A 51,546-nucleotide genomic window follows, 5' to 3' on the forward strand; every position below is an offset into this window, starting at 1 on the left:
AACTCATATATTATCTATTAGTAGACTATGTATATAGTACATAAGACTATTAAAACTATTTAGATGATTATTTATTATAGTTTTAGGAAAATTTATCATTTTCCCAAAATGATTCATTAACTTTCATGGTTATTGTGTGAATCGTAAAGCTATAGTAAGAATAATCTACAAAAATATTTATTTTTGGTAAACTGTTTATGTAATTATATTTTATAATGACATTCATTGTATAAAATCATTGGTTTTACTACAAAATATATCATTTGGACATAGTTTTACAAATAAAACTTAAAATCTTCCAAAATATTACTATGTGTAAGGTTGTATTACTAGTACCTTGAAGATTACCAAGAATTACTAAATCTAATTAAAATTTTGTTAATAAAATCAATCAAATAAAAATAGAAAGCTTTTATATATTCCATAAAATGATAAAAATATCAGATTATAGTAGTTAAAGAATAAAAATATTATTCTAAATAAATATTTAAAACTTAAAAAAAAAAAAACACTGAAATTTCTTCAAAACCCTTAATACATACAATTTTTTTAAAAGATTTACTCGAATCTCAAATTTTTTTAAGCCTTTGCTTTATTCTTTTTTTCGCCCTGTCGATCTTGATCACTTGTTATGTAAATGTTGTTTGTGTTACATTCCTGATTACCATAGGAGATTATCCTCAAAGGAAGTCACGAGCTCTCCACGAATAAATATAAGTATGTTACTTTGGTTTTCCAAACATCACAACAAAAATAAAATCAATAATATTTTTTCTCAATAATATCATTTTATACAAAACATCAGTGTACCTAATTGATATAAAACATCAAGAAGCTTCCAACGCTTCTCTGGTCCAGGACAAGGATCCATCGAAGATAAAACATAATGCCCCAAGAAGCTCCCATCCCTTCTTTATCATTCAAACAGCACTTTTTGAGTTGCAAACTCTCAAGAGCCGGACAAGACCTTATCAACTTCTCTGGTCCAGTACAAGGATCCACCTTTCTACAAGACGAGATTCTCAGCAGGTCTTTTTTTTTTATCAACCTCAGCAGGTCTGTGGTCACAACATTTCCCAATGGCTGAGGTCCTTCTCCCTGAGAAGAAGCTGTCTTTTCTTCTGAGGTCCTTTATCAGTCTTCCAAGTATCTGACACGAAGGTTATAAATAACAGACGGTTAATTTAAATAGCTAAGCTGTATAAGGTCTGCAACACCTTCCAAAATATCTGGGTTTGCTGGAACAAGCTCTTCAGTAAACACTTTCACAGCCTTTGATAGCAACAAAACCACACTAGTCAAAAGGCAGAAACCCTTCAAATCATATGGAAAGTGCAACATTACAAAAAAAACTTACATTTGAAGTAGACAACATAACAAGCGACGTTTCAGCGGAAGTAGACTGTATCTTCCCCAGTTCCCACTGCCCATTTGCAACCCGACACCAAACTCAAAGTTTCTGAAATACAATACAAACACAGTAACCACAAGTTCCCAAAACACACAAAGTATTATATCTCATTCTTTTGATAGAAGAAACTAAGCACAAGTAGGACACGCAAGCTATCTACCAAGAAAAACATATTCCATTCATTAAGCCTCTTCATCTCTACATACAATCTACGAAAGTCCGTCTTTTCTGATCACAAAAATTTAAAATCTCACAGCTCAAGTCACCACTAAGAGACTCATTCCTAATCTCTCATCCTAACTATTATTCAACCTCTGATAAATCTCTCATCAATGATGTTTTCCTGAGTGAACGTGAACCAAAACACAAAAAGATTGACACTTCTTGTCTGAAAAACATTTAGAGATTGTTCTTTGTTGTGTTCCCAAATGTAAAGACACCAAGCAGTCAATATGATTCAAAGTCCTTGTTTTAAGTAGACAAAAGATAGTTACCCTGTGCCGACAGGAACGCCGATACCGACGGTTAAAGCTCTCTCAGAGAAGTTAGAGGGAAGGAGCTCGGCAGCTGAAGTAACCAGGAGAGTAGATGGGTTCGTGTGAGTGCGGTGCGAGTCCATCGTGGCAATGGTACACCATCCCGTCCGGTCCTACCCAGGACGTGTCCCCACCTTATGGTCGCTTACAACTTACAACTTACAAATCAACCTCCGGGATGGGGTTTACATGATAACCCTTCAAAGGCGCAGTCACTCTGATCAAAGATCCTACCTTTGCCTTCGCTTCGATCTCCTCTTCCGAAAGATCAGACTCTGCGTTCACCGAATCAGCTGATTTTGTAGCTACGTCGCATCGAGCCGTCATCGTGGAAGCTCTTCTTGAGCTGGTGCGTTTGATTCGAGAGTTGGATGTGAGAGATATTGGGACAAAACGCTGTTGTTTAGGTAAAGATACGGGTTGAACCGGATAGAGTTTGGGTCGGTCGGATCTTTAAGGTTGGATCTTTGTAATTAAGCTATTTTATGAAGGGTTATATTGTCTTTGACCGCATTTCTCATTTAAAGAAAAATCAAAAAGAAAATATATTATATTACGGGGAGAAAGAAGAATTGAATTTTTCAAAAGTTAGAGGGGTATCCCCTATATATTATTTGATAAGCATTACAACTTTTTTTTGTAGCCACGTGTCATCACTACAATGATTCTTAAAATCATTAGAGAAATATGTTGGTCCATCTAATTATATAATAAACTTTTTATTAAACTAACAATAAATTTATCATTAATGTACTTTATTATTTCCTTAAATAAAATTTACGGAATTTCCTAATGTGGCTAAAGTATATATGACAATTAATGATTTTGAATAATAAAGATTTGATAAAAAATAGTGTATCTTCTATCATATTTGTTTAATTTTAAGCTATTAAATAAATTAAATAACCACAATAACCATATAATAAAAATATAGATTTTTATGTATATGTTATATTTTGAATTTTTACAAACGGCTATAAATTACTAAAACTGTTAAAAGTCTTACATTCAAATTTTATGATCCATGGTTTAAAATTTTTGTTATGACAAAATACAAACGATTACAAAAATTATATAAGTAAAAAGTCTAATTTAATTAATTAATAAGATTAATATATATATCGTTTTAAATTAAACTATAAACCTTATAAAATACAATATTTTAGTTTCAAAATTTGCTTTGAACAATTTTTTTGAACGATCATTGACAACTTATTTTTTTTAATTATAAATTACTAAAACTATTAATCCCACAATGAAAATTTTGTTATCAGTAATTTAAATTTTTTACTATAAAAGATACAAATGATCAAAAAACTATATGAGTATAAATCAGTATTTAATAGACATTAATATTAAAAATATACTAAAATATATTATCCATGTTAGTATCATTTAAATTTAATAACATATCCTATCAAATAAAAAAAATTTGGATTAATACAATTGATTTATATGTTTGCACCAATTTAATTATATTTTTAATAGTTACTGACTTTTAATTATTTAATATATATTTATTATTTTATAATATATAAAAATATTTAATACATAAAATAATTTATATATATAATGTTGATTCGGATCTTAACCTAGTATCGAGTTAAAGTCCAAACAAAACCCTTTCACGGGTGAAGAGAAGTGCCTCATGCCGACAAACCTAAAATCAGGGTCATCTCTGCAACTTCCATCTCTGTGACCTCCACCTCCGTTATCTCCGACTTCAAATCCGCCTCCTCCACACTATCTCGCCGTCATCTCCATCGTAGAAGAGGAACCCTAAGTCGCCTTCGTCTGAAATATCTTCATCACCTCCGAAGATTTTAACGATAAGTCATAATTTTTTACTACTCAAATTTGTTAGGGTTCATTTACTACATCTATTGATTGAGTAATTGTTTAATTTTGAAAAGCCCAAATTCCAGTCCATAGCAAAGCACAGTGTTTGATTGGCTCCACTGTCAATTTTCTTTTTTACATGATGAAACTTTAAATCTCAGTTTATGGTTTAGGGGAAACCATAAAGTAAAATTGATAGTTCTGTAACAAGAATCTGCAATTTTCAGACATAATTAGAAAAATCCTATGTTCTTTATATTTCTTGTTTCAGGTATTTGAGAATTAGTTTGTACTAGATTGAGGACAGAGTTTGTAGATGATTTGTGAGTTCTTTGACCATCAATGGAGAGAAGGAGATCACCAAGAAGCAACAAGAGTTCTGGAACTACATTTTTCCCTAAAAGCCCGCTTGTCTACGAGAGTTATAAGTCTGGTTGTAGTAAGAAACTGGCTTCACGAGAAATGTCAGTGTAATGATGTAAGTGTATTATAAATTGTTTTTGGAGAAACTGAATCTCTTGATCTCTTCAGCGGATTGTAGAAGAAGAACATTCATGTAAGCAGCATAAATGAGATGATCTTTAAGCGATGAAACAGAAGATGAATCATGAGAGCTAGTTTAGTTATTGTAAATTATGTTGACTTCACGAGAAATGTCCGCAGATGTTGTATCAGATGGCTATTACGTAAGAATTTACGGTTTAGTTAGTTGTAAATTATGAACTATATAGATCCAAACAACAAGTTGTATGTTCGAATGTAATTCCGACACAAAATAATTCCAAAAGCCAAATAGAACCAAACAAGTTGTATGCTTGAATGTAACAAAAGAACCAAGCAAGTTGTATGCTCGAATGCAAAAACATCAACCGCTGATGTGATCCATTTTTCGCCAATATATAAGGATAGCAGCAAGAGACTAAATCTCATGAAATAGAGACATCTTGATAAGAAAGAAAAGTGGGATGAAGAAGACATCAATTGCAAACTTAAAAAAATTGGTCTTAGTTATACTAGAAATAAACCAGATTCAAAATTAAAGTAAACCAGCTTTAATTTCTATCGATTTAAGTTTGGCTTACTCAAAGCCCATATTTTTGTTTAAAAGTCTGCCACTTCGTAAATATAAAAATCTGTTACAAATTTATATAAACAGTCTGCCGCCAAAACGGCAATTTCAAAAATCTACCACCAAATGAATACAAAAGTCGATTGAAAATTTAAATCGGGTAAACATATCTATCATAAAAATTTATGTCTATTACTGATAAACTTATCTATCTCAAAACTCTAACTACTTCGGAAAAAAACTGATAACTTCAACAAATCGGTTACTACATATGACAGACTAAAATAGATAAATCTATCGACATTCTTAAATCAGTCACACAAATCTGCCAGTTTAAAAACATCTGTCGTAACAGAAAAATCTGCCACCAAGTACATGGCAGATATAAATTTTACAACAGTTTAATTTAACAGATTTATATTCCGATAGATTTGTTTTAGTTAAATAAATCTGCCGTCGGAATTTTTTTAATAATTTTAAATGGCACTTTTGTAATATTATTTTTTTATCATAACTATAATCAAGGATATTTTCGACCATAACTTTTTTTTTGGTAATTTAAAACTTTTAAGAGTTATTCTAGTAATTCTAAACTAATTTAAGTCATTCTAGTAAACTTTCTTAATATTAATTATCAAATAAGCAGAAACGGGAAAGGAATCTGTTACTAGATGAACCTTTAAACACTTAAGGAAAAATATTATTCACAACTCACATGCAGGGGCAACAATTAAGGTAATAGAAAATAATGACTGGAAATATTCTTGAGCAATTCTTCCAATCTCCTTCCGACCTCGATGTATCACACGTGAGTCATCCTAGATTGCTGTCAAATGTAATCTATTTCTATGAGCCTTTGAAATCGAATGAAAATAAGCAGTATTCCTATCACCAGCTTGTAACCACATCACCCGACTTCTCTGTTTCCAAAAGATTTATTCCTCCATGTATGCTTGATCAATTTCTTCTCTCAGCCCACACATAGTAGTGGAAGTAATAGCTCGATCCAGTTGTCCTCGTAGTCTATTAATGTTGTCACCAGCATTGTGTTGGTTGTGTCTCTTCCAAATGGAGATATGTTGTCTGCATCTAACCAACCGTTGAGCAAGGGGTGTATCTAATAGCTGCATCTGGCATGTTCCTTTCCATCCTCTCATAACCGAATCTCTGAAACCATCTTTTCCACACATTCTATTGTCAAACTGAAATGTTTTCCTTGGAACATCTGCTTGATTGGTAAGAAAATATACTAATGGTCTATGATGAGATTCATTCATCTCCAAGAATTCAGTTGTAGCCGCCGAAAACATATCAAACCATGCTCCATTAGCCATCGTTATGTCCAAACAACTTTGTATATAATGAGTTCCACGCACACCAACCCAAGAGAATCTATTACCAATTGCTTTAATATCCTGAAGATTGTTGTTGTGGACCAAGGTTCTTTGAAGGAACTTTCAGGTCTTATTGAACCACCAATCTTCTCATGATTCCCAAGCAGTTCGTTGAAATCACCAACTAACATCCAAGGCTCCATCTTCTTGTTTATTCCTACTCGTTCTATCCTCTCCCAAGTATGAGAGCGAAAGGTTGAATTAGGGTGTCCATAAACCAGAGAAAAATATAAAATATTTCCATTACAGCTAATTTTACAATCAATGAAATTAGGAGAACTGCTTAAAACAGAAAGCTGAACATGCTGAAACCAGAAAATAGCTAAACCACCACTAAGTCCCCTAGGAAGAACTGTTACATAGTTGATAAAGCCCAACTGAGAAGCAACATCACGAATACAGTTGTCCTGCTGTAAATTGAGCGAAATAACCTCTCGGACCACTTGGATCGTGGTGAGTAAACGAAGAAAATAAAACTATTTTTTTTTGTGCCCTTTTCATCGCGAGTTAGCAACTTTTAATCACGTGTTTTAAATTTATATAGTTACAATTGTTTTAAAGTCTTACATTTATAAATTAATTATTATTATTATTTTATTTTTTTTGAAAAATGTACTTTATATTAAGTTAACTTATACATAATGTATTTTAATTTTGATAGGTTACCGTATTTGATAATTTATTAAATAATCGAACTATTTAAAAATGCTGTTTTTGTTAGTTGATTTTTTTCTCTCTAATATTTACTTCTTTTTTTTAAGAATAGCAAATTTAAAAAATGATTTGTCATAATAAGGTAAACTTACAAAAGTATAAAATACAAAAAGTAAATATTACAAAAATGTGGTGGAGAGTCGAACAATACTAAAAGGCAAATATAAGCCATGGAGAGGATGTCCACGTAGGATAAGAAAATCAACCAATCATAGATCCCGAAGTTGCCACGTTTTCTCATTTATTTTTTCGTAAAAAATGAAAAAACAATGCGGAGGAAATGATCGAACCCGAGTTAGTATGACATAAAAATATGGCAGTTACCACTAAGCCATTGAAACTTTCTTGGACACGTATACAAGACAGAGATTTTGCTTGGGGTGCTTCTTCTAGTTATAATAAGAAAGATAAGCGATTCGATTTTGTAAATCCCATATATTTACGGGCTTACGTTTAGGCCCATCAGTTTGGTGTATATAAAGAAACCCTAGAACGAAAGGAGGACTTGTGTCTGTGATTAGTTAAAAGGTTTGAAGGATGCAGGCGACGGCTGAACACTTGACAGCTAAAATAGCGGTGTGGTGGGACATGAAGGACTGTCCGATTCCGGAGGGTTAGGATGCTGGTCGGATCCGACAGAGTTTAGAAGGGGCGTTCAAGGAAAAAGGGTACTCTGGTCTTGTCTCTATCACTGCATATGGCGACCAAACACAAACCCCTGGTCACATCCTGCAAGGGCTCTTTTCCACTGGAATCTCTGTAGCACATACCATATCCGGTTAGTTATCCATCTCTGCTGGAACTTTAAATATATATATATAATATGTTTATTAGTTTGGACACTAATTAAAAAAAAAAAAACTGAAACATAAACAGAAAGCACATGCAACCTCATGTATCGGAATATGGTGGAATGGCGAGATCAAAATCCTCCTCCGGCTACAATGATGATCATATCAAATCAGGTGGGAAGTCAATTCTCCTGGGATCTGGTCCGGCTACAACAACGGACGCTATACAACCTTTTTCTGGCTTATTCAGTTAGGCCAGTATTTAGTATTGTCCTCTCCACAAGTCAAGAGTGGCGCTGGAAAGAATTGCTACAAAATAAACGAAGCGCACCGCTTGTTGTTGTTCAGGGCGCCAAGTTGTATTGTAAGTCGTGCAATTACGGTAGCCAACGCCTGAAGAAATTCAGGAAGCATCTCTCGAGTTATAATCATGCACGGGAAGTACGCATTCTCTCTCTCTCTCTCTCTTTACGTGTATCACTGCTTTATCTAATTATCACCACTTGCAGGAGGGTGTAACCACTGTGTACACGAACGTCGAACGTGTAACGGCGGATTGGGGAAGAAACTACAAGGCGACGCCTGAATTTGCGACAGCTAAAATACAGGTGTGGTGGGACATGTTTGACTGTCCGATACCCCAAGGTTATGATGCTCGTCAGGTCCGTCCGAGTATAGAAGCGGCATTCAAGGAACTAGGTTACTCTGGTCCTGTCTCCATCACTGCCTATGGCGACCATAAACATACTCCCCTACAAGCTCTCTCTTCCACTGGTGTCCATGTTGCACATGCCGTTCCCGGTTAGTCCTGTGATTTTTTTTTTATTTATTTATTCTTTTTGGCTCTAGAATATTTCTACCCTAACTGAAATGCTTTACTTGCTTTTATGGTTTGATGATACAGGTGTCGAATACAAGCGCATGGCTGGAGATGTGAGGGAATGGCATGCTGATAATCCTCCTCAAACAGCTGCTATAATGATGGTCATATCGGATAATGTGGACATCATTTCAATTGGTCTTGTCAAGCTACTACAAGAGAATAAATACAACCTTTTTCTGGCTTATTCGTTTAGGCCTTACCAAATGTCATACCTGCTCACTTCTGCAGAGTGGCTCTGGGAAAGCTTACTTGCAGGTCCTCTCACGAAGCACAGTCTTCTCAGTGAAAGTGAAAGCAGTGTATCTACCGCAATGTTTCATTGCAAATTGTGCCGCTTTGATACCATAAGCATTGATAATTTCAGGGCACATCTCTTAAGTGATGAAAAACATGCGCAAGAAGTAAGCATCCTCTCTCTCTCTCTCTCTCTCTATCTGCTTTTTATGTCTAACCATTTGAGCAATTAAGAACCCTGTTTTAACTTTTTCCACTCGCAGGAGAAAAGTATTTTCGAATTTAATAAATATTGTATTCAGAACGCGAGGCGATGTCGAGTAGCTGAGTACGATCGACATCATTGCCCAGACCGCCTGAAGAAATTCAGGAAGCATCTCTGGAGTTATATCTCATTATTGACATTCACTAATTAAAATTTCAATTATACACACTCACAGATTCAATGTTCTTCTATACTCTCCAGACTCGGGCTTTATTTCGGTAATCACATCAGAGTTTACCTGCAACAAAGTATCCTTTGTTGCATACTTTGTTGCAGGTAAACTCTGATATGATTACCGAAATAAAGCCCGAGTCTGGAGAGTATAGAAGAACATTGAATCTGTGAGTGTGTATAATTGAAATTTTAATTAATGAATCTCAATAATGAGATAACAATATCAATGTTTTATGTGTGAAGGTCATATGACCGACAGGCTTTTCACTACAACAGCCTTGTTAAGGCAAGCAAGAAGACTACTCTTCTTTTACAAAAAAAAGAGAAGACTACTCTTCAGCAAGCTGCGCAAGGTAAAACAGCTGTGTACTGGGATTATGAGAACGTGCCAGTCCCATACGACTTCCCTGCGGAAACGTTTACCAGCACATCATGAAGTGTTTGGAAGATGAAGGGTGGAATGTACCGGTTGAACAAATGACGATTGTTGTTGGGTACAAGTGTACACATGTACCACAAGAGTTACAGGACAACAAGAATGTCATTGTCCACAGAGCCAATGACTTTGATAGTAAGCAGTGTAGCCTCATAACATTTTGATCTTGACGGGCGATGGGGATTTCAACAAAGATATCCAAAACCTGGAAGGAGACGGCCATAATGTAATGGTTGTCCATTCCAGAGAGTCAATTTCAGAACGCTTTAGAGAAGATCGGCAAATAAGAACCTTTTTAGGTCTTGAAAGAGAAGCAGATAAGACAGCAAAACAGAGAAGACGTGAGTGGTTCAATGAAAAAAAGGCGGCTCGTAAATACAAAAGTGCCCGTGAAGCTTTGAGTCCCTTGGCAGACCTGTCTTACGCAGACCAGCTTGAACAGAAGAAGGCTTCTATCATGCAAAAGTTGGAAAAACTGGTCAGGAACTTTCTCATGCTCTCTCTTTTATATTTTTGAGATTGCTTTTAGTAGTCTCACTCAACTTCAATGGAGTGAATTTTTTGATAATGTATTTCATTCGCAGACTGGAAATGAGCGTAAAGCTTGTCCAAATGGAAAATCACTTCCAGAATTGGTCCTTCAGTCTAGAGAAATAGGTAAGAACACTATACAAAGTCCAATGCTTTTGATCTCTATTTTGACTGGATTAGTCTTTTGATTCGTACGCTAAACCATTTCAGGTGGCCTTTCATGTAAGCTCGAAGGAATTATAGAATCACCGCTTACGAATGGTTACAGGAACAAGTGCGAGTTCTCAACTGGATATTCCGGTGAGTGGAAGTTAACTGTTGGAGTCGTGCTCGGAACTGATAGGTATATATTTTTTTCTCTGAGACTTGTGCTTACTTTTTCAATAGTCATGGGAAGAACTAATGCAAAATCTTTCCAGTGCGGGTGTGACAGTAGTGGAGGAAGCTGTTAACTGTCCCAGTATCTCTAAACTTGCTTGCCAATACGCTTCCATCTTTCGGAGTTTCTTAGAAAAATCAAGGCTCCCTGTTTGGAATATGTCTAAAAGCTGTGGGTTCTGGCGACAGTTGACGGTATGTGTATTGCAGGATACGCTGTTGTGTTAGCATGACTTACCTAATTTAATATTTCTTTTCACCTGGCTCATATATCTTAGGTTCGAGAAGGAAGCAAACCCGGCGTGTTCTCAAATGATGAAGATGCCGATTCAAGAATTGCAGAGGTTATGCTTATGGTTCAGGTTTGTATCCCAATTCATTAACCTGGACAATGATTGGTTTTATCTCTTGTTTTGATTTCTATATCTTTGCATGAAACTATTCAGGTTTGTACTAGGGATACTAATGAGGCTGTAGTGGCGACTGAGTTTGAAGAACTGGCAAAAGCATTTGCTGAAGGAGCTAGAGCAAGCTCTCCACCTCTTCCTCTGACTGTATTAGTTGTTCAAGTAATTACTTATCCCCATTCTTTACTAAATCCAAAACAGATTGTATAATACAGTTTTGTATCTCTCTAATTTCATCATTAAACTACTATATCAATGGTTTCTTGATCAGGATCACGTAGGGATATCAAATTTTGCACAACCAGATTGTCCACTACGGTTGCTGCCTATTCAAATGTCAGATAATGGAACACATCATGACCAACCCACCAATGTCTTGACTGAAGCTTTGATTCATGATCATATCAACAACCTTCGGTTCAGCATATCCCCAACAGCATTGTTTCGGGTGATAACTGAATCTTTAAGATCGCTGCATCTTTGAAAATTTTGGTCAAATTGCTGATGCTGTAATAAATTTCAAAATGATTTGATCCAGTTTAATACCGGCGCCGCAGAGAAGTTGTATTCACTTGCTGGAGATTGGTCTGATCTTTGTCCTGACACTTTACTCTTTGATGTATATTGTGGAACTGGAACAATTGGTCTTACACTGGCACATCGTGTCCGTATGGTAAGACTCTGCTATTTAACTTGCAAAATCGATTGAACACAATCCTTAACAAAACTATGAAAGTGGGTAGGTTCGGTACTTTACCTCTCTTATGCTCTTCTTACAGGTGATTGGCATAGAAATGAATGCTTCGGCTGTATCAGATGCGGAACGGAATGCAGAGAGAGATCAATGGCATTAGCAATTGCAAGTTCATATGTTCAAAGGCATGTGTTTGATGATAACATATCATGTAGCTGGTTTCATTTATCTTAATCATTTGGGTTCTTCTTCATGGTTGTGATTCGTTGCCTTTATTTTTTTACAGGCAGAGTACGTGATGAGCTCTTTACTTAAAGATGAAATCTCAAATGCAATTGCTATAGTGGATCCAGGTTATCCCGGACTTCATCCAGATGTGATCGAAGCATTGAGAACCCATCCAGGGTTGAAGACCCTTGTGTTAGTTTCTTTCTCACAACACAGGTTACTTTTGACTTTGTTTTGGTTTATCTAACACCAGATTATCACAACACAGGTACATTTCGCTCAGCCCTGAAAAGCTGGTGGCAAACGCGATAGAGCTTTGCAGGCCGTCTTTCGAGAAAACGGGTCAAGAGAACAAAGCCAAGAAGATGCCTGCTTCTGAGCCTTTTAAGCCTGTCAAAGCCATGGCCGTTGACCTTTCCCCTCACACCCACTACTGCGAGATGGTAATGCTATTCAATAGGTAATAATAAACTCTCTTTCTTTATAAGATATGACCCCTGTTCTGGAACGCGGTAGGCGCTAGTCGGGCGGTCGGGTTGGGCCTAGCGCCTAAAGAAAAAATCGGGGATTAATCGGAAATTATGCGGGGCGGAATTTTTAGATGGTTTACTATGTTATAAAACATGTTAATCTTTAATTGTGTATAACATTAATACATTTTCATGTTTATGATTGTATAAAACACACAAATAGAATATATAAATTTAATATAGTGTAATTTTCATCAAAATTATGAATATAAATGATATTTATAAAATTTAAAATTTTAGATCAAATAAACAAATAAAAATATTATTAAAACTAAAAAAAAAATTAAAAAAAAAAAAAAAAAAAATTAGGCGGCCGCCTAGGCGGCTAGGCTGTCATTTAGGCGGCTAGGCGGTCATTTAGGCGGTTTAGGCGGAAAAAATCGGATATCTGATTTTTTAAACCGATTTGGCATAAATCGGGGCGGAAAAGTGACGCGTAGCGGCGGCCGATTTTTAGAACAGGGGATATGACAAAGACTCATCATGTAGCACCAAAGCAACATCTATTTGTCGTTTTTTTACATTAAAACAAAACACAGTGCAAGGATTTTAGTATTTGTTTTTTTTTTTCCCAAAAAGACAAAAGAGACGAGGTTTAAAAAACGACGCCTCTATATATGTATAGATATATATAAGATATATATTATTTTCATGCATATATATGTTGGGTTAGCAAAGATCAATAGAATACGATTAACATATATATATATATATATATATATATATATCATTTTCATGCATATATATGTTGGGTTAGCAAAGATCAATAGAATAATACATTTCGTGGGAGAAATTAATCAAGTAAACGTATATGAGTCTGACTTATCTTAAAAGTTTAATTATGTTTAGGAGATTCTACAAAACGGCTTTGCATTTGCATGTAGATTATTCGTTGTAATATTTTTCAAGTGAAGTTGTTGCTAGACAAACACATATAAAAGATAACAAGGTAAATGAAGTTGTTGCTGAAAAAATATTTTTTGGAAGCCTTTGGTGACATGCGAATTTGTTAACGTAATACTAACACTGCCTATTAAATAAAGTTATTAGTTGAGTGGTAATTTCAAAGGAGAAAGGTAAATCGTAGTGAGAAGAGGTATCTTGCTTGCGAAGTGGGTGAACTAAACCCCTTAACTAATTAGTCTCTCCAAATCTAATCTCATTATCTCCATCTTTCTTTATTGGGCCCCAAAGTCCAAATCAGAATGGCCACCAAACTCACCAGATAGTTTGTATCGGAGAAGTCAGTCTAACCGGTTTTCGTTCTTACTTACACACAGTCATAAACACACTGTTCCAATCTGAAGTTCAGTTAGGTTGAAGTTGAAAATTCTGGTGTTCTTTTTTAAAAAAAAAAATCATCTAGAACTAATTAATGGTAATCAAATCAAAAGTAAAAACCAAGTGACGTGTGTTAATTGTAACTTTCTCAGAATCTCAAATAAGAAAGAAATACGTGTATAACATAAGCTTATATTTTGTATCCTGAATAAAGAGGCACACTTAACCCAACAACGGACTAGAGATTTGTATTTAGTAACATGTCATATACAAAATATAACCAAACCGTGGGAGATGAATAGATGCGGCGAGTTCTGGTTCTTGAGTTTTCGGTACAGCCGTGGGAGATGATCCTTGTTCTATTTTCGTGGCGGTCTAGATCGACGGTTGGAGGCGGCTCTCCGACTGTCAATTTGGTTCTCCCTTGCCGACGGTGTATGCGTGAACTCTTGGTCTGGTCTCGTATTTTGATTGTGTTTGCATGGTTTGTTGGGGTTGCTCTCGGAGAAGCTGTATTGCTGGATTGAGGTTTTGAGGACTGGCCTAGTCAGCTATTACTCGTGGCAACTATGATGAGGTCTGTAACTTGTTCAAGTTGTGGCATAAACCAGCATCCTTGTCTTTCTTTTTAGAGTGGTTGTTTCATCCACGCACAATGCATCTTTTCTTCTGGATTGGTTATGGTCTCTTGCTGTAGTTTTTCTTTATTACATTGTAGTTTTGTTTTTATTTTTCTCTCTGTCAAAAAAAAAAGTTGGTATAAAATTTAACATTTACACCAAAAAAAATATATAACCAAACCACATAGATAAGTGGATGTGACTATAGCTGTCAAATGGTCCGTCCAGAGCCAATTGGGCTTGACCAGTTGGACCATTTCAGTTTTAGACAGTAATTGGTGGTCCATATTGGACAATGGTCCAAACAAATGTCCAGGACCAATATAGACTATGTCCAAATGGGCATGCCCATGGATACCCAATAATATTTATAATTATTTTTCAATTTTTAGTTTAGATTTTATTTCTAAAATTTTGAAATTATGTTTACTTTCCAAAATTATAAAAGTATTTTTTTCTTGTCAGAACTATAAAACTATGTTTTCCTGTCAAAACCGAGAAATTTCATTTTTCCGCCAAAACCGAGAAATTGCGCTTTCCCGCCAAAATCCGTAAAGTTATGTTTTCTCGCCAAAACCGAAAATTTGGGTTTTCTGGTTAAAACCGAAAAATTATGTTTTCCCGCCAAAACCGAAAATTGTGTTTTTCCGCCAAAATCCGAGAAATTGCGTTTTCCCGCCAAAATCAGAAAAAGTTGTTTTTCCGCCAAAATCCAAAAATTGTGTTTTCCCACCAAAGCCGAGAAATTTGTTTCCCGCCATAATCCGAGAAATTTGTTTCCCGCCAAAATCCGACGCCAAAACCGAAAAATTGTGTGTTTCCCGCCAAAACCGAAAAATTGCGTTTTTCCCGCCAAAACTGAGAAATTGCGTTTTTCCCGACAAAACCGAGAAATTGCGTTTTCCCGCCAAAATCCGAAAAGTTACGTTTTCCCGCCAAAATCCGAGAAATTGCGTTTTCCCGTTAAATCCGAGAAATTGCGTTTTCCCGCCAAAATCTGTAAAATTGTGTTTTCCCGCCAAAACCGATAAATTGTGTTTTCCCGCCAAAACCGAGAAATAGTGTTTTACCGTTAAAACCGAAATATCGCGTTTTCCCGTTAAAACCAAAAAATTGTGTGTTTTCCGCCAAAACTGAGAAATTGCGTTTTTCAGCCAAAACCGTGAAATTGCGTTTTTCCGCCAAAATCCGAGAAGTTACGTTTTCCCGTCAAAACCGAGAAATTGCGTTTTCCCGTTAAATCCGAGAAATTGAGTTCATATAATAATGTAAATATACCTTGATGTCGTCCAGTCGAGCGTCTTCAAACGCTGAAAATGCATCTGCAGACAAAAACCTCTGCCCACAAATATTATACATCTCTATCAAGGCAGCACGAAGCTCGGGAGTGTCCTTAACCGCCTTAAGGTGATTGATCACTCCCCAAACAACACTCAACCGATCAACGAGCTTCTCTAACGGCTCAACCAGTTTTGGCCATGACGGCTCAACAGATTTCTCTAACTGCTCCAGTTCAGCTTCCTGAATGTATTTTAATTCAATTGATTTTAATTCTAAATTCATTGCAGCAAAGAGAGCTGATTTTTTTTTTTTTTTTTTGACAGCAAAGAGAGCTGATTTATTAAGCTAAAAATTTTAAACTGGATCAAATTTAAAAGATTTTTCATGTTTTTTTGCCATTTTTCTTTCGTAAGTAGATACAGTTAAGATTTCGCCCAGCCTCCAATCAAAAAATGGAAAGAACTATTAAACAGTTAGCATTTTGACGTGCAATTTAATTTAAAATTATTAATATATACCACTAATAATAAGATTAACTTGTTTTTTTAAGAGATAAAACTATTATATTAAACAATCAAAGCAAAATAAAATAAAATACTTCAAATTAAAACAAAGACTAGAAACGAAAAGCAAGAGGTGCTGCTGCTAACAAGTTCACCACTCTAGGTTTTAGATCAACGTCGATTAGTAAGACGTAACTGATCATCAAGAAGTGGCCGGGTTGCTTTCTTCATAAGTTTGCTCGTTCGATAATCTTTTTACCTACAATAATATATGACACATTTTGAGTATACACATGCAACTACGTTCTCTCTTCAATCTTGTATAATAATCATTAAGAAAAGAAAAAAAACTTGCCTCTGGCGGTCTGGGCAATGATGTCGATCGTACTCAGCTACTCGACATCGCCTCGCGTTTTGAATACAATATATATTAAATTCGAAAATACTTTCTCCTGCGAGTGGAAAAAGTTAAAACAGGGTTCTTAATTGCTCAAATGGTTAGACATAAAAAGCAGATAGAGAGAGAGAGAGAGAGAGAGGATGCTTACTTCTTGCGCATGTTTTTCATCACTTAAGAGATGTGCCCTGAAATTATCAATGCTTATGGTATCAAAGCGGCACAATTTGCAATGAAACATTGCGGTAGATACACTGCTTTCACTTTCACTGAGAAGACTGTGCTTCGTGAGAGGACCTGCAAGTAAGCTTTCCCAGAGCCACTCTGCAGAAGTGAGCAGGTATGACATTTGGTAAGGCCTAAACGAATAAGCCAGAAAAAGGTTGTATTTATTCTCTTGTAGTAGCTTGACAAGACCAATTGAAATGATGTCCACATTATCCGATATGACCATTATTATAGCAGCTGTTTGAGGAGGATTATCAGCATGCCATTCCCTCACATCTCCAGCCATGCGCTTGTATTCGACACCTGTATCATCAAACAATAAAAGCAAGTAAAGCATTTCAGTTAGGGTAAAAATATTCTAGAGCCAACACTACAAGAAAACAACGGCATACTGAGGAAAAAAATCGTCGGTATGTCGTCGGAATAACTCTATTCCGACGACATACCGATGAAAAAAATCCTCAGAAATAACTCCTCGGAAATTCATCTTTCCTTGGAATCCCTCGGAAATTTCCGACGGAATTCCGAGGAAACCCTATTTCCTCAGAATTTCCAAGTTCGTCGGAAATTTCTCGGAATATTCCGAGGAAGATGTCGTCGGAATATTCCGAGGGATAAACTTCCTCGGAATATTTCCAAAATTAAAAAAAAAATTATAAATTTATTTTTTAAATTGAAATTCGAAAATATAAAATTAAAATTGAAATAGAAAACATATTTAAAATACAAAAAATAATAAAATAGTTTTTATAAATAAAAAAATGTTTTATAAATACAAAATTAGTTTTAATAAATATGAAATCATCTTTTTATAAATACAAAATAGTTTTTATAAATCAAAAAAAATATTTTATAAATACAAAATTAATTTCAAAATATGAAATCATCTTTTATAAATCCAAAAAACGAATTTATATACAAAGAACGGTTTGTATATTTAAAAATAGTTTTTATAAATACAAAAATAAAAAAATAGTGTTTATAAATCAAAAAAATGTTTTATAAATACAAAATTTGTTTTAATAAATATAAATATTTTTATAAATATGAAATCATCTTTTATAAATCCAAAAATCGAATTTATATACAAAAAACGTTTTGTAAAATCGAATTTATATAGAAAAAACGTTTTGTAAATACAAAAATAATGAACAATTTATAAAAAAAAGTTCTAAATCAATTCAACACAACCAAATTACATTTTTAAACCTATTACACAACAAATCACAATCCTACCCAATCACCCTAACAAAAATCTATCAAAAACCTTCTAAAATCATCAAATCTACTTAAAAACCTAACAAATAGGACCTAAGAGAGTGGGATAGGGTCCTTACATGATTTGTAAGAGAATGGAAAAGATTCGCCGGAGAGATCGTCGCGAGAGAAGGTGGAGAACGCCAGAAGGAGAGAGAGATCGCCGGAGAGGAAGAAGAGAGAAATGGGGAAGAAGATGCGTTTCGAGTTTATAAAACCTTGGGTCCGACGGATATTTTCCGTCGGAATTCCCTCAGTATTTTCAATTTCAATTTTCGCGAAATATTTGGCGGCTTGTTTGCCCGGTTAAATGAAAATATTCCGAGGAAATTCCGACGGCCACTTAAATATCCGTCGGAATTTCCTCGGAATATTTTCATTAGTTCGAGGAAAAAGAATATCATGTGCATGTATTTCTATTAATTTATATTGTTCCTCGGAATTTCCTCGGAATATTCCGAGGAAATACCGAGGAACTAGTGTTTGGGGTTTCAAAACATCAATTTTTTTTGCCGTATTTCATTTCTTATACAATTGTAATGCATACCATTGAGGATTCTTTGTATAGATGAGCATAAACCATGAAATAACAAATTTTAAAACGAATTGTAAGTATTCTCTTTACCGTTCATTAAAGTGTATAAGTGTTTTTCTTATGTTGTGGGGATTTCGTTCATACAATCGGAAAAGTGTTTATTATAGGGTAAGGAACAAATTTTTGACTTCATAATGAACGTAAGACACTTAATAAGGGTTATATAAGTGTTATTCAAACCGCAAAACGTTGTTTTCGGTTTAAAAACCCTATTTCCTCGGAATTTCCTCGGAATATTCCGAGGGAATTCCGAGGAAACCCTTTTCTTCCTCGGAATTCCGTCGAAATATTCCGAGGAAATTCCGAGGAACTAGTGTTTGGGGTTTCAAAACGTCAATTTTTTTTTAAACGGATCGATCGATGGATATATGTCCAAAAACGCATCGATCGATCACTAAGATGGACCAAAGCGTAACAATGTGATCGATCGATGAGATTATCCCATCGATCGATCGAGGATATCAAGTGTTCCTCGGAATTTCCTCGGAATATTCCGAGGAAATTCCGAGGAACTAGTGTTTGGGGTTTCAAAATCTCGAATGTTTTTTTATAAACGGATCGATCGATGGATTTATGTCCAAAAACGCATCGATCGATCACTAAGATGGACCAAAGCGTAACAATGTGATCGATCGATGGGTATATGTCCAAAAACGCATCGATCGATCACTAGTTCGTCGGAATTTCCTCGGAATTTTGTAAAATCCCTATAATATTTCCTCGGAATTCATCGGTTTTTTCCGAGGAACACATTTTCCTCGGAATTTCCTCGGAATATTCCGACGCATTGATATTTCCTCGGAATTCCGTCGGTATATTCCGAGGAAATTCCGAGGATTTCATTTTCCGTCGGAATGTCCGTCAGAATACCGCTGTTTTCTTGTAGTGCAAAAAGAATAAATAAATAAAAAAAAAATCACAGGACTAACCGGGAACGGCATGTGCAACATGGACACCAGTGGAAGAGAGAGCTTGTAGGGGAGTATGTTTATGGTCGCCATAGGCAGTGATGGAGACAGGACCAGAGTAACCTAGTTCCTTGAATGCCGCTTCTATACTCGGAGGGACCTGACGAGCATCATAACCTTGGGGTATCGGACAGTCAAACATGTCCCACCACACCTGTATTTTAGCTGTCGCAAATTCAGGCGTCGCCTTGTAGTTTCTTCCCCAATCCGCCGTTACACGTTCGACGTTCGTGTACACAGTGGTTACACCCTCCTGCAAGTGGTGATAATTAGATAAAGCAGTGATACACGTAAAGAGAGAGAGAGAGAGAGAATGCGTACTTCCCGTGCATGATTATAACTCGAGAGATGCTTCCTGAATTTCTTCAGGCGTTGGCTACCGTAATTGCACGACTTACAATACAACTTGGCGCCCTGAACAACAACAAGCGGTGCGCTTCGTTTATTTTGTAGCAATTCTTTCCAGCGCCACTCTTGACTTGTGGAGAGGACAATACTAAATACTGGCCTAACTGAATAAGCCAGAAAAAGGTTGTATAGCGTCCGTTGTTGTAGCCGGACCAGATCCCAGGAGAATTGACTTCCCACCTGATTTGATATGATCATCATTGTAGCCGGAGGAGGATTTTGATCTCGCCATTCCACCATATTCCGATACATGAGGTTGCATGTGCTTTCTGTTTATGTTTCAGTTTTTTTTTTTTTTAATTAGTGTCCAAACTAATAAACATATTATATATATATATATTTAAAGTTCCAGCAGAGATGGATAACTAACCGGATATGGTATGTGCTACAGAGATTCCAGTGGAAAAGAGCCCTTGCAGGATGTGACCAGGGGTTTGTGTTTGGTCGCCATATGCAGTGATAGAGACAAGACCAGAGTACCCTTTTTCCTTGAACGCCCCTTCTAAACTCTGTCGGATCCGACCAGCATCCTAACCCTCCGGAATCGGACAGTCCTTCATGTCCCACCACACCGCTATTTTAGCTGTCAAGTGTTCAGCCGTCGCCTGCATCCTTCAAACCTTTTAACTAATCACAGACACAAGTCCTCCTTTCGTTCTAGGGTTTCTTTATATACACCAAACTGATGGGCCTAAACGTAAGCCCGTAAATATATGGGATTGACAAAATCGAATCGCTTATCTTTCTTATTATAACTAGAAGAAGCACCCCAAGCAAAATCTCTGTCTTGTATACGTGTCCAAGAAAGTTTCAATGGCTTAGTGGTAACTGCCATATTTTTATGTCATACTAACTCGGGTTCGATCATTTCCTCCGCATTGTTTTTTCATTTTTTACGAAAAAATAAATGAGAAAACGTGGCAACTTCGGGATCTATGATTGGTTGATTTTCTTATCCTACGTGGACATCCTCTCCATGGCTTATATTTGCCTTTTAGTATTGTTCGACTCTCCACCACATTTTTGTAATATTTACTTTTTGTATTTATACTTTTGTAAGTTTACCTTATTATGACAAATCATATTTTAAATTTGCTATTCCTAAAAAAAAAGTAAATATTAGAGAAAAAAAATTAACTAACAAAAAGAACATTTTTAAATAGTTCGATTATTTAATAAATTATCAAATAAGGTAACCTAACAAAAGTAAAATACATTATGTATAAATTAACTTAATATACAATACATTTTTCAAAATAAATAAATAATAATAATAATTAATTTAAAAATGTAAGACTTTTAAACAATTGCAACTATATAAATTTACAACTTTATAAACACTATTTTATTATTTTTTTGTATTTATAAAAACTATTTTGTATTTATAAAAAGATGATTTCATATTTATTAAAACTAATTTTGTATTTATAAAACATTTTTTTATTTATAAAAACTATTTTATTATTTTTTGTATTTTAAATATGTTTTCTATTTCAATTTTAATTTTATATTTTCGAATTTCAATTTAAAAAATAAATTTATAATTTTTTTTTTAATTTTGGAAATATTCCGAGGAAGTTTATCCCTCGGAATATTCCGACGACATCTTCCTCGGAATATTCCGAGAAATTTCCGACGAACTTGGAAATTCTGAGGAAATAGGGTTTCCTCGGAATTCCGTCGGAAATTTCCGAGGGATTCCAAGGAAAGATGAATTTCCGAGGAGTTATTTCTGAGGATTTTTTTCATCGGTATGTCGTCGGAATAGAGTTATTCCGACGACATACCGACGATTTTTTTCCTCAGTATGCCGTTGTTTTCTTGTAGTGTTGGCTCTAGAATATTTTTACCCTAACTGAAATGCTTTACTTGCTTTTATTGTTTGATGATACAGGTGTCGAATACAAGCGCATGGCTGGAGATGTGAGGGAATGGCATGCTGATAATCCTCCTCAAACAGCTGCTATAATGATGGTCATATCGGATAATGTGGACATCATTTCAATTGGTCTTGTCAAGCTACTACAAGAGAATAAATACAACCTTTTTCTGGCTTATTCGTTTAGGCCTTACCAAATGTCATACCTGCTCACTTCTGCAGAGTGGCTCTGGGAAAGCTTACTTGCAGGTCCTCTCACGAAGCACAGTCTTCTCAGTGAAAGTGAAAGCAGTGTATCTACCGCAATGTTTCATTGCAAATTGTGCCGCTTTGATACCATAAGCATTGATAATTTCAGGGCACATCTCTTAAGTGATGAAAAACATGCGCAAGAAGTAAGCATCCTCTCTCTCTCTCTCTCTCTCTATCTGCTTTTTATGTCTAACCATTTGAGCAATTAAGAACCCTGTTTTAACTTTTTCCACTCGCAGGAGAAAAGTATTTTCGAATTTAATAAATATTGTATTCAGAACGCGAGGCGATGTCGAGTAGCTGAGTACGATCGACATCATTGCCCAGACCGCCTGAAGAAATTCAGGAAGCATCTCTGGAGTTATATCTCATTATTGACATTCACTAATTAAAATTTCAATTATACACACTCACAGATTCAATGTTCTTCTATACTCTCCAGACTCGGGCTTTATTTCGGTAATCACATCAGAGTTTACCTGCAACAAAGTATCCTTTGTTGCATACTTTGTTGCAGGTAAACTCTGATATGATTACCGAAATAAAGCCCGAGTCTGGAGAGTATAGAAGAACATTGAATCTGTGAGTGTGTATAATTGAAATTTTAATTAATGAATCTCAATAATGAGATAACAATATCAATGTTTTATGTGTGAAGGTCATATGACCGACAGGCTTTTCACTACAACAGCCTTGTTAAGGCAAGCAAGAAGACTACTCTTCTTTTACAAAAAAAAGAGAAGACTACTCTTCAGCAAGCTGCGCAAGGTAAAACAGCTGTGTACTGGGATTATGAGAACGTGCCAGTCCCATACGACTTCCCTGCGGAAACGTTTACCAGCACATCATGAAGTGTTTGGAAGATGAAGGGTGGAATGTACCGGTTGAACAAATGACGATTGTTGTTGGGTACAAGTGTACACATGTACCACAAGAGTTACAGGACAACAAGAATGTCATTGTCCACAGAGCCAATGACTTTGATAGTAAGCAGTGTAGCCTCATAACATTTTGATCTTGACGGGCGATGGGGATTTCAACAAAGATATCCAAAACCTGGAAGGAGACGGCCATAATGTAATGGTTGTCCATTCCAGAGAGTCAATTTCAGAACGCTTTAGAGAAGATCGGCAAATAAGAACCTTTTTAGGTCTTGAAAGAGAAGCAGATAAGACAGCAAAACAGAGAAGACGTGAGTGGTTCAATGAAAAAAAGGCGGCTCGTAAATACAAAAGTGCCCGTGAAGCTTTGAGTCCCTTGGCAGACCTGTCTTACGCAGACCAGCTTGAACAGAAGAAGGCTTCTATCATGCAAAAGTTGGAAAAACTGGTCAGGAACTTTCTCATGCTCTCTCTTTTATATTTTTGAGATTGCTTTTAGTAGTCTCACTCAACTTCAATGGAGTGAATTTTTTGATAATGTATTTCATTCGCAGACTGGAAATGAGCGTAAAGCTTGTCCAAATGGAAAATCACTTCCAGAATTGGTCCTTCAGTCTAGAGAAATAGGTAAGAACACTATACAAAGTCCAATGCTTTTGATCTCTATTTTGACTGGATTAGTCTTTTGATTCGTACGCTAAACCATTTCAGGTGGCCTTTCATGTAAGCTCGAAGGAATTATAGAATCACCGCTTACGAATGGTTACAGGAACAAGTGCGAGTTCTCAACTGGATATTCCGGTGAGTGGAAGTTAACTGTTGGAGTCGTGCTCGGAACTGATAGGTATATATTTTTTTCTCTGAGACTTGTGCTTACTTTTTCAATAGTCATGGGAAGAACTAATGCAAAATCTTTCCAGTGCGGGTGTGACAGTAGTGGAGGAAGCTGTTAACTGTCCCAGTATCTCTAAACTTGCTTGCCAATACGCTTCCATCTTTCGGAGTTTCTTAGAAAAATCAAGGCTCCCTGTTTGGAATATGTCTAAAAGCTGTGGGTTCTGGCGACAGTTGACGGTATGTGTATTGCAGGATACGCTGTTGTGTTAGCATGACTTACCTAATTTAATATTTCTTTTCACCTGGCTCATATATCTTAGGTTCGAGAAGGAAGCAAACCCGGCGTGTTCTCAAATGATGAAGATGCCGATTCAAGAATTGCAGAGGTTATGCTTATGGTTCAGGTTTGTATCCCAATTCATTAACCTGGACAATGATTGGTTTTATCTCTTGTTTTGATTTCTATATCTTTGCATGAAACTATTCAGGTTTGTACTAGGGATACTAATGAGGCTGTAGTGGCGACTGAGTTTGAAGAACTGGCAAAAGCATTTGCTGAAGGAGCTAGAGCAAGCTCTCCACCTCTTCCTCTGACTGTATTAGTTGTTCAAGTAATTACTTATCCCCATTCTTTACTAAATCCAAAACAGATTGTATAATACAGTTTTGTATCTCTCTAATTTCATCATTAAACTACTATATCAATGGTTTCTTGATCAGGATCACGTAGGGATATCAAATTTTGCACAACCAGATTGTCCACTACGGTTGCTGCCTATTCAAATGTCAGATAATGGAACACATCATGACCAACCCACCAATGTCTTGACTGAAGCTTTGATTCATGATCATATCAACAACCTTCGGTTCAGCATATCCCCAACAGCATTGTTTCGGGTGATAACTGAATCTTTAAGATCGCTGCATCTTTGAAAATTTTGGTCAAATTGCTGATGCTGTAATAAATTTCAAAATGATTTGATCCAGTTTAATACCGGCGCCGCAGAGAAGTTGTATTCACTTGCTGGAGATTGGTCTGATCTTTGTCCTGACACTTTACTCTTTGATGTATATTGTGGAACTGGAACAATTGGTCTTACACTGGCACATCGTGTCCGTATGGTAAGACTCTGCTATTTAACTTGCAAAATCGATTGAACACAATCCTTAACAAAACTATGAAAGTGGGTAGGTTCGGTACTTTACCTCTCTTATGCTCTTCTTACAGGTGATTGGCATAGAAATGAATGCTTCGGCTGTATCAGATGCGGAACGGAATGCAGAGAGAGATCAATGGCATTAGCAATTGCAAGTTCATATGTTCAAAGGCATGTGTTTGATGATAACATATCATGTAGCTGGTTTCATTTATCTTAATCATTTGGGTTCTTCTTCATGGTTGTGATTCGTTGCCTTTATTTTTTTACAGGCAGAGTACGTGATGAGCTCTTTACTTAAAGATGAAATCTCAAATGCAATTGCTATAGTGGATCCAGGTTATCCCGGACTTCATCCAGATGTGATCGAAGCATTGAGAACCCATCCAGGGTTGAAGACCCTTGTGTTAGTTTCTTTCTCACAACACAGGTTACTTTTGACTTTGTTTTGGTTTATCTAACACCAGATTATCACAACACAGGTACATTTCGCTCAGCCCTGAAAAGCTGGTGGCAAACGCGATAGAGCTTTGCAGGCCGTCTTTCGAGAAAACGGGTCAAGAGAACAAAGCCAAGAAGATGCCTGCTTCTGAGCCTTTTAAGCCTGTCAAAGCCATGGCCGTTGACCTTTCCCCTCACACCCACTACTGCGAGATGGTAATGCTATTCAATAGGTAATAATAAACTCTCTTTCTTTATAAGATATGACCCCTGTTCTGGAACGCGGTAGGCGCTAGTCGGGCGGTCGGGTTGGGCCTAGCGCCTAAAGAAAAAATCGGGGATTAATCGGAAATTATGCGGGGCGGAATTTTTAGATGGTTTACTATGTTATAAAACATGTTAATCTTTAATTGTGTATAACATTAATACATTTTCATGTTTATGATTGTATAAAACACACAAATAGAATATATAAATTTAATATAGTGTAATTTTCATCAAAATTATGAATATAAATGATATTTATAAAATTTAAAATTTTAGATCAAATAAACAAATAAAAATATTATTAAAACTAAAAAAAAATTAAAAAAAAAAAAAAAAAAAATTAGGCGGCCGCCTAGGCGGCTAGGCGGTCATTTAGGCGGCTAGGCGGTCATTTAGGCGGTTTAGGCGGAAAAAATCGGATATCTGATTTTTTAAACCGATTTGGCATAAATCGGGGCGGAAAAATGACGCGTAGCGGCGGCCGATTTTTAGAACAGGGGATATGACAAAGACTCATCATGTAGCACCAAAGCAACATCTATTTGTCGTTTTTTTACATTAAAACAAAACACAGTGCAAGGATTTTAGTATTTGTTCTTTTTTTTCCCAAAAAGACAAAAGAGACGAGGTTTAAAAAACGACGCCTCTATATATGTATAGATATATATAAGATATATATTATTTTCATGCATATATATGTTGGGTTAGCAAAGATCAATAGAATACGATTAACATATATATATATATATATATATATATATCATTTTCATGCATATATATGTTGGGTTAGCAAAGATCAATAGAATAATACATTTCGTGGGAGAAATTAATCAAGTAAACGTATATGAGTCTGACTTATCTTAAAAGTTTAATTATGTTTAGGAGATTCTACAAAACGGCTTTGCATTTGCATGTAGATTATTCGTTGTAATATTTTTCAAGTGAAGTTGTTGCTAGACAAACACATATAAAAGATAACAAGGTAAATGAAGTTGTTGCTGAAAAAATATTTTTTGGAAGCCTTTGGTGACATGCGAATTTGTTAACGTAATACTAACACTGCCTATTAAATAAAGTTATTAGTTGAGTGGTAATTTCAAAGGAGAAAGGTAAATCGTAGTGAGAAGAGGTATCTTGCTTGCGAAGTGGGTGAACTAAACCCCTTAACTAATTAGTCTCTCCAAATCTAATCTCATTATCTCCATCTTTCTTTATTGGGCCCCAAAGTCCAAATCAGAATGGCCACCAAACTCACCAGATAGTTTGTATCGGAGAAGTCAGTCTAACCGGTTTTCGTTCTTACTTACACACAGTCATAAACACACTGTTCCAATCTGAAGTTCAGTTAGGTTGAAGTTGAAAATTCTGGTGTTCTTTTTTAAAAAAAAAAATCATCTAGAACTAATTAATGGTAATCAAATCAAAAGTAAAAACCAAGTGACGTGTGTTAATTGTAACTTTCTCAGAATCTCAAATAAGAAAGAAATACGTGTATAACATAAGCTTATATTTTGTATCCTGAATAAAGAGGCACACTTAACCCAACAACGGACTAGAGATTTGTATTTAGTAACATGTCATATACAAAATATAACCAAACCGTGGGAGATGAATAGATGCGGCGAGTTCTGGTTCTTGAGTTTTCGGTACAGCCGTGGGAGATGATCCTTGTTCTATTTTCGTGGCGGTCTAGATCGACGGTTGGAGGCGGCTCTCCGACTGTCAATTTGGTTCTCCCTTGCCGACGGTGTATGCGTGAACTCTTGGTCTGGTCTCGTATTTTGATTGTGTTTGCATGGTTTGTTGGGGTTGCTCTCGGAGAAGCTGTATTGCTGGATTGAGGTTTTGAGGACTGGCCTAGTCAGCTATTACTCGTGGCAACTATGATGAGGTCTGTAACTTGTTCAAGTTGTGGCATAAACCAGCATCCTTGTCTTTCTTTTTAGAGTGGTTGTTTCATCCACGCAACTTGAACAAGTTACAGACCTCATCATAGTTGCCACGAGTAATAGCTGACTAGGCCAGTCCTCAAAACCTCAATCCAGCAATACAGCTTCTCCGAGAGCAACCCCAACAAACCATGCAAACACAATCAAAATACGAGACCAGACCAAGAGTTCACGCATACACCGTCGGCAAGGGAGAACCAAATTGACAGTCGGAGAGCCGCCTCCAACCGTCGATCTAGACCGCCACGAAAATAGAACAAGGATCATCTCCCACGGCTGTACCGAAAACTCAAGAACCAGAACTCGCCGCATCTATTCATCTCCCACGGTTTGGTTATATTTTGTATATGACATGTTACTAAATACAAATCTCTAGTCCGTTGTTGGGTTAAGTGTGCCTCTTTATTCAGGATACAAAATATAAGCTTATGTTATACACGTATTTCTTTCTTATTTGAGATTCTGAGAAAGTTACAATTAACACACGTCACTTGGTTTTTACTTTTGATTTGATTACCATTAATTAGTTCTAGATGATTTTTTTTTTTAAAAAAGAACACCAGAATTTTCAACTTCAACCTAACTGAACTTCAGATTGGAACAGTGTGTTTATGACTGTGTGTAAGTAAGAACGAAAACCGGTTAGACTGACTTCTCCGATACAAACTATCTGGTGAGTTTGGTGGCCATTCTGATTTGGACTTTGGGGCCCAATAAAGAAAGATGGAGATAATGAGATTAGATTTGGAGAGACTAATTAGTTAAGGGGTTTAGTTCACCCACTTCGCAAGCAAGATACCTCTTCTCACTACGATTTACCTTTCTCCTTTGAAATTACCACTCAACTAATAACTTTATTTAATAGGCAGTGTTAGTATTACGTTAACAAATTCGCATGTCACCAAAGGCTTCCAAAAAATATTTTTTCAGCAACAACTTCATTTACCTTGTTATCTTTTATATGTGTTTGTCTAGCAACAACTTCACTTGAAAAATATTACAACGAATAATCTACATGCAAATGCAAAGCCGTTTTGTAGAATCTCCTAAACATAATTAAACTTTTAAGATAAGTCAGACTCATATACGTTTACTTGATTAATTTCTCCCACGAAATGTATTATTCTATTGATCTTTGCTAACCCAACATATATATGCATGAAAATGATATATATATATATATATATATATATATGTTAATCGTATTCTATTGATCTTTGCTAACCCAACATATATATGCATGAAAATAATATATATCTTATATATATCTATACATATATAGAGGCGTCGTTTTTTAAACCTCGTCTCTTTTGTCTTTTTGGGAAAAAAAAGAACAAATACTAAAATCCTTGCACTGTGTTTTGTTTTAATGTAAAAAAACGACAAATAGATGTTGCTTTGGTGCTACATGATGAGTCTTTGTCATATCCCCTGTTCTAAAAATCGGCCGCCGCTACGCGTCATTTTTCCGCCCCGATTTATGCCAAATCGGTTTAAAAAATCAGATATCCGATTTTTTCCGCCTAAACCGCCTAAATGACCGCCTAGCCGCCTAAATGACCGCCTAGCCGCCTAGGCGGCCGCCTAATTTTTTTTTTTTTTTTTTTTAATTTTTTTTAGTTTTAATAATATTTTTATTTGTTTATTTGATCTAAAATTTTAAATTTTATAAATATCATTTATATTCATAATTTTGATGAAAATTACACTATATTAAATTTATATATTCTATTTGTGTGTTTTATACAATCATAAACATGAAAATGTATTAATGTTATACACAATTAAAGATTAACATGTTTTATAACATAGTAAACCATCTAAAAATTCCGCCCCGCATAATTTCCGATTAATCCCCGATTTTTTCTTTAGGCGCTAGGCCCAACCCGACCGCCCGACTAGCGCCTACCGCGTTCCAGAACAGGGGTCATATCTTATAAAGAAAGAGAGTTTATTATTACCTATTGAATAGCATTACCATCTCGCAGTAGTGGGTGTGAGGGGAAAGGTCAACGGCCATGGCTTTGACAGGCTTAAAAGGCTCAGAAGCAGGCATCTTCTTGGCTTTGTTCTCTTGACCCGTTTTCTCGAAAGACGGCCTGCAAAGCTCTATCGCGTTTGCCACCAGCTTTTCAGGGCTGAGCGAAATGTACCTGTGTTGTGATAATCTGGTGTTAGATAAACCAAAACAAAGTCAAAAGTAACCTGTGTTGTGAGAAAGAAACTAACACAAGGGTCTTCAACCCTGGATGGGTTCTCAATGCTTCGATCACATCTGGATGAAGTCCGGGATAACCTGGATCCACTATAGCAATTGCATTTGAGATTTCATCTTTAAGTAAAGAGCTCATCACGTACTCTGCCTGTAAAAAAATAAAGGCAACGAATCACAACCATGAAGAAGAACCCAAATGATTAAGATAAATGAAACCAGCTACATGATATGTTATCATCAAACACATGCCTTTGAACATATGAACTTGCAATTGCTAATGCCATTGATCTCTCTCTGCATTCCGTTCCGCATCTGATACAGCCGAAGCATTCATTTCTATGCCAATCACCTGTAAGAAGAGCATAAGAGAGGTAAAGTACCGAACCTACCCACTTTCATAGTTTTGTTAAGGATTGTGTTCAATCGATTTTGCAAGTTAAATAGCAGAGTCTTACCATACGGACACGATGTGCCAGTGTAAGACCAATTGTTCCAGTTCCACAATATACATCAAAGAGTAAAGTGTCAGGACAAAGATCAGACCAATCTCCAGCAAGTGAATACAACTTCTCTGCGGCGCCGGTATTAAACTGGATCAAATCATTTTGAAATTTATTACAGCATCAGCAATTTGACCAAAATTTTCAAAGATGCAGCGATCTTAAAGATTCAGTTATCACCCGAAACAATGCTGTTGGGGATATGCTGAACCGAAGGTTGTTGATATGATCATGAATCAAAGCTTCAGTCAAGACATTGGTGGGTTGGTCATGATGTGTTCCATTATCTGACATTTGAATAGGCAGCAACCGTAGTGGACAATCTGGTTGTGCAAAATTTGATATCCCTACGTGATCCTGATCAAGAAACCATTGATATAGTAGTTTAATGATGAAATTAGAGAGATACAAAACTGTATTATACAATCTGTTTTGGATTTAGTAAAGAATGGGGATAAGTAATTACTTGAACAACTAATACAGTCAGAGGAAGAGGTGGAGAGCTTGCTCTAGCTCCTTCAGCAAATGCTTTTGCCAGTTCTTCAAACTCAGTCGCCACTACAGCCTCATTAGTATCCCTAGTACAAACCTGAATAGTTTCATGCAAAGATATAGAAATCAAAACAAGAGATAAAACCAATCATTGTCCAGGTTAATGAATTGGGATACAAACCTGAACCATAAGCATAACCTCTGCAATTCTTGAATCGGCATCTTCATCATTTGAGAACACGCCGGGTTTGCTTCCTTCTCGAACCTAAGATATATGAGCCAGGTGAAAAGAAATATTAAATTAGGTAAGTCATGCTAACACAACAGCGTATCCTGCAATACACATACCGTCAACTGTCGCCAGAACCCACAGCTTTTAGACATATTCCAAACAGGGAGCCTTGATTTTTCTAAGAAACTCCGAAAGATGGAAGCGTATTGGCAAGCAAGTTTAGAGATACTGGGACAGTTAACAGCTTCCTCCACTACTGTCACACCCGCACTGGAAAGATTTTGCATTAGTTCTTCCCATGACTATTGAAAAAGTAAGCACAAGTCTCAGAGAAAAAAATATATACCTATCAGTTCCGAGCACGACTCCAACAGTTAACTTCCACTCACCGGAATATCCAGTTGAGAACTCGCACTTGTTCCTGTAACCATTCGTAAGCGGTGATTCTATAATTCCTTCGAGCTTACATGAAAGGCCACCTGAAATGGTTTAGCGTACGAATCAAAAGACTAATCCAGTCAAAATAGAGATCAAAAGCATTGGACTTTGTATAGTGTTCTTACCTATTTCTCTAGACTGAAGGACCAATTCTGGAAGTGATTTTCCATTTGGACAAGCTTTACGCTCATTTCCAGTCTGCGAATGAAATACATTATCAAAAAATTCACTCCATTGAAGTTGAGTGAGACTACTAAAAGCAATCTCAAAAATATAAAAGAGAGAGCATGAGAAAGTTCCTGACCAGTTTTTCCAACTTTTGCATGATAGAAGCCTTCTTCTGTTCAAGCTGGTCTGCGTAAGACAGGTCTGCCAAGGGACTCAAAGCTTCACGGGCACTTTTGTATTTACGAGCCGCCTTTTTTTCATTGAACCACTCACGTCTTCTCTGTTTTGCTGTCTTATCTGCTTCTCTTTCAAGACCTAAAAAGGTTCTTATTTGCCGATCTTCTCTAAAGCGTTCTGAAATTGACTCTCTGGAATGGACAACCATTACATTATGGCCGTCTCCTTCCAGGTTTTGGATATCTTTGTTGAAATCCCCATCGCCCGTCAAGATCAAAATGTTATGAGGCTACACTGCTTACTATCAAAGTCATTGGCTCTGTGGACAATGACATTCTTGTTGTCCTGTAACTCTTGTGGTACATGTGTACACTTGTACCCAACAACAATCGTCATTTGTTCAACCGGTACATTCCACCCTTCATCTTCCAAACACTTCATGATGTGCTGGTAAACGTTTCCGCAGGGAAGTCGTATGGGACTGGCACGTTCTCATAATCCCAGTACACAGCTGTTTTACCTTGCGCAGCTTGCTGAAGAGTAGTCTTCTCTTTTTTTTGTAAAAGAAGAGTAGTCTTCTTGCTTGCCTTAACAAGGCTGTTGTAGTGAAAAGCCTGTCGGTCATATGACCTTCACACATAAAACATTGATATTGTTATCTCATTATTGAGATTCATTAATTAAAATTTCAATTATACACACTCACAGATTCAATGTTCTTCTATACTCTCCAGACTCGGGCTTTATTTCGGTAATCATATCAGAGTTTACCTGCAACAAAGTATGCAACAAAGGATACTTTGTTGCAGGTAAACTCTGATGTGATTACCGAAATAAAGCCCGAGTCTGGAGAGTATAGAAGAACATTGAATCTGTGAGTGTGTATAATTGAAATTTTAATTAGTGAATGTCAATAATGAGATATAACTCCAGAGATGCTTCCTGAATTTCTTCAGGCGGTCTGGGCAATGATGTCGATCGTACTCAGCTACTCGACATCGCCTCGCGTTCTGAATACAATATTTATTAAATTCGAAAATACTTTTCTCCTGCGAGTGGAAAAAGTTAAAACAGGGTTCTTAATTGCTCAAATGGTTAGACATAAAAAGCAGATAGAGAGAGAGAGAGAGAGAGAGAGAGGATGCTTACTTCTTGCGCATGTTTTTCATCACTTAAGAGATGTGCCCTGAAATTATCAATGCTTATGGTATCAAAGCGGCACAATTTGCAATGAAACATTGCGGTAGATACACTGCTTTCACTTTCACTGAGAAGACTGTGCTTCGTGAGAGGACCTGCAAGTAAGCTTTCCCAGAGCCACTCTGCAGAAGTGAGCAGGTATGACATTTGGTAAGGCCTAAACGAATAAGCCAGAAAAAGGTTGTATTTATTCTCTTGTAGTAGCTTGACAAGACCAATTGAAATGATGTCCACATTATCCGATATGACCATCATTATAGCAGCTGTTTGAGGAGGATTATCAGCATGCCATTCCCTCACATCTCCAGCCATGCGCTTGTATTCGACACCTGTATCATCAAACAATAAAAGCAAGTAAAGCATTTCAGTTAGGGTAAAAATATTCTAGAGCCAACACTACAAGAAAACAACGGCATACTGAGGAAAAAAATCGTCGGTATGTCGTCGGAATAACTCTATTCCGACGACATACCGATGAAAAAAATCCTCAGAAATAACTCCTCGGAAATTCATCTTTCCTTGGAATCCCTCGGAAATTTCCGACGGAATTCCGAGGAAACCCTATTTCCTCAGAATTTCCAAGTTCGTCGGAAATTTCTCGGAATATTCCGAGGAAGATGTCGTCGGAATATTCCGAGGGATAAACTTCCTCGGAATATTTCCAAAATTAAAAAAAAAATTATAAATTTATTTTTTAAATTGAAATTCGAAAATATAAAATTAAAATTGAAATAGAAAACATATTTAAAATACAAAAAATAATAAAATAGTTTTTATAAATAAAAAAATGTTTTATAAATACAAAATTAGTTTTAATAAATATGAAATCATCTTTTTATAAATACAAAATAGTTTTTATAAATACAAAAAAATAATAAAATAGTGTTTATAAATCAAAAAAAATATTTTATAAATACAAAATTAATTTCAAAATATGAAATCATCTTTTATAAATCCAAAAAACGAATTTATATACAAAGAACGGTTTGTATATTTAAAAATAGTTTTTATAAATACAAAAATAAAAAAATAGTGTTTATAAATCAAAAAAATGTTTTATAAATACAAAATTTGTTTTAATAAATATAAATATTTTTATAAATATGAAATCATCTTTTATAAATCCAAAAATCGAATTTATATACAAAAAACGTTTTGTAAAATCGAATTTATATAGAAAAAACGTTTTGTAAATACAAAAATAATGAACAATTTATAAAAAAAAGTTCTAAATCAATTCAACACAACCAAATTACAATTCTAAACCTATTACACAACAAATCACAATCCTACCCAATCACCCTAACAAAAATCTATCAAAAACCTTCTAAAATCATCAAATCTACTTAAAAACCTAACAAATAGGACCTAAGAGAGTGGGATAGGGTCCTTACATGATTTGTAAGAGAATGGAAAAGATTCGCCGGAGAGATCGTCGCGAGAGAAGGTGGAGAACGCCAGAAGGAGAGAGAGATCGCCGGAGAGGAAGAAGAGAGAAATGGGGAAGAAGATGCGTTTCGAGTTTATAAAACCTTGGGTCCGACGGATATTTTCCGTCGGAATTCCCTCAGTATTTTCAATTTCAATTTTCGCGAAATATTTGGCGGCTTGTTTGCCCGGTTAAATGAAAATATTCCGAGGAAATTCCGACGGCCACTTAAATATCCGTCGGAATTTTCTCGGAATATTTTCATTAATTCGAGGAAAAAGAATATCATGTGCATGTATTTCTATTAATTTATATTGTTCCTCGGAATATTCCGAGGAAATACCGAGGAACTAGTGTTTGGGGTTTCAAAACATCAATTTTTTTTGCCGTATTTCATTTCTTATACAATTGTAATGCATACCATTGAGGATTCTTTGTATAGATGAGCATAAACCATGAAATAACAAATTTTAAAACGAATTGTAAGTATTCTCTTTACCGTTCATTAAAGTGTATAAGTGTTTTTCTTATGTTGTGGGGATTTCGTTCATACAATCGGAAAAGTGTTTATTATAGGGTAAGGAACAAATTTTTGACTTCATAATGAACGTAAGACACTTAATAAGGGTTATATAAGTGTTATTCAAACCGCAAAACGTTGTTTTCGGTTTAAAAACCCTATTTCCTCGGAATTTCCTCGGAATATTCCGATCCGAGGGAATTCCGAGGAAACCCTTTTCTTCCTCGGAATTCCGTCGAAATATTCCGAGAAAATTCCGAGGAACTAGTGTCTAGGGTTTCAAAACGTCAATTTTTTTTTTAAACGGATCGATCGATGGATATATGTCCAAAAACGCATCGATCGATCACTAAGATGGACCAAAGCGTAACAATGTGATCGATCGATGAGATTATCCCATCGATCGATCGAGGATATCAAGTGTTCCTCGGAATTTCCTCGGAATATTCCGAGGAAATTCCGAGGAACTAGTGTTTGGGGTTTCAAAATCTCGAATGTTTTTTTATAAACGGATCGATCGATGGATTTATGTCCAAAAACGCATCGATCGATCACTAAGATGGACCAAAGCGTAACAATGTGATCGATCGATGAGATTATCCCATCGATCGATCGAGGATATCAAGTGTTCCTCGGAAAATTATTAGAGAAAAAAAATTAACTAACAAAAAGAACATTTTTAAATAGTTCGATTATTTAATAAATTATCAAATAAGGTAACCTAACAAAAGTAAAATACATTATGTATAAATTAACTTAATATACAATACATTTTTCAAAATAAATAAATAATAATAATAATTAATTTAAAAATGTAAGACTTTTAAACAATTGCAACTATATAAATTTAAAACACGTGATTAAAAGTTGCTAACTGGCGATGAAAAGGGCGAAAAAAAAAACAGTTTTGTTTTCTGCGTTTACTCACCACGATCCAAGTGGTTCGAGAGGTTATTCCTTCAATTTCGCTCAATTTACAGCAGGACGACTGTATTCGTGATGTTGCTTCTCAGTTGGGCTTTCTCAACTATGTAACGGTTCCTCCTAGGGGACTTAGTGGTGGTTTAGCTATTTTCTGGTTTCAGCATGTTCAGCTTTCTGTTTTAAGCAGTTCTCCTAATTTCATCGATTGTAAAATTAGCTGTAATGGAAGTATTTTCTATTTTTCTCTGGTTTATGGACACCCTAATCCAACCTTTCATTCTCATACTTGGGAGAGGATAGAACGAGTAGGAATAAACAGGAAGATGGAGCTTTGGATGTTAGTAGGTGATTTCAACGAACTGCTTGGGAATCATGAGAAGATTGGTGGTTCAATAAGACCTGAAAATTCCTTCGAAGAACCTTGGTCCACAACAACAATCTTCAGGATATTAAAGCGACTGGTAATAGATTCTCTTGGGTTGGTGTGCGTGGAACTCATTATATAAAAAGTTGTTTGGACATAACGATGGCTAATGGAGCATGGTTTGATATGTTTCCGGCGGCTACAACTGAATTCTTGGAGATTAATGAATCTCATCATAGACCATTAGTATATTTTCTTACCAATCAAGTAGATGTTCCAAGGAAAACATTTCGGTTTGATAATAGAATGTGTGGAAAAGATGGTTTCAGAGATTCGGTTATGAGAGGATGGAAAGAAACATGCCAGATGCAGCTATTAGATACACCCCTTGCTCAGCGGTTGGTTAGATGCAGACAACATATCTCCATATGGAAGAGACACAACCGACACAATGCTGGTGACAACATTAATAGACTACGAGGACAACTGGATCGAGCTATTACTTCTAGTACTATGCCTACACGGGATATTAGTGGACTGAGAGAAGAACTTGATCAAGCATACATGGAGGAAGAAATCTTTTGGAAACAGAGAAGTCGGGTGATGTGGTTACGAGCTGGTGATAGGAATACTGCTTATTTTCATTCCATTTCAAAGGCTCATAGAAATAGATTACATTTGACAGCAATCCAAGATGACTAACATGTGATACATCGAGGTCAGAAGGAGATTGGAAGAATTGCTAAGAATATTTCCAGTCATTATTTTCTAATACCTTAATTGTGGCCCCTGCATGTGAATTGTGAATAATATTTTGCCTTAAGTGTTGAAAGGTTATCTAGTAACAGATTCTTTTCCCGTTTCTGGTTATTTGATAACTAATACTATTCTCTCCGTTTCAGAATGATCTATATTTTAAAAAAAAATTATTTCTAAAAGATTCATATTTTACATTTACATTTCCAATGTATGTAATAATGGCAAATTATAAAATATTAATTATGTTTACTAAATTTTGATTGGTTAAAAGTTATAAGAAACATCTAAAGACGGAAATAATACATTCACTACAAGAAAACACATGCTTAACTACGAAAATTAACGAGGAAAAACAATCCTCGTAAATTTGCGTCGAGTTTACGACGAATTTACGTGAAAAACTAAAGTCATCGTTATTTCCTCGTAACGTAACGACAAAACTGTTTCGTCGTAAAGTGGATGTAATTTTACGAGTATTTTACGAGGAAAAACTATTTCCTCGTAAATACGACGTAAACTTTGCGTGGTATTTACGAGGTAATAGTTTACGTGTATTTAGCGAGGAAATTTTTGAATCCACCAACTTTATAGGTGTTACACGTTTTTTTTGCCCACCTAATTAATTTTCGTCGTAAATTCATAGCAAAATTACAACTACCAGATTCGAATTTTCCTATAAATATGGATGTTTGAACATCATTTTAAACACACCAACAACAAAAAACGTGAAAGAAAAAAAATGGCTGGCTCCGGGACTATTTACGAGTTGCGGAAGTGGATGTATATGCATAGAGATGCTAACGGGAGAGTGACGAAAGAATACCTTGCGGGTCTGGAGACATTTATGCATCAAGCAGATTCAACACCGCTCGCCCAAGAAAGTGGTAAGATGTTCTGTCCTTGTCGGAAATGCAACAATTCGAAACTGGCAAATCGTGAAAATGTTTGGAAGCATTTAATAAATAGAGGTTTCACGGCAAATTACTATATCTGGTTTCAACATGGAGAAGGTTTTAATTATGATCAGAATGAAGCAAGTAGTAGTAATAGCAATTTTCAGGAAAAAGAACCGGTTGATCATCATTTGCATAATGAACATAGTTACCATCAGGAGGAGATGGTAGATTATGATAGGGTTCATGATATGGTAGCTGATGCATTCGTAGCTCATGATGAAGATGAAGAACCTAATATAGATGCAAAAAAGTTTTACGAAATGTTAAACGCGGCGAATCAACCACTTTACAGTGGTTGTAGAGAAGGTCTCTCTAAATTGTCGTTAGCTGCTAGAATGATGAATATTAAAACTGATCACAATCTACCTGAAAGTTGCATGAACGAATGGGCGGACTTGTTTAAAGAGTACTTGCCGGAAGACAATGTGTCTGCTGATTCTTATTATGAGATTCAGAAACTGGTTTATAGTCTTGGGTTGCCTTCGGAGATGATAGATGTTTGCATCGACAACTGCATGATCTATTGGGGAGATGATGAGAAGCTAGAAGAATGTCGATTCTGCAAGAAGCCACGATTCAAGCCGCAAGGACGGGGACGTAATAGGGTACCGTACCAAAGGATGTGGTACCTACCAATTACAGATAGATTGAAAAGATTGTATCAATCAGAGCAGACTGCTGGAAAGATGAGATGGCATGCCGAGCATACTCAGACGGATGGTGAGATGACTCATCCATCAGATGCAAGAGCCTGAAAACATTTCAACAAAGTACATCCAGATTTCGCTAGCAATATCCGGAATGTGTATCTCGGATTATGCACAGATGGATTTAGTCCGTTCGGAATGTCAGGGAGACAATATTCATTGTGGCCAGTCTTTCTTACTCCATACAACCTGCCACCAAAGATGTGCATGCAACGGTAGTTACTAGGGATTTAGGGATTTCGGGTTTCGGGTTTCGGATTTCGGGTTTCGGGTTTCGGGTTTCGGGTTTCGGGTTTCGGGTTCTAGGGATTTAACCATAACACTCGTTAAAAATAACGACGAAACTTAAAATTAAATATGGGGTTTGGAATATATGAAGTAGAAAATTAAAGATGGGGGTTTGGGTTTCGGGTTTCGGGTTTGGGGGTTGGGGTTTGGGGTTTCGGGTATGGGGTTTCGGGTTTGGGTTTCGGGTTTCGGATTCTAGGGATTTAAACATAACACTCGTTAATTCCACGTAAGCACAAATCGTCGTAAAGTCCTCGTAGTATGAAATCGTCGTAACTACCACGTAAAATGATTTAAACAAAACACTCGTTAATTCCACGTAAGCAGAAATCGTCGTAAAGACCACGTAAACGGATTTATACATAAACCCGTTAATTCCACGTAAGTACAAATCGTCGTAAATATCTCGTAGTGTACAAACTTGAGAAAAAAAGGAAAAGGAGAGAAATACCAGATTAACATGTGACTTCCAGCAATTATAATACGTAAGTCTCGCCCACATGAATTATAATATCTTCTCCTTTTCCTATTTTTTTCAAATATTTATAATTTGAATAGGATTTGTTTGAGGATTGTGATTTGAGATAAGGTGTGATTTGGGAGTTTGTGTGTGGTTTGAGAGTGAGAGTTGTGGGTATATTTATAGGAAAGTAAGCCTCGTTAATTCCTCGTAAGGTAAATCGTCGTTAATACCTCGTATAAAAAAACACGGGCCTTTGTGATTCCTCGCAATTTCCTCGTAAAAAAAAAGACGGGCCTTTGTAACTGCTCGCTATTTCGTCGTAAACTTACGAGGAATTTGCGACGATATGTAATCTTATATATACACCCGAGCGCTCACTCTTTCTTTCCTCTCTACTTCCTCTCCATTTCGTAGCAATGGTTAGCCTCTCTGATTCCTCTCTAATTTGGTTAGTTTATGATAGATTAGGTGGTTAGTATAGGGAATTTAGATAGGTTTGCGGATTTTATGTTGTTTAGTGTTGATTATGTGGATAATGTTGGGAAATATATTGTTGATGTTAATTTTAAAATTTTCATTTTTTTTTCCCAGGTTCGAAAAGGAAGACTTACTGCCCATTACAGAGAGATCTTCGGTGAGCCGGGTAGTCGTTTAGACCCGGCCTCTTCTTCCGCTCCCAGTTCTTCGGGCCAGGAGACTGTCCCCGAGACTCAGTACACTCAGAGAGTCTCTGGGTCTACTTCTTCTACTGCACCATCGGCTCCTCATGTGCCTCCTCCGATGCTTCCTCCTGTGCCTCCTCCGATGGCACCTCCGATGGCCGCCGATATTCATCCTGATTTGATGGTGCCTCCGAGTGCTCCTTACTCGCAGTACACTGTAGAGGACATTCTCAGTCTGCCAGGCAGAGAAGGTTTACCAGTCATCGACCCAGACCGACCCGACGGAACTTTGTGGTATGTTGCATTAATTTTTTTTTAATTCGTTTAAATTTCTTTTATAACATTAAAAAATAATTTATATTTTTAAATTTGTATTTTTCAGGTGGGGGGTTGACGGATGTCTTGCATCGGACGTAACCGACACGATCAAGGGTTACTTCTCCATGCCACATCCAAACTGGAGTAAGACGCCTCACTACGTCAGAAAGACGTGGTTCAAAATTTACGCTATAAGTTTCTATTAATTAATTATATATACTTTAATTTTTTCATGATTTATATATATACTTTCTAAAAAACTAATTGTTAATTTATTTTTCCAACAGCAAAAATATACTTGGGCCTTGGGGATCACTGAGAGGGTGAGGAAGAAGTTTAACGCGAAGGCGAAAGTTCGCTTGTTGGACACGGTCTCCAACTGGAAGGGTGACTGGATCGTGAAGGGGTATGAGCGTGGCAAACCCGCTGAGCTCACCACGGATGTGTGGGATGGCCTCATCCGTTATTGGCGCCTTCCTGATTCCATTATTAAATTAAATAATTTTAATTATTTTTTAATTATATTTTTAAATTCTGTAAAAATAATAAAAACGAAGTAAATTCGTAGCTAATGTACGACCTCTTTACGTGGAAACCTTACGAGGAAATGACGAGAAACAATTAACGACTATTTTACGAGGAAACATTTGCGAGGAAATAACGAGGAAAAGTTTACGAGTATTTTACGAGGAAATCGTTTCGTGGTTGTTACGTGTATTTTGCGAGGAAACTCTTTCAAGGTGTTTACGTGTAGGTTACGAGGAACTCATTTCGAGGTATTTACGAGGAATTGTAGCGACGTCTTTGCGTGGAATATTGACGTGGTCTTTACGACGAATCGCCCTACTTCGTCTTTACGACGAAATATATTCCTCGCTAAGTTACGACGAATTAGCGAGGAAATATGTGTTACGACGGACGAGTAACGAGCAAACACGCTTCCTCGCTATTTCGTCGTAAAGCCTCTTTTACGACGAAATAACGAGGAAAACCGCCCTCGTTAAAGTGATGTTTTCTTGTAGTGATTTTAACGTCAAATTTTACGTGTTTTCTTATTATGTGTGAAAATTTTAGAATATACATTATTTTGAAACGGACGGAGCATGTCCTAACATTTCATCATTATTAAATTAATTAACTCAATTTGTGCTTCTTCGCAAACTCAATTAAATTAACGATCGCCTCTCATCGTGCGCATCGTAATCAATGATCATTATTTAAGTCATATCATAGTACATGGTAACTCATTTTCCCTCACTTTTACTCCAAATATCGTTTAGAATTGTCAATGTGACTTTTGATCACATTTACTTCGATTGGTTCTACAACATAAAAAGTCACCCATTTTCACAAGCGTGTTTTTTTATCTAATCCGCTGGAAAATTATCAAAAAGATATACATATATATATGTATGCATATATAATTTCAAATGAACAAACTATATCTTTATAGAATTTTCTATATCATTAATAACAAATATTAAATTTTTACCTGGTAAAACAATATGTATATATGTATATAAATGAGTATTACAATAGAGTTATATCTTATTATATAAAGTAGAGTTATCTCTCGCCACTTCAGCACCCAGCTCAAAAATTCGAGCTTTATAAGCGTGACACCTGTCCCAGCTTACCAAACTCACTGTTTTCGCGTGTTCTTTATTGCATCTATTTTACTGTGTTTTTAAAAAATGGACTTCCAGAGACATTCTAATTTGTAAGGAATGGATAATGCTCTTTGGGCCGTTATCCAACCAAAAGCTAGGCCCGTCTTTGACAGTAATCTTCAAGCCGTCTCTGTTCATGTCGGTCTCTGTTCTTCACCTCCCAGCTGTTACAAATCGAATTGATTATCATTAATGGCCGCTAAAACCATGATCTTGCATTCACTGATTCTTACCATTCATTCGGGCGGTCATCCTCACCTATATATAAAAAAAAGGATTCATCCCTCTAGCATCATCTTCAGAGTTTGCTCACATCTCTCAACACTTCCTCAACGAGCATGACGTTATTCCTCCACCTCAAAATCAGAAGATACAACAACTTTTTGATGAACCACTGTGGGTAGTCAGCGGGAAGGAGCATATCACAGTGAAGGAAGCAAAGAGAACGAGATGGCTGGAATAGAGTTTAAAGAGTAGTGAAGGAGGCAAAACGGAGGTTGACCTGGAAAGTGAAAAGGGGATTTTATGATTGAAGGAAGACAGACAAGGATCACAAGGCTTTAGCAAAATTTTGAGATTTTAGAAAACATCAAGAAGAAACGGTTACAGAGGATCTAGGTTTTGTGTGGAGAAGAAAAGCATAACGGCGAGCATAGGAGATGTTGTTTTGTGCGGCTGAGAAAAAAAAAGATTCAATACCGCAAATAATAATGTTTAATCTAGGTTTTTCTTCTGTTTAATACAAAATATGTTTGGTGGGTTAGTTTAATTACATATTGGGTTTATTATTTTTAGATGGTTTCGGGTAACTTGGGCCAAGAATACATATTTAAATAGATCCAATGTATAAAAACTTAAAACGATACAAATTTGGTAAAAAAAACTATTAGGTTTCAACTATATAAAAGTTCGACGATTGATTTGAGATTGGAGATAAGAAGAGAAAATACTTTTTACTATTTATCTCCTATTTTATTTGATAAAATTTCTCCCACTTAGATATTTATTTTTTCTCTAAAATTTGTATTTGACATCTCTATATATATAGTGCGGTCAAATCATCAAAAAAGAGCAAAATTTGATACTTCACCATTATAAATTTATTTTTTTATGTAATGACATATATACAATATCATACTTTTTTATAAGTCTATATACTAAATATTTAAAATGAATATGAATTTCTATAAAATTTAAAACAATTTCACCAGATTTTTTTTTAAAAAAATTAATTATACTAATCTATATTATAATAGTACAGTTTTTGTTCACTTCTAAAGGTATCCACGTGTGCATCTTCGTGGGACCCACTTAAAAAAAAATTTGCCCAATTACGAGAAAAACTCAGGTCATGTTTTCTCTGAAACTTTTTTTTGACCGAATGTTTTCTCCGAAACCGCGGTCGATCAAACTTCCATGTATTCATGATATGTCATCAACTCAAGCTTTAAATTAAGTGTTCATGGGTGCATCAAAACATTAGTAACTCTTCGTCCTCATCTCCCATCTGTAAATTTTGTATCGGTTTGATATACAATTAACATTTGCGTTGCTTCAGATCTAAGAAGGCTCTGCGTAATGATTTTGTCGACCCCATATTCAATCCCTAATACCTCTTAAGAATCGTTTGATTGGAAGCTTTAGTACCTAAAGTCTCGGTAAATCGACGATTCGTTTCTAGGTTTGATTTTATAAATCTGATGCAGATTCTTACAAAGAAACAAACTTCAATTGTTCGAACGATTCACTGCATCTCCTCTTTTGTGAGTGGCTCCAGTTCTCCTCATATGCCTCTTTGTCCTATGCGACTCCTCTGTCGCCGGCGATGGTGGTTAAGCCTCTGGGCTCTGAGGTATTTTATTGCAGATCTCCTGCTCTTCGTTTCGTTATTGCGTTTTTGTTTATAATTTTAATTTGATTCTCTCTTTCGTTTTCATGTTTGTTCATATTGAATCTGATTATCTTTGATCATCAATCAGGCGTTTTTGTTTACACATTGTGGATACCATAAACGCGAATGCCACGTTCAGTTTGCTGGAAGGGATCTTCAAGCACCAGGTACGATTAGTGTATTTTAAAATCCAAACTTTGACATAGAAAATGTGTAACAGCGATTCTGTTTCTTCATTCTTGAAATGAATGTTTATGTATGCGTTATATATTCACTGTGGTTTAGTGAAGCCTTTGTCTGGTGTTTTATATTTGTCTAAGATGATTATTGATGGTTTTGGTTGATATTTGTTTAAAACAGGCATTGTTCTACAACTCGCAAACACAATTCATGCCAAGACCTGCAGTTGTGGAAAAATTAGTCAAACTGGTGACAGTTACATTAGGTAGCTCATATCACTATCCTCTTAAATCTGGCTTCCGCAACTCAAAATCTGATCTTGGCACTAGAATTTCCTTCAAGGTGATCCCTTCAGCTTCTTAATCTTCTCAGTTTTAATATCTTTACTGGGCAAGGAATTCAAATGGCTTATTCTGTTCGGTCCTCTGTAATCCTGGACTAGATAACCAAACGGAGTGATATGGATCCTTCACTTCATAGTCACTACTCATTAATCATTATTTTAGTTTGCAGACTTGCAGTAGAAGCTTGAGTTCTAATAGCTTGCCTTACTATCTGTCAGTACTCATTACTTAGTTTTCATGATAAGTTTGGTCCACTCCAAAAATTGTTTTGCATTTTTTCTGAATTGCAGTATAGCATTTCAAGAGGAGTTTCCTCAACACCAACCGTCTATGTGAATGGGTTCGAGCTGCTTGATGCTGGTTCTCCCATAGATTTTGAAGGATGGAAAACACCATTGATCCTCTGGTTAACCCACGAGAAGTAAAGATAAAGGACACCTTCCTTTCATTCCTCACCCAACCATCTTATTAGTAGTTCTTTTTTTGTTGTCTCAGACCCACACCTAATGTACTAGACATGTTTAACTCTCCACAATCTGTATGTAAAGAAGTAATCATAAATGTATTATTAGTTTTGATTTCTAATAGTTTTGTTTCTTCAGCTAACTGAGAAGATACCGAAGGAAGTGTATGCACAGCAAAAGGAAGTCGGGGATGAAAAAAACACTGAGAATATCCCCGTTAGCACCTTCTTTATTGCGAGTGTTGGAAGATGTTACTGGTGATGTTGATGAGATCCTAAGCCAACTTGAGTAACATGTGAGATTCTTTCTTCTCAATCGTTTGTGTTTATATGACACTATATATGTAAGGTTTGAACATTAGCTGTAGTTATGTGATTAAGATTATTTCTAAATTGGTTGCATTTGTTTCCGATAAAATTGTGTCACACTCTTCAACTTCACACCTAATGCGCCATACCTTCACTGTCTCCACCATCACTGAAGATAACATCTTGGAGACCCATGGCAAGGTTGTCATGATTTCTTGTCCATATGTTTGTTGTTTAGATTTTTGTTTGACAATCAAGTTCTTTTATCTCAGGAGGACGGTGAGAACACTCTTCCAAGCTAAGATTGGAAACATCACCTTCGGGGCCGTCTGTTTTGGGAGACAAGGGCAGCGAGGTTTGTGTTACAAACCTATCAGCCTGTCAACCGTCTTTTCTCCTTGCAAGTTTTCTTAATGTTCGGATATTTTATTTCCGTTTGTTTTATTAATGAAACGTTGACGGGTTCTAATTCATACAAGATTTGCCAGTAGTGTATTGTAACTTTGATAATTTTCTTCACCATGAATAAAAAAGACCGTGTAAGCTTCACAAAGCGAATAAATAAAACCTAAGGATATGATTTCCCCCTTTTTTAAAACACTTATAAATGGTTAACCGAGGATAATAGTCTTCGGTTATTATTTGGATTTTTCCCCTTTTTAATTAAAACGAACCTATAAACCAATGTGTTTTTGTTATTATTAGAATTAAACATACTAGCAATATACAATATACTAAAATCCTAAGACTAAATTCACAGTTAACTTATTAAGGTTTTTAAAAATATTTTATTTACTTTAGTTAACTTTGGTTTGATTGTGTTCTTATAGATTTTTTGTGACTTTTTAAGGTTTTATTTTCAGTTTTATATTAGATTAAATTTATATAGTTAATTTTTAAGGGGCAGTGTAAATTATTTGTGTTTTTTAAAGGTTTTTGTTTCAGTTTTATATTGGAAATACTTTATATAATTTTTTTTATAGTCACCAACATAATGATTTCATGACCATGCGTTTATGTTTTAAAACATGATTTATTTTAAAATAACTCAATAAGGGAACCCGATTGTACTGAACCAAAACGCAACCCGAATCAAATATAAACCGACCCAAAACCGATCCAAACCAAACTAATCATGGTTTACTTCAGTTGGAAAAATTCTAGAACCGAACTAGCCAAACTGAACCTAACCCAAACTGAATCGATAAAATAGTTGAAGTGGCCACCACTATTAATTATGGGTAAAATAAGTGTAAATTATATTTATTGCTCGAATAAATCTTACATTTAAATGAAACAATTTTAATACATTTTCCCTTTCATTTTTAAAATATATATACTCACAACTACCTACGTAAGCACATGTCAACCCATAAACCTAATCTCATGAAGTTGAAAGCGCTAATAAAGCTATTGGGCAATAAAAAATTTTAAAAATAATTCGAAAAACTCAAACCATTTGAATTCTAATCCATTCTTATATCAACCGAATCAAGGTGTTTGTATTACAATGTTCTATTCCTCATCATTATAGACAACACGGAAACACGAACATTTCAGAACATTTCAGAAAATAAACTCGACAACATCAGTCCACAGAACTACCAACGCATCAACTCCGAACCTGGCCCTGCGCTTGTGCGGGGGCTATGCCACTAGTATATAGATAAATTCAAAATAAATATAAAATGTTGTAACCGTTTTGTCATTTAGATATATAAAAATTGAAAGTAATATAAAAGCCCATCAGTGTATTTTAGATTATTTATAATCACAAAATAACAAGATTTTATATATAGAAGGAGATGGAAGTTTGCTTCAACCATGGCAATGGTGAAGCACATTATATTGGAGGAATCAAGCAATATTTTGCATTGAACAAGCCTCAACAAGGCCTAAAACATCTCAAGCTCTCAGCCACCAACAAATATGCTAAAGGTGACTTTCTATGTGCCATTCTTTTGATGTGCAAAGGAGAACAAGAAAAAGACATGAAATATATAGATCTTCATAAGTGGCAAACCAACAATTCAGAGCGGACAAGAGCGGACAAGACTATCATGAGGAGAAAGTCTTATAGTAATAATATGATCCTCATGATACTACTGAGAAGTTGCAAGCTTAATGATCTTGAAAGTAGATGCAGTGACTGTTTCTATTTCAAGCAAAATTGGAGAAGACCTTCATAGACACATTTTTTGTTTTACACTTTTCCACTTCATTGTTTCAAATTTTGATTAGTTTTGCTATGCTAATCTCTTCGCAGTCAGTGTCTCCATTTCTTTTCATAAAAAAAAAAAGCAATTTCAGTTTCTTAAGAATGAACAAAATCCTATAAATAAATCAACTTAATCGGGATACTGAAAAAATAATTATAAACAAACAAACAAAAACTAACACAAAATATACGTTACGAAATGCCGTAGTCCAAGCCATTCATACAAATAATAAGCATAAGAACCACAAACTCATTCTTTAGATTCCAAAATATAGCAAACCACATTTAATCAATCAATAATTGATTCAGCCTTATGAAAACATACAATCAGAAGACCACGTAAACTTCATCCAACCTATACAATATGATATATTCCAAAACCTTTTAATACACGACCATCAAAATCAAACAAAATAAATCTGAACATATATAATTTTTCCACACCTAAACATTCTTAAAAACCATAACGTTATTTATACATTTTTCTTGCAAATGCTAACATAAACACACACAATAAAAATATATAATTATATATATCACGTTTAAAGCATATTCTGCGCGTAGCGCAGACCGGCCCTAGTATATATATATTCAGGACCACAACGAAAACGATTCTGCATTCTTGAACCGTTGATAAGTTTTACTATCTAGATGTAATAGCTGTTCCAAAAAAAAAAAAATCTAGATGTAATAGTCTCTAAACTTTGATCATTAGACCATAATACTTTCATATATATTAGCATTCAGTAAAGACTATATACTAGCATTCGATAGAGATTATATATAGCTCACTCGTTTTCGAGTTTTAGTCACATCATTACCTTTTCTTCATGGTAACCGAAATTTTATTGTTTTTAACGACTGTTCTTTTGGAGTTATATATAGCAACAGAAAAGTTAGAAATACAAAACATTAGATAAAAGATGTATACAAATATTACAAATATAGCAACAGTTTTGGCTGTAAATGTTAAAACTAAAAAATTTGGGTAAGTTTTGCCAACTGAGCAATTAACAATTGACTACAACTGAATTTTTCTTTGAAATGCTTTGAGCAAATAAATAATAAATCATTTATCACTTGACTTATTTTTCTGAAAAAAAGCTAGGAAGCCCCAAAATCTGCCAATGTTGTTGTATTAGATAATTAGTCATGAATTACAAAATGAAAACATTTGACCCTTTCTACGTTTGTTATAAATATAACACTAGGATAAGACCTGCGCCTTGCGCAAGGTGAATTTATTTGTATATATTACGATAGTTTCTTTTATATATTTGATCATTTATTTATATATATAAAATATTTTTTGTTGTTATTATATAATTTCTTTCCGATGGATCGGATCAATTTTTATTAAAAATAATGGAACAAAACTATAATTAATAAATTATGGGTTGATCGGATTGGACATTAAACAAATTATGACATAAAAACCTTATTTTTTCCATAGAACACATTCTTAAAAAAAGTGAACAGTATTGTTTTCACAGTTGAATTATTTTGACTTTTATCTTCCATATGGTTTTGAAAGCTTTCAAATCAACCATCGAATTGATACATGTCATTTTAATGTTTTTAGTCGTATACTTAAGGAAAACTTACATTTTTGTAATTTAAAGTCGTTTTAAAAAATTTAAAATATAACATATAAGAAAAAATCTAACATATAAGAAAAATATAACATATAAGGTGTCCTCTTTTTTGTATTTTAAAGTCGTTTAAAAAAAATAACATATAAGGTTTCCTCATTTTTGTAATTTAAAGTCATTTTAAAAAATTCAAAATATAACATATAAGAAAAAATCTAATTTTTTTATTATATGATTAATGTGATTGTTTATTTTTTTAATAATATAAAATTAAACAAAATGAAGAAAGATGCAAAAATTGTTATCAAATATTTATTATTCATAATCATTAACTGTCATATATATGTAAATCATATAAGGTAATTTCATAGCTTTTATTTAGGGAAAGAATACACACTTCTTATATTTTAGATTAATATAATGTTCTCTAGTGGACATTAAATAAATTATAACATAAAAACCTTATTTTTTTCCTTGAACACATTCTTGAAAAAGTGAACAATATTGTTTTCACAGTTGAATTATTTTGACTCTTATCTTACATATGGTTTTGAAAACTTTCAAATCAACCATCGAACTGATACATGTCATTTTAATATTTTTAGTCGTATACTTAAGGAAAACTTACATTTTTGTAATTTAAAGTTGTTTTAAAAAATTCAAAATATAACATATAATAAAAAATATAACATATAAGAAAAATATAACATATAAGGTGTCCTCATTTTTGTATTTTAAAGTCGTTTTAAAAAAATATAACATATAAGGTTTCCTTATTTTTGTAATTTAAAGTCATTTTAAAAAATTCAAAATATAACATATAAGAAAAAATCTAATTTTTTTATTATATGGTTAATGCGATTTTTTATTTTTTTTATAAAATAAAATTAAACAAAAATGAAAAAGGATGCAAAAATTGTTATCAAATCTTTATTATTCATAATCATTAATTGTCATATATATGTAAATCATATTAGGTAATTCTGTAGCTTTTATTTAAGGAAAGAATACACACTTCTTATATTTTAGGTTAATGTAATGTTCTCTAGTGGACATTAAAAAAATTATGACATAAAAACCTTATTTTTTTCCATCGAACACATTCTTGAAAAAAGTGAAGAGTATTGTTTCCACAGTTAAATTATTTTGACTTTTATCTTCTATATAGTCTTGAAATCTTTCAAATCAACCATCGAATTGATGCATGTCATTTTAATGTTTTTAGTCGTATACTTAAGGAAAACTTACATTTTTGTAATTTAAAGTCGTTTTAAAAAATTCAAAATATAACATATAAGGAAAAATCTAACATATAATAAAAATATAACATATAAGGGGTCCTCATTTTTTTTATTTTAAAGTCATTTAAAAAAATATATAACATATAAGGTTTCCTCATTTTTGTAATTTAAAGTCATTTTAAAAAATTCAAAATATAACATATAAGAAAAAAAAAATTTTTATTATATGGTTAATGTGATTGTTTATTTTTTTTTATAATATAAAATTAAAAAAATGAAGAAGGATGCAAAAATTGTTATCAAATCTTTATTATTCATAATCATTAATTGTCATATATATGTAAATCATATTAGGTAATTATGTAACTTTTATTTAAGGAAATAATACACACTTCTTATATTTTAGGTTAATATAATGTTCTCTAGTGGACATTAAACAAATTATGTCATAAAAACCTTATTTTTTCCATCGAACACATTCTTGAAAAAAATGAAAAGTATTGTTTCCACAGTTAAATTATTTTGACTTTTATCTTCCATATGGTTTTGAAAGTTTTCAAATCAACCATCGAATTGATACATGTCATTTTAATGTTTTTAGTCGTATACTTAAGGAAAACTTACATTTTTGCAATTTAAGGTCGTTTTAAAAAAAATCAAAATATAACATATAAGAAAATTCTAACATATAATAAAAATATAACATATAAGGCGTCCTCATTTTTGTATTTTAAAGTCGTTTTAAAAAAAAAAATATAACATATAAGGTTTTCTCATTTTTGTAATTTAAAGTCATTTAAAAAAAATCAAAATATAACATATAAGAAAAAATCTAATTTTTTTATTATATGGTTAAATCGATTGTTTAATTTTTTTTAATAATATAAATTTAAACAAAAATGAAGAAGGATGCAAAAATTGTTATCAAATCTTTATTATTCATAATCATTAATTGCCATATATATGTAAATCATATTAGGTAATTCCGTAGTTTTATTTAAGGAAAGAATACACACTTCCTATATTTTAGGTTAATATAATGTTCTCTATTGTTATATAATTATGGAATAATGTGACACCATTAGAATTAAACTATACTTTATATTAGATG

At 34.9% G+C, this 51,546-nt stretch overlaps 3 protein-coding genes, 1 long non-coding RNA gene and 3 pseudogenes across 6 annotated transcripts; 4 read left to right on the top strand and 3 right to left on the bottom strand.

Annotated features, from left to right (window-relative positions):
• The first annotated feature begins 7,448 nt into the window (after positions 1–7,448).
• On the top strand, positions 7,449–12,651 carry LOC106436820 (annotated as a pseudogene).
• On the top strand, positions 7,869–9,746 carry LOC125575340. The gene is made up of 5 exons (XM_048749607.1): positions 7,869–8,195; positions 8,264–8,555; positions 8,659–9,038; positions 9,413–9,477; positions 9,554–9,746. The coding sequence occupies exons 1-5, from the start codon at positions 7,869–7,871 to the stop codon at positions 9,744–9,746; spliced, it is 1,257 nt and encodes a 418-aa protein (XP_048605564.1).
• A 3,572-nt stretch (positions 12,652–16,223) lies between the features above and the next one.
• Positions 16,224–20,707, bottom strand: LOC125583544. 3 transcript variants are annotated; one of them, XM_048750629.1, is made up of 7 exons: positions 20,423–20,707; positions 19,966–20,321; positions 19,606–19,897; positions 17,014–17,127; positions 16,748–16,920; positions 16,555–16,651; positions 16,224–16,458 (listed from the first exon to the last, which is right to left on the bottom strand). In XM_048750629.1, exons 2-6 carry the CDS (start codon positions 20,302–20,304, stop codon positions 16,592–16,594), a joined length of 978 nt encoding a protein of 325 aa, XP_048606586.1. In that variant the 5' UTR covers positions 20,305–20,321; positions 20,423–20,707; the 3' UTR covers positions 16,224–16,458; positions 16,555–16,591. The 3 variants fall into 3 exon arrangements, with proteins under 3 accessions (XP_048606586.1, XP_048606585.1, XP_048606587.1); XM_048750628.1 differs by having other exon boundaries at positions 16,748–17,127; XM_048750630.1 differs by lacking the exon at positions 17,014–17,127 and having other exon boundaries at positions 20,423–20,706.
• A 1,209-nt stretch (positions 20,708–21,916) lies between these two features.
• Positions 21,917–25,939, top strand: LOC125583543 (annotated as a pseudogene).
• A 3,530-nt stretch (positions 25,940–29,469) lies between these two features.
• LOC125583545 lies at positions 29,470–34,629 on the bottom strand (annotated as a pseudogene).
• A 7,281-nt stretch (positions 34,630–41,910) lies between these two features.
• On the bottom strand, positions 41,911–42,916 carry LOC125583546. Its single transcript, XR_007320561.1, has 2 exons — positions 42,431–42,916; positions 41,911–42,361 (listed from the first exon to the last, which is right to left on the bottom strand). It is a non-coding gene; the product is annotated as an uncharacterized LOC125583546 (long non-coding RNA).
• A 673-nt stretch (positions 42,917–43,589) lies between these two features.
• LOC106422000 lies at positions 43,590–45,933 on the top strand. Its single transcript, XM_048750631.1, has 5 exons — positions 43,590–44,049; positions 44,177–44,255; positions 44,449–44,610; positions 44,903–45,585; positions 45,657–45,933. The coding sequence occupies exons 1-4, from the start codon at positions 43,898–43,900 to the stop codon at positions 45,035–45,037; spliced, it is 528 nt and encodes a 175-aa protein (XP_048606588.1). The 5' UTR covers positions 43,590–43,897; the 3' UTR covers positions 45,038–45,585; positions 45,657–45,933.
• The last annotated feature ends 5,613 nt before the right edge of the window (positions 45,934–51,546 follow it).

This window comes from Brassica napus, chromosome C3, assembly GCF_020379485.1.
Source record: "Brassica napus cultivar Da-Ae chromosome C3, Da-Ae, whole genome shotgun sequence".
Classification (NCBI taxonomy): Eukaryota; Viridiplantae; Streptophyta; class Magnoliopsida; order Brassicales; family Brassicaceae; genus Brassica; species Brassica napus.

Coding starts and splice junctions, on each gene's coding strand:
- LOC125575340 (XM_048749607.1), top strand. CDS start 7,869: ATGGTGGAATGGCGAGATCAAAATCCTCCTCCGGCTACAATGATGATC. Junction 8,556..8,658: donor TGTTGCACATGCCGTTCCCG/GTTAGTCCTGTG, acceptor TTGATGATACAG/GTGTCGAATACAAGCGCATG. Junction 9,039..9,412: donor ATGAAAAACATGCGCAAGAA/GTAAGCATCCTC, acceptor ACTTTGTTGCAG/GTAAACTCTGATATGATTAC.
- LOC125583544 (XM_048750628.1), bottom strand. CDS start 20,304: ATGTATCGGAATATGGTGGAATGGCGAGATCAAAATCCTCCTCCGGCT. Junction 19,898..19,965: donor GTTATAATCATGCACGGGAA/GTACGCATTCTC, acceptor CACCACTTGCAG/GAGGGTGTAACCACTGTGTA. Junction 17,128..19,605: donor TGTTGCACATGCCGTTCCCG/GTTAGTCCTGTG, acceptor TTGATGATACAG/GTGTCGAATACAAGCGCATG.
- LOC106422000 (XM_048750631.1), top strand. CDS start 43,898: ATGCAGATTCTTACAAAGAAACAAACTTCAATTGTTCGAACGATTCAC. Junction 44,050..44,176: donor TTAAGCCTCTGGGCTCTGAG/GTATTTTATTGC, acceptor ATCATCAATCAG/GCGTTTTTGTTTACACATTG. Junction 44,611..44,902: donor GCACTAGAATTTCCTTCAAG/GTGATCCCTTCA, acceptor TCTGAATTGCAG/TATAGCATTTCAAGAGGAGT.